This window comes from Struthio camelus, chromosome Z (assembly GCF_040807025.1).
Source record: "Struthio camelus isolate bStrCam1 chromosome Z, bStrCam1.hap1, whole genome shotgun sequence".
In the NCBI taxonomy this organism is placed as follows: Eukaryota; Metazoa; Chordata; class Aves; order Struthioniformes; family Struthionidae; genus Struthio; species Struthio camelus.
The window spans coordinates 11,021,770-11,091,657 of record NC_090982.1 but is presented as its reverse complement, the minus strand read 5'-3'; positions in this window follow the sequence as shown (position 1 = coordinate 11,091,657).

The following is a 69,888-nucleotide window of genomic DNA, read 5'->3' as shown; positions in this document are numbered from 1 at the left end:
AAGAAAGGCTATGAGAGCTGGGCCTGTTCAGCCTGGAGAAGAGAAGACTGAGGGGGGATCTGATCAACGTGTATAAGTATCTGAAGGGAGGGTGTCAAGAGGATGGGGCCAGACTCTTCTCCGTGGTGCCCAGCAGCAGGACAAAAGGCAACAGGCAGAAACTGAACCACAGGAAGGTCCATCTGAACATGAGGAAAAACTTGACTGTGGGGGTGACAGAGCATTGGAACAGGTTGCCCAGAGAGGTAGTGGAGTCTCCTTCCCTGGAGATATTCAAAACCCATCTGGATGTGATCCTGGGCAATATGCTCTAGAGGACCCTGCATGAGCAGGGAGGTTGGACTAGATGATCTCCAGAGGTCCCTTCCAACCTCAATCATTCTGTGATTCTGTGAAACAACAAGCCAATGTATGCAGAGAACAGTTTTTAATTCCCTTTTTGTTTCTTCCTTTAGTATTAAGGAAACCTGTTGAAATTTATAAAACCTCTTTCCTTCACTAGTTCCAGTAATTATCCAGTTGTTATTTTAATATGTTTCTGCACAGATGACTTGTGGATATATTTTCTATGATGCCCTAGTTAAACTTTTTTTTCTTTCAGATGGTTATTTGAAAATAATCTTTATTTTATTGATATATTCTATTTGCTAAACTTGCAGTTTTTTGAAGTGAACTGTCTGAAATTGATCTGCAATGCCATAGAGTGTTCTGGGGTTGTTTCTGTGTCACTTTCCTACAGGTGTATACAGAGTGGCAGAAGGATAGCTTTTCTCCTGTTAAGCATCTGAAGAGCCAAGAGGCATTTTCTCTGATACTGAAAGTCTTTAAGAGCTTGTATTCTTCAGGAGTCTTATCTAACTCCCATTGATGTCAATGAATATATCTTGACTGACTTCAATGGAAACTCTTGTCAGGCCCTCAAAGCTTTCCACATTTGCACAAATTATGCATTTGTTGATATCCTGTGCAAAGGGATTGAAAAGTACCGTGCTTTACTAAAGTTTTCACTGAATGCAATGTGACTTACTGCATTTACCTGGCGTCTTTCCTCTCAACAAGGACAATAGTCATTAAACATATACTATAAGAAGCAGTGTTCCAGTGGCAATAAATTGTATGTAATAATTCTTAGGTCTTTTTTTTCTGGTTTATACTTTGGGAAAGATATCTGAAGTGTCTGCAGCTTAACCTTTTGATAGTCCCTTTAGAGAAGCAATGTGCTAAACTGACCTCACTTGTCGTCTTCATGAGCCATCTGCTTTCTGATCCTTGCTAGAATTGTCAGCACACTCAAATGTATTTATGTGTGTTTGTGTCTGTTTGTTTGGGGCGGTGTATGAATATCATAAGACTAATGATGCTACATAAGAAGTTACCAACATCTTTGGAGTTGCCACTGTGGCTTGCAGCTCCCTAAAATGCAATACCTGACAGTGCAAGGACTAAATTTTCTTTCAGATGTTCTGCTTTCAAAAGCTGAAAATATTGCTGGCTAAATCAGTGTATATTACAGCTTCTGGGAATTAGATTTGAAGAGAATGTAGTTTCTCTTGCTGCAGAAGTTTGGTGCTTTAAATTAATATGAATAGGTAAATCAGTAGTGTTACATGGATTTATGGTGCCACTCTGTGCATTCAGTTTGAAAGAATACTTAGTTTTGAAGATGCTAGCTTGCTGACCATTAATTTGATTCTTTCTTTTCTTAGTACATTACTGCTAATAACATTTTACTTGGCCGTAATGCCATCTGAATGCATGGACAGATGAAGTCTCACCATCTTGTCTTGGTCATGGATATTTAGTGCATAAATTCCAATGTCATTCCAAACAGTTATCACATAAAGTAAAAAAGTCTCCTAACCGTATTTAAAGGAAATCTGCAGAGTTCCTACCTAAAAGCATCCTGATATACTTTTAGAATAATCTTTGCAGGTTCATAAAGTGCATTGTTGTTAACTAAGTAATATTCAGTACAGAAGGAAAGAGCTGTTTTAATGCAATGGCCAAGCCTCAGCAGCTTTTCAGAAGATTGTCTGGAAATTATTCAGGAGGATGTGGTATTTGCTGTCTGAGGTAATAGAGATGTTAGAGAGAAGACATAGAGGACATCATAGCTGTGGAAGTTTTCTAAAGAATATAGAAAGATTTACTGTGTATGCTAAATAAATTAATGTTAAATCTCTCCTCTCTCCTCCAGTGTGAACTCCAGAATGTGCTTCAAATGAACAAGGGATGATTTTAATTGTATGTCAGATGGTTTCTCCCATTTTCCATGTTTCAAAATTTGATTCTTTTGAGAAAGTTTGTGCAGAGCTGAAACTGAAATAGCTGCTTTGGGATTCTTTTGCTGAATGGGAAGCACTTCAAACCCAATGGATGGAGGTAGATTAATTACATTGGTTCATAAGTGAAATACTATATGATAATTTTACACCATAGCATTTATTATATATTATCTTTTGTATTATGTATAAAAGCAAAAAATGGGTTTCTTTTTTTTCCCCCTCCAAAAGGTCAGTAAAGATTTTGCATCACTGAGCCAAACAGGGATTAGCATTCCAGAGTATACTGCTTGCTTTTCTCTCTGTTTGCTAATTAATGTTGCTAAAGCCTGATTAGAATCACAGAATAATTCAGGCTGGGGTAATGGAAATTCTCTGGTCCAACTCAAAATGGTCACTCAAAGCAGGGCCAGTTTTGAAGGTGATTCAGTTTGCTTAGGGACTTCTCTAAGTTTTGAATGTCTCCAGGGATGTATATCCACATCCTCTCTGGCCCACCGTTGCAATGTTTGCCCACCCTCGCTACAGAAGACTTTTTTCCTAGTATCCGATTATAATTTACCTTTTGCATCTTGTGCTCCCCCTTGTCCTTTTGCTGTGCACCTCTGCAACAAGTCTGTAAACCTTCCCATTAGGTAGTTGAAGACAGTGAAAAGATCTCCCTTTTGCCTTCTCAGCTCCAGACTGAACTCAGCTCCACATCTCTCAGCCTTTCTTCATATGTCAGGTGCTTCAGCCCCATCATGATGTTGGCCTCCAATGGACTTGCTCCAATGTACAAAAGTTTATCTTGTATTGGGGAGCGCCAAACGGGAAAGAGTGATCCAAATATGGTCTCACAAACATAAATAGGAATTTCTTGTCTTCCACAGCTGCCTGCACTCTTGCTAATACAGTCCAGTATGAAGTTAGTTTTTCCTGCTGCAAGGGCACATTGCTGGCTCAAGTTCAATTTGTTGTCCACCAAGACCCCTAGATCCTTCTCTGCAGATATTCTTTCTAACAACTGGGTGCTCAGCCAGTTCTGTTGCATGAGGTATTGTGTCCCAGAATGCCTTTGCTGGACTTCGTGAAATTCCTGTCAATCCATCCCTCCAAACTGTTAGGATCCCTCTGAAAGGCAGCCCTGTCTTCTAGTGAACCAACTGCTCCTTCAACAATTACCGATCTTCCACAAAGTTGCTCAGGGTGCGTTCTGTCCCGTCACCCCGGTCATTGCTAAAGACACAAAGCAGTATTTACCCCATACAAACCTTGAAAGAGCACCACTAGTACAGATTATTGTAAACTGAGCATTATAGAAAAGTAATATTTATTCCAGCCGTTTAGCATAAAAGTTCAGTGTGTCAGTGCAGTGTTACTTGATACTTCAGTGCTTCATACTTATAGGGGCCAAATGCAGGAAACAGGTCCACCTGGAAGGTTTGTTTTACTTTCCTAAGGGTCACTCTTCTGCTTGTATTTCAAACTAATGTTGTTCTGCTTATAAAATTTTCTGTCTCCCTTTTCTCTCATTGTGTTTCTCAACAGACCAAACTCATGCAGCAGTCAGTTTTGCAGATAAGCACTGTTCTGTTTCTTTTAAATTATCCACATTAACATTATCCATTTAACAGTTACAGTGCTTGTTCTACTCTTCAGTTGTGCCTCTGGTCACTTGCAAATACTGCAAGCATGTATTTGGTCAGTACCCTGTTTTGGTTGTAATGAGGTTCAGGGCTGTAGCACAATGAGGACCTTATCTTCAGCTAAGACCTCTGATACCATTACAGCACATGTAAAGAAAATACAGCTGTAATGTGACCACTTGTGAAGTCTCAGTAGTTGTAATAATTCTTCCTATTTGTGTTGGTATTATGTCTTCCTTAACAATGGGAACTGCCATCACTTAAAAGTGTTAGGATAGGAAACTGCCTCTCAGTGTATGGGATGTTCTCTTCCAGCTGAGGTGGAGAAGCCTTTAGTCCTCCAGCTTTCAGTTCCTTTTCCACTAATAACTGGAAGAGAAGTTCCCCGTCACCTGCTTAAATTGCACGCATATGAAATACCTAGCATTTTATTTACTTTCAGATATTTTTTATAAGTTCTTCCTCAGAATTGACAGTACTGTCTGTAACTACCTCAAATTCTGTCAGTGGAAATGCAACTAATACAAAAGGAGGGAAGGTGATTATTTTTCTTACTTCTAAATATTAGGGTGACTTTTTTTTGTGTCTGCACATTGCTATTAGCCTCTCCAGCTTTCTGAGATCCAACCTGGTGGCATTTTGGCACTCTTACAGTTTGTGCAGTATATTTCTAATGATATACTAAACCTTGCTTACAATGAGCTGTCTTCTGGCAGAGTTCAGAGAGATTAAACACCTGTGTTAAGTAAGGTCTCTGTCACCCAGTTGTGTGGGATACTTGATGCAATTGTATGTTTACTTGTAGTTATTAATTTCTAACTAGACTTCCCTATATGGTGTATATGTTCTTGAATGAGCATGCACCTAGTAGATAAGAAAGGTAATCCCAAGACTTGCGTTTGGAGAAGCCTCTTCTTATCTGGTTTGTTGTAGACATGAAAATAAACATCATATTGGCATAAATTGTTACCAAAGAAATGAAAGGAAGAGACTTTTGTCTTCAGTCTTTCAAAAGTTTCATCCTTGTTTATGAAATTCAGCAGTTCAGGAATGTCTGTCCTTTTTTAGTCATTTCTTCTAGTGTGGCATTGAACTATTTAATACAAAGAGTTAAAGGTTTGTGGTTCTCCGTTCTTAGTATACAACAAAATGAATCATTTACTCAGCATGAACTGTTTCTGAAGCCCCCTGGGGAAAATGCATAACTGATTTTCTAGATGTAATTGTTACATATAATATACAAATGAAAATGTCTGAATGCACAGGGATTACAGGCTCTCTCTCAAAACCATAAATATCATATTCATTATGCTTCATTTTTTGCTACTCTTGTTCAGGTCAGCAATAGCTTACTTGCTGAATAATTCCGTTGATTTGTATTGTTTCTTAATTCCCAGGTTTCCCAATATGCCAGATTTGTGAATCAGCTGAAAAAAGGCATGTAACCTAATAAGATAGTGCTACAGCTCCGAGCAAAGGCAGAAAAGATGTATGAAAAGGTAAACTGGGACATAGAAATTTGAATGTTTAAGAAAATATGTATTTTTGAAAATACATGCACTACAAAGTTCGTGTATAAAGCTTCTAAGGGCATATAGAAGGAGAAAGGGGGACAATTAAGTATGGAGAATGGAAAACTTGTCAAATTTTGAATGCTAAGCTTTTTCTAATTTTATTCCAAAATGCAAAATTAAAAAATTTGGGTCAGTTTTCTGGAAAAGACAAATCCTTTAGAATTAGGACTGCTGTCAGTTCTGAATGCTTTTTCGTGAGGCTGAGTTTTCTAGGTGGCCAAAACCATAAGAGAAATTACAGAAAGCTCAATGCTATCAGTTGTTTTACTTGTCCATGTACTAGTTATTACAGACCTGAGAAACCCCTTTTGAAACCCAGGCTTTGGGCAGTTTTGCAACAAGTAGTTAATGCTGCTTTGACTGATGTGGGAAATCCACTTTCTTTAGCCCAAATTATTGAGCTCAGGGTTTTCAAATTTGCTCATGAAATTCAGGATGTTTCTGGGCAAGTGTCTGGTGAAAATTTTGTAGAGACAGTTCTCAAAAAGGTAGTGTTAGCAGACAGATACTTGTGTTGTATAAAGAGCTGTAAACCTTGATCTTTAATGGTTTCTCAGTTCTGGATCATAAAATACTAATACTACAATAATATTATAATTTTTATAGCTGAATAAATAGAAAACAAAAAGACACTTTCTGTTATGCACCCAAAGGTGTTAGAAAAAAAGTTTTAAGAAAGACTTACTAGAGCTCAGACTTAATCTGTTAATTAGTAGTTGCTAACTGGAACATTTTGTTCCTTTTCTGCAATCTCTGTAGCAACAAAATGCCCATTATACCTGCAAGTCTAAGTCACTGTTGTATTTCTAAGTCACTGTTGTATTGTGAACTGACACAAACTGCATTTTGAACAACTATATGAATTAACATTATTTTAAGTGGACAGAAAAAAGATATATGCAATTTATTTCCATTACAAATGAGAAGAAAAATGTTTTGCTTAGTGAATTATAAAGAACAAAAACAGGTGTAATTTTCCACTGTACGTTGTGACAAAAGAAAACAGAAAAAAATTACAATCTTATTAGTGTCAGTTTAGGTAAAAAGGGAGTTATTCTCTCATCAAAAGGAGATTTTTATTACTTTTTATATAATTTGTAAAACCCAAACATTTCAGGCTTATGAGTAGATTTAGCGAGCTTATGTTTTTCTCAATGAGGTGGAACTACGTGGAAAAAAATAAATTTATTGTTCTTCCTCACCACTATTATAAAGACGTCTATCCTTCGTAGTACAGATGATGTGCAAGTATGTAAATGCTCTTACTTAAAAATTACTTTCAGAGTAGGTCAGGTGAAAGTAACAGCCATAATCATAACATTGTACCATAGCCTGGTAATGAGAAATGTTGCTGAAAATATTTACATATGATAAATGTGACATACAAAATATAAATGCCTATGATTTCTCTCATCTATATGATAACAGAATAGTTTCTTAAGACTAAACTCTAAATGTCTCACTCATTCATTAATAGTTGTAGTGTTTATTACAATATGACATTTTTCTTAGTTAAATAGAGATGCAGTGACTAACATAGAGCATTTGCAATAAGAGAAGTGTGAAGCAGTCTGATTGCTTGGAACACTCATCTGAAAAAGCTTCGGTTGTGTACAGATAGAGCTTGGTGTACTCCTGCTGTAGGTGCTCTCCTTATTTAGTCAAACATTGGTGAGCAGCAAATTGCCAAAAAAAAAAAGAAAGAAAAACTGATTTGTGTTAAGAACATTTTAATTTTATTTCATAAAACCGAACAGGCTGAGATTGCTGGAAAGTGAGCACTGTCACTTTACTGTAAAAATTTTGCAGCTGATAAAAAAAAAAAAAATATTTATCTTGGGCTGGGGAAAGGAAAAAAAATATCATCTTTTAAAACACACCATTGGATTTATATGAAGTAATGATGAGATTATTTGTGTGTAAATTTTATCTTCAGAAAATTTCTGGCAAGGAAATGGCTCTGGAAATCAGGCGTATGCATTGCTTGCAGGGACACGTAGCAGAAATATTCTACACTTTTTTTTTTCAGGTATGTTGAAAATAATAGGTAGGTTTGTCTGCATAGGAGAAGATACAGTATATAAGAGTTTTAAGAATCTGGGCAGTGTGAAGTAGTTAGTGTTATGAAGAACTAAGTACTTTGAGATGTGTTTGTACCACAAATGTAGGATGCCTGGAAAGCAAGTAGGCTGGATGCATGACATTCATAGGAAAGCAGAGGAGTGGTGAAGTGAGACATCTGAACATACAATAATATTGTGCTCTGCAAGAATTTACTTATCTGACATGGGTCTGCACACAAGGTGTTTGTGTTCAAAAAGATGCTCAGTTTTGTGAATCTGAATTTTGCAACACATTTTGCTTCAAAAGGAAATATCCATGACTGAATAAATGTCTGAAAAGATAAAAATGTTTAAAATACAGGAAAATGCAAGTAATTATTTTTAAAGTAGAAAGTCTCCCATCAGTATCATGTAGCTGGTTATCAGAAATGTTACAGAGAATTTATGTTTAATAGCAGAAATGCAAAAATCAGGCTCTGTTTTTAGGTCTTTCCTTTGTGAGACTGAAGACCGGGAAGTAATTGCTGACGTCTTCACAGAATCACAGAATGATTGAGGTTGGAAGGGACCTCTGGAGATCATCTAGTCCAACCTCCCTGCTCATGCAGGGTCCTCTAGAGCATATTGCCCAGGATCACATCCAGATGGGTTTTGAATATCTCCAGGGAAGGAGACTCCACTACCTCTCTGGGCAACCTGTTCCAATGCTCTGTCACCCCCACAGTCAAGTTTTTCCTCATGTTCAGATGGACCTTCCTGTGGTTCAGTTTCTGCCTGTTGCCTTTTGTCCTGCTGCTGGGCACCACGGAGAAGAGTCTGGCCCCATCCTCTTGACACCCTCCCTTCAGATACTTATACACGTTGATCAGATCCCCCCTCAGTCTTCTCTTCTCCAGGCTGAACAGGCCCAGCTCTCATAGCCTTTCTTCAGAGGAGAGATGCTCCAGTCCCCTCATCCTCTTTGTAGCCCTCCGCTGGACCCTCTCCAGTAGGGCCATGTCTCTCTTGTCCTGGGGAGCCCAGAACTGGACACAGGACTCCAGGGGAGGCCTCCCCAGGGCTGAGGAGAGGGGCAGCATCACCTCCCTCCACCTGCTGCCAACACGCTTCCTAATGCACCCCAGGAGACCATTGGCCTTCTTGGCCACAAGGGCACACTGCTGGCTCATGTTTAACTTGTTGTCCACCAGGACTCCCAGGTCCTTCCCGGCAGAGCTACTTTCCAGCAGGTCGGTCCCCAGCCTGTACTGGTGCATGGGGTTATTCCTCCCTAGGTGCAGGACCTTGCACTTGCCTTTGTTGCACTTCAGGAGGTTCCTCTCGGCCCAGCTCTCCAGCCTGTCCAGGTCCCTCTGAAAGGCAGCACAGTCTTCTGGTGTGTCAGCCACTCCCCCCAGTTTAGTACCATCAGCAAACTTGCTGAGGGTGCACTCCTTGCCTTCATCCAGGTCATGGATGAATACGTTGAACAAGACTGGACCCAGGACTGACCCCTGCGGGACATCACTAGCTACAGGCCTCCATCTTGACTCTGCACCACTGACCACAACCCTCTGAGCTCAGCCATCCAGCCAGGTCTCAATCCACCTCACTGTCCACTCGTCTAGCCCACACTTCCTGAGCTTGCCTAGGAGGATGTGATGGGAGACAGTGTCCGAAGCCTTGCTGAAGTCCAGGTAGACGATGTCCACTGCTCTCCCCTCATCTACCCAGCCAGTCATTCCATCAGAGAAGGCTGTCAGATTGGTCAGCCATGATTTCCCTTTGCTGAATCCATGCTGACTACTCCTGATCACCTCCAGATGCTTAGTGATGACCTTCAGGATGAACTGTTCCATCACCTTTCCAGGGAAGGAGGTGAGGCTGACAGGCCTGTAGTGTCCTGGCTCCTCCTTCTTGCCCTTTTGGAAGACTGGGGTGACATTGGCTTTCTTCCAGTCCTCAGGCACCTCTCCTGTTCTCCAGGACCTTTCCAAGATGATGGAGAGCGGCCTAGCGATAACATCCACCAGCTCCCTCAGCACTCGTGGATGCATCCCATCGAGGCCCATGGACTTGTGGTTGTCAAGTTTACCTAAATGATCTCTCACCCAGTCTTCCTCGACGAAGGGAAAGTCTTCCTTTCTCTAGACTTTCTCTTTTTTCCCCAGGGTCTAGAATTCCTGAGGGCTGGCCTTAGCAGTGAAGACTGAAGCAAAGGCAGCATTCAGCAACTCTGCCTTCTCTGCATCCTTCGTCACCAGGGCCGCTGCCCCATTCAGTAGCAGGCCCAGATTTCCCTTAGTCTTCCTTTGTATTTGAAGAACCCCTTCTTGTTGTCCTTGACATCCCTTGCCAGATTGAATTCCAAATGGGCCTTAGCCTTCCTTGTCACATCCCTGCATACTCTGACAATGTTCCTGTATTGCCTCTAAGTGGCCTGTCCCTGCTTCCACCTCCTGTACACTTCCTGTTTATGTCTGAATTTTGCCAGGAGTTCCTTGCTCATCCATGCAGGTCTCCTGCCCACTTTGCTTGAGTTCTTGCTCACTGGGATGTGCTGTTCTTGAGCCTGGAGGAAGTGATGCTTGAATATTAACCAGCTCTATTGGATCCCTCTTTCTGCTAGGGCTCGATCCCACAGGATTCTTCCAAGAAGGTCCCTGAAGACACCAAAGTTAACTCTCTGCAGGTCCAGGGTTGCTGTCCTGATTATTGCCCTGCTTTCTCCTTGCAGGATCCTGAACTCCTCCATCTCATGGTCACTGCAGCTAGGCCCACAACGTTCACATCTCTAACCAGCCCTTCCTTGTTTCTTACTACAGTTCCAGCAGCACACCTCTCTTCCTTGGCTCCTCCATGTCAGAAAGTTATCGTCAGTACTCTCCAGGAATGTCCTGGATTGTTTGTGCCTTGCTGTGTTGTTCCTCTAACAGATACCAGGGTGGTTGAAGTCCTCCATGAGAACTAGGGCCTGTGATCATGAGGCTACTTCCAGCTGTCTGTAGAAGGCCTCCTCTACATTCTCTTTCTGATCAGGTGGCCTGTAGCAAACACCCACAACAGTGTCACCCATGTTAGTCTGCCCTTTAATCTTTACCCATAAGCTCTCAACGTGCTCATCTTCCACTCCCTGGGAAGAGTGGTTGACATGTCAGACAAAGTGGCTTTACATAGAAAGTATTTTTAATCCTCCTGATATCCAGAGACAGCTTCTTGCAGGTGGGTAAGTCTTGGAAGGAAATAATGAGAAAAGTTAATCCTCTATCAAATTCTCTTCATACTGCTACTCATCCTGGTATAAAATAAGAATATATTATACCAGTAAATGCATAATGTAGCACAAAGATTGTGCTAATCTTTACTTAAAACCTACAAGCCTTTGGACTCAGCCAATCAGAGATGAAAAATCCATGATGCTTTTTGTTTATGGCAATTCTTTTTGCAATAGAGTATAAGAAGGTGGCTGTCCCATTCATTGCTACTTGTCTTTGGTTGCAACATGTTTTCAATCCTCTTTTTCCTTACTATATTTTTAAAATGTGACTTGCTGTATTTCAGGCATCTCAATACCATCCTCTTTCCTAAAGGTATCTTTGTTTCTTCCCTTTGTTTCTGATCATTAGTGCACAGCCACTGAGCTTCCTAATCAGAACATACCTTACAAGCTCTTTTCACTTGTTCTGTTTTTTTGGAGGGGGAGCTTTCATTTATTTTGTTTCTGTGGTTTGCAGAACACAATGACGTTTCAAAGGCTCAAAGACAGGTGTACAACCTAGTCAGTGTCACAGCCCTGAGAATATGATAGCAGCGTGGGAGCAGCAACATGGGTTGTTGGTGCCCTCACTGTTCCGGACCCCTTGTATGAGGACCAGCACTTATTCTCCATTTATCATTAAATTAAAAATTCTTGCATTGGGTGAAACAATAGCGATACCCATGGTCTCCTTGGTAATTCTTCACTGCTAGAAAGCTGTCTACCAGAAGTTTTGATGTGCAATGATAACTTCATGTGACAGGTACATTTCCTCTATAATTTCTATGAAATGAAGTGTTTCTTGCATTTTGAATCACATTGCTAGTCTCTTGTATTTTTATTTGCATGAGACACCCTTTTCTCAAGTACTTTTCTTTCTTTAATAGGCCTCCTAGAAGCTTTCCAAAATGACGGTGAACTGCTTGATCAAATTCAGAAGGTCCTTTAAGATTGTTTTGGAACACAAGAGAGTCATCTTCCCCAGGTTAGTAAAAAATTACACCAAAAAAGTGGACATGATCTTCTGATTAACAATAGTAGATGGGAAATAGGGAAATTTCTTACTGTGGTGCACTCTAACAGTAGTAAAGTGAAGTGTATTGACACTGTGTAAATATACCACATACTACTTGCAAAAATTGTATTTTGAAATTTACTCCAATTATGATATTTCAAAATAGCACGAGAATGTTGTTTGTTTCTGGATGTTTTTTGTCTGAAGCTTATTATATAATTTACCAAACAGCTTTTACTTTTTGTCAGAGGATGCACTGGAAATTTGGGCTCAAAATTGTAATCCTCAGGGAATCCACTGAAAGAAAATACTTTAAGTCAATTGCTAGACTAAAATTTCCTCGTATGATGCCAGCTGAAGGAGAACAGGAGAAGTTTTCATGAATGATATTTTAGCATGCTGTCACCTGAGGGAGAAAAGATAAATGTTTTTGGTTTTGATCTGTTAGTATGTTAGCAATAAGAAAATAAAATCTTTCTTCATGTATTGTATCTGACAGGAAAGTTAGAAGCAAGCTATTATAAATCCTTAAAATACAAACTATTCAAGATCATCACTGCGCCATTCTGGCTTTAGGCTGGTGTGACCACCAGCTTATCTCAGTAGCTTATGTTATAACTTAACTTTTAGTCTGAATGCTTATAAAGCTCAGTGACATGATGATTTTGATGCTGTTCTTCTAGTGAATATCAACACTAAGAAGAGGGATGGAAAGGTGTTTTATTTCCTGCCAAGTCACCCACCTTGAGGATGGCTGAACACTGGAAAGGTTGCCTAGAGAGTCTTAAGTCTCTGTCCTTGGAGATATTCAACACCAACTGGACAAGGTGCTGGGCAACCTGCTGTAGCTGACCTTTCCTGAGACTGGGGTTTGGTCCAGGTAATCTCCAGGCGTGGTTTCCAACCTCAACTCTTCTGTGATTCTGTGATCTTCTTGGAATGATAGTGAAGGCCATTATTTTTTGCCTTTTTCTTAACGCTCTTCTTAATCTTAGGGAATAACTAAGGCACAAAATTAAGATTGTATAAATTCAGCAGAAATACATCTTTTTATAATTAAGACAAGAACTAATTTTCGATTAGTTTAGAGAAAGCATTGAAGGTCAGAGGAAGTGTAGCAGATTGGCTCAGTAAAGTAGAATAAAATAAGCTTGCCAAACACATGCGTGCAAAAAGAGTGCTGTCATTAGGAGAACACTCTTTTCTGAAGAGCACAGAAGCATTCCAGAGTAAAGCCATGCAATTGGGGGCTGATTTAGTTTGCTAGGCTGCTAATTACTTCTAGCTGTTCTTGGAAGTGGTCTCTCACTCGTGTTAACAGCTCCTAAGTAACCAGTCAGGAATCCTGAATGTCTCTTCCCAAATGTTGGCTTGATCGTCTCAGGCTGAACTTGATGTTAAAACAGCTACCCTTGGACATAAGCAGAGGAAACAGAGTGAAGTGGAGGATCAGTTAAGAGCATTGCAAAATCAGGATAAGAAAGGTCTGGATGAGAAAAAAAGCCTTGGTGAGTGGTTTTTCTTGAAGCCAGAGAGATGATGCTTTCATGGTCATACTTTTAGCATCTAGCTAGGTGGCCATGCTCAGCTCAGGCCTCAGGCCTCCACTTCCATCTCTTATCTGTAACAAAAGGGAGACTTTGTACATAAGCAACAGTTCCATTTATGCATTGACTTCCGCCATCTTCTTTTCTTCTCTTTCTGCAGTTTCTGACCACTAGACCTCCATTGATGCCTGACGGCTCATCCTTTTCTGGAGGCAGTTCCCTGGCTGCTGGGAGACAGCTCGTTTGGGCAGACCTTGTGTGACTCCTTGTGCAATGCACCCCAAGAGCAGTACTACCTGCAGCTCACAGGAAGCTGAGAAGACTCGTCTCTGTCAGTGTAAAGCCCATAGAAGATGGGACTTGTTACAAGGGCAAGTCACTGCAGCAAAGGTCACTGCAGGGCACCTACTGCTCCCTGGGTAGCTCCAGCACAGTTACAGTAAAGAGATCCAGGAGCTTTGGCCCAAGGTTCAGACTTATAAACTGTGAGGGGGAAAGGAGGTGCCTCTGGGGAGAAGGGAGCCTCCTGGTCTCTGAATCCCCTCCTGATGAGCACTCTGCAGAGAGACCTTGACCCTGAAGAGTATTGAGGGCACATTCCGAAAAAGCTGCATGTGAGCAGGCTACCAGCACTTGGACAAGGTCCCTTGAGCCCCAGGCCGGGCCAGGCCCCAAGCCCCTGCATGAAGCAGAGCAGCCACCCTACAGGCAATGACATGCCTGCTACTCCTTATCATTAAGACAGTGCACAAACATGTCGTTGACATGAGAGGAAGAAGCAGCCCTTTGTTCTGCTCTTGGGGCACTTCTACCTGGCCAGGAAGTGGGCGTGCGAGTCAGAGAGCAGAAGCGAGCTGAGCATCCATCATGGCAAGGAGGAGAGGGAGCAGGAGAAGGAGCAGCAGGAGGATGGCGTGGACAAGGGCATGCGGGCAAGTATCAGGAGCAGGCTTGTCCATTGTGGTGCCAAGGCCAGGGCTCGGGATGCCCAGGGCAGGTGTGTGGCAACGTGCGTGGTGCTGGGGACGACAGTCAGGGCTGGCCGCTGGCCCTGCACAGGGACTGTGCCCTCACAACAGCACCAAGCATAGGACACAATGCTCTGTGGGGCGCCCGCAGGCACTGTCCCCGCCGCATGGCCGCCCCCACGGCAGTGCAGCCTGGGCCAGCGCGGGCTGCAGCAGCCTGGGCAGGGTGAGTGGCGCGGGGAGCAAGGCTGGGCTGCGCCAGGGCGGGGGCCGCGGGGCTTGCTCACACAGCGGCGAGGGCTGAGGCGCGCACAGGAGCCCCTTGGGCCGGGCACGGGGCCGCCGTGGGAGCTGCGCGCACAAGTGCTGGCGGCTCCTGCTGCCAAGCCGCCCGCTCTCTGCCACCCAGCCCCGCTCACCCTCGCCTCTGCCCTCTCCCCTCTCCTGCAGGCCATGGCTGTGTGTCTCGTCCTCGTGCTGGCTGTGCTGGGCATCGTGCAGCACCCGCTCAAGGTCAGTGACCAGGTGGATCTGGGCACGCAGGAGCGGCTGCAGCGGCGGGAGGAGCAGCTGAGGCACCAGATGGCTCGGCTGCACCAACAGGTGGAGCACCTCATGCGGCAGGAGAGCAAGGCCAGCAAGGAGGAGGTGGTCTTTGCGGCGTGCGCCTGGTGGCAGTGGTGGGAGCCTGCGGGAGCCCTTGTGCTGCTCTTGGGGCACTTGTGGCTGGCCAGGAAGCGCGACTGTGAGTTGGAGAGCAGGAGCGGGCTGACTATCTGCTGCAGCAAAGAGGAGGAGGAGGACGACGACGACGACGATGACGAGGAGGACCACATGCACAAAAGGCATGCGGAGAGGTGTCTGGAGCAGCACCTCCAGTGGCTGCTGCAGGACTCGGCCAACACATGGAAAGTGGTGGAGGAGCTGGTGGGCGACCTGCTCTCTGCCTGCCAAGTGCTCACCTTCAAGTCTTTCTTCCCACGGCTGGCAGCAGGCATCCGGGTGGGCAGCGCCTCTGAAGGCTGCAGCCCCGGCCAGTACAACAGCTACAGCCTGCTGGTGCCCCTGAGGCCACCACCCGGGCACGCCTTCCACCTGGAGCTGGCCAGCACCGGGCACCACTCGGCACGGCACGGCCGCGTCTGCGTGCAGCTGCAGTGCATGTGCCCGAGGCAGCGGGTGCTGGGCGACGTGCCGTGCTTCCTGCACCAGCCCCAGGCCCAGCTGGGCACAAAGCAGGGCCCCTGCCTCCTACACACTCTCTGCACCAACTCCTACCTCGATGTGCAGAAAACCGCCCACTGGTTCCAGCAAGTCGTGCAGAAAGCCTGGCTGCTTTTGCCTCTGTCCCACCACTGCCAGCTCAGCGTGCTGCCCTGCTCGCGCACCTGCAGGCTCCAGCTGGCAAGCGCCTCTGGCACCATCCTGCTCGTCAACATCATGTTTGGCGTGCAGCAAGGCAACGTGGGCATCTTCTGGCCAGCCAGGGGGCTGAGGATGGCCTCCCCCGACGTACGCCGGTGCTGGAGAAGCGCGCTTTGCCACAAAGGCTCTTTTGGAGGCGCACAGCCAGCCATGCCCCGCAGGACAGCTGCCACCTCCAGCATCTGCACCGCCTCACCCCTCTCCTCCACAGCTCGCTGCTTTCCCCCTTCTGCCTGAAAGTGGTGAGGAGGCCCCTCTGGTGCTCCTGTTGCCACCAGACGGGTGCCTGGAGCATCTCCGGCAGCACTTCTCTGAGCTCCCGTCACGCCTCCATCGCTGCCTGCTGGACACCTGCCTCCATCGCTTCCCCTCAGGCAACCAGAGGGTGCCTGTGGTGGCCACCGAGCTCCTGGCGCTGCCAGTGTGGGCAGCTGGAGGGACACCTCAGGAGCCTGTTGCGCTAAGCGTGCGGCAAGAGGTTTTCCTGCCCACACCTGGGGTGGCACGCTTCAGGCCACCAGCTACCAAGCATCCAGACCCCTGCCTCCACACTCCCCCTCTCCCAGGGCAGCACTACCTCTGCCTATAGCCCAATAAAGGAGCTGCTTGGAACAAACTGCCTGTGCCCCAGACTCTTTCTCAAGTCACCCTGCTAGCATCCCTCAGCTCCCCACCTGGCAGAGCTACTGCTCCGCACGGCAGCCCTGCAACCCATTGCACCTCTGCAGCTCCACGGCTGCATGTCGGAGACAATGAGAGAGCAGAGCACTCAGGGCACTCTTGTGCTTCATGGCTGAACACCGACACGTCGGGCCAGTGTTGAACTGCCCAACACTGCACCTTCCCGAAGCTGCTCCTTAGCAGCATGCTTCTTGCTCTTGCTTGGCTCATACACATTGGCGGTCATCACCCCTCCACATGCAAAACCCGGAGGCTTGAACAGGCGCACCACAGGCTTACTGGCAGTAGGCAACAGCAGGGAGCTGATGCCGTTGTGCTGGCCCAGATGGCTACGGGGCTTGGGGAGTCCTCGTGCGAGGCGTTCAGGTTGCTGGGCCTTGAGAGGTCTCTGAGAAGCGAGCTCAGAACCAAGGGGAGCTTGTCGCCTGACTTGCCCCATGTGCCTTGCTCGTGCCTGCTGACCTGATGCTCTTGCCCAGCATGCTGCGCAAGAAGGCGGGCCTCGTCGGGTCCTGCTGCAGATGTTGAGCGTGAGCCAGCAAGGTGCCCTTGCAGCTCACAAGGCCAAGAGCCTGCGGGGCTGCCGGAGCAGCGGGGCAGTCAGCGCGTCGAGGCAGGTGACCCTTGCCCTCTGCTCAGCCCTGGGGAGGCCCCACCTGCACCGCTGCCCCCAGTGCTGCGCTCCCCAGCCCCAGAGAGATGGGGCCTTCCTGGAGGAAGTGCAGTGAAGGGCCCCCTCGTTCGAGGGCCTCGAGCATCTGTGCTAGCAGCAGAGGCCGAGAGAGCTTTGACTGCTCAGCCGGGAGAAGAGATGCTGCAGGAAGGGACTGTCCCCCTGGGTCTAAGTACCTGACGGGGGGACAGGAAAGAAGAGGGAGCCAGGCTCTCCTGCGAGGTGGAGTTAGGGCCAAACTTTCTCTCGGGCAGAAAAAGAAAGCTCGGACGTAGAAATTCCACATCCCCCAAAATCGGGGATCAGCTCCCTTGCGGCTCCACCACTTTGCCACAGACGTTGCTGTGAGCGTGGCTGACCAGCTGAAGAGCTTGCCCCGTGTGCTTGCGGAGGCTCCCTGCTTGGAGATGTTCAAAACCCAGCTGCACACGGCCCTGAGCAACCTGCTGCAGCTGAGCCTGCTTCCAGCTCCGGCTTGGACTCCGTGGTCTCCACAGGGGCCTGCCAGCCGCAGCAGTTCTGTGCTTTGGTGACTCTGCAAGCACGGCTTGCCTTGCCCAGGTTGCCCCAAGCCGCACAGAACTTGTTTGGCACTCCCCTGCGCTTCCCGACTTAGCCCCTAACTTGCTCTCGGGCAGAAAAGCCAGAAAGCTCAGACGCAGAAATTCCACATCCCCCAGAATCGGCGCCAGCTCCCTTGCGGCTCCACCACTTTGCCACAGGCTTTGCTCTGCACTGCAACAGTTGCTGTGTGGATGGGCCCAGGGCCCCAGGGCTACAGGAAATGCTCTGGTTGTTCTTGGAATCAGGAGGGCTAAGGCTCACAGAGTGTCCTCTCTCACACAAAAGGAAAAGGCCACAAACTCCACCCATCCAGCATCTCCTGCTGTGCTCCCTGACAACTGGCATCGTCTGCCAGGTGATGCTTGTGTGGCCAGGCAGAGCCCACTTCTGCTAGCTGAGGGGCCTCTCTGCCACTCAGAGGCTTAGGCATACCATTCGTTGCTTACGCTCAGCACTTTACGCCGCAATGGCTTTTGGCCTTCCAGCTGCCTCACCTTGCACCAAAGCTGCACTTCCCTGCTGCACCAGCACGGTGTCTTTATCTATTGGCCTTTGTTTGCCTCCGCACCTTCAGAGAACCTGGCTGCTGCAGGTGTCCTCCCAGAAAAGAGCAGCCTGGATGCGGCAACGGAGCCCACGAATAACGTGGCTCGCTCTTTCCTTTGGCGGGGCGCTCTAGCTAGTAATGGCCCACAGAAAAGGGCTGCTGTGCCCTCACTCAGTTCCCCTCCCGCAGACACTGTGCTAGAGGAGGGGCTGGCGGGCCTGGGGACTGGGGGAAGGAAGGCACCATGGGAAAGCCCGTCTCCTGTGCTCGTCCTGTGCTGCTCACAGCCCAGAACTGTGTGAGTCTTTGTGCTTCAGTTGTGGAGCGGAAGACCTTTGCTGGAGCAGCGAGGCTTGATCATTTCGGGGTGATTCAGTGTACTCCAAGAGGGCTGCTGTGGCTCTTTGTGTGCATAGAGAGACTACGGAGCGCACTTTACGGTTTAATTCAGTGTTGAGGGATTTAATCGGCAATGTCGGTCATAGGACTAGAAAGCGGCCAAAAGGCCTCTTCCATTTGGACAGTCTCGGAAGCGTTTTCCAGCACTACTTTCCTGCCCCAGGGAAGCGCGTTGGGAAGGCGGTCAGTGATTTCCTCATGGGCTGCGAGGGGGCAGCCTCTCCCATGGCCGCATGGCAAGACTTACTAGAGGAGAACACGTTGGTCCTGCCTGCCAGAAGCAGAAGGATTGCTCTCTTCAAAGCTTCTTCTTTGCGCTTGTTCAGGTTTCTTTTAGTCTCCGTACTGGCCTCAGCCCTCTAGTCACACAGCCCCAGCCCCCGGCCGCACCCGGCTAACTCAGGAAGGTAGGTGGTCTTCCGATCCACTCCGCGATGAACAGCTACACCACCGGTCGCGTGCCTCAGCTGACCCAGCCGTTTCTCTCAAGCAACGACGGCCGCCCTCTGCTTCCCTTTGTGCTGAGAGGAGTTGGGCTTCCTTTGCAAGCGCTGTGCTCAGTCACTCCAGCCATTCTTCCCCCGCCATGCGGAGGACACGGCCCTGGCCTCCACTGCGGGCCTTCTTTCCTCAGACACCAATGGTACTAGGAGAAAAAGGTTTTGCAGCGCCCGTCTCCACAACGGCTGGCCTCTGTTGCACTACAGGCAGGTTGTCCACAAATGTTCTCGCTCAGTCCACAGTGTAATGTCAATCTTCATGGAAGCAATTCCCATGCAAAGCAGGCACAGCCGTTGAACCTGGCCGCTCGGTGCTACTCCTAAGTGTTGCTGGAGAGAAGAGAGAACGACGGGAGACCAGGGCCACAAGAAGAGGGCTACTCCTGCCCCCTCGTTATGGCTTTAGCGCTTTCTCACGCCTTGGCCAAAGGGCAGCAGCGCTAGTCGGACGCTCTTTGCGTTTCACCTCAGGCCATTCCGCTTTCCACACGGCTTGCGGAACTTGGGAGAAAGCTTAGACTCCACGCGGGCAGTCGGACCGAATGCGACTGTTGCTTTTCTCGAGTGCGGCAAGCAGGCTAAGAAATGCCCAATGTTTCTGGGAAGGAAAACCAAAGCCCAATCCTTTGGTTAACAAACGGTCTCCAGAGAGCAGATTCTTTGTTCATCTCAGGAAGCCGTAAGGTCTCTTCTGCTAGTGAAGAAGCCACGCTGGCAGGTTGCCTCTGCGAGGTCTGCCCGGGTTCCTGCAAAGCTGGAGCGGTGATACCCGTCCTTCAGGTGATGCTTCCGGTGAGGAAAGAGGAGCTGCTGCCCCCTTTCCCTCTTTGCACGTCTTCTATCTTGCTGTGAAGAGTCGCCTCCCTTCGCCGCCGCCGGACGGCCACTCCTTGCCTTGGCTTGCTGGTGTCCACAAGTAGAGACCCACTTTTAAAGTCGCACACAACTCCTTCCTATTCGTACTTGGAGCACCTCGCGAGCAGGCCATGCTCCCCTCCGGCCCCAGGAGCTCTCCTGCAGGCAGTCTCACAACATCACGAATCCTGAGTCCACGGCACAAAAATCAGGAGACTTCCCTGGGACTTCCCAGGGGAATCCTGGGACTTCCCAGGCCGGATTCCACACGGGCCTTCTCACCCGTTTCTGGTGATCCGCTGCTGCTTAACGAAAGCCGACGGCTGTTTCCACACCTTCTTCCGGCCCACACAGATTCCCACAGCCAATGCTGTGGTAAGCATAGTAGGGCCAGAAAGAGCTGGGAAGGTGAAGGGGAGAGGAACGGCAGGCATGGATTCCAGTCTGCCTCTCGCTGTCCGTAAGAAGGAAGCAAAACGTGGCGGTCAACAGGAGCGCTCACTCGCCTACTGGTGAGGTTGGGAAGAAACATGAGAGCCAAGGGTGGCTGCAGCAGCAGCTTAGCAAATACAGTTGTCAGCAAACAAACGAACGGCCTTGTCTCCTGAAAAAAAGCCCCAGCTGGTGTTTGCACAATTGCTTCGCAAGGGCCATGCCACTTGCTGCAGCTCGTCACATCCGAGCTGCAAAGCTGGGAGTTGCACAGGGCGGCAAACAGGTTCGACAGGAGGAGAGCGTCAAGGATGTGGCAAGCGACAGTTCAGCCAGCACAGCCAATGTGTTGCTGGCAGCTGCTTGTGGGGCCTACTGTGGGGTTTGGCCCGCGCTAGGCAGCAAGCTGCTGAGGGCGAAGAATCTTCCTGTGCTTTCTGCCTCCAAAGTTCCCGTGGAAGGTAGGCAAGGTCCGTTGGTAGCACTTGAACAGGAACCGTTCCGTCCCCAGGCCTGGGCCGAGCAAACTAAGCAGGCCTGCCCAGCTGAGCCGGCGCTGCTCAGCGTGCTGTTCCTTCTCATTCAGCCAGCCGCACACAGCTGTCTTCTCTGACCTGCGAGGAAGCCACCAGCTTTTGGTTTCCTGCTGCAGGCCAGGGCCTGCCCATGGCAGTAGCTTTCAGTCCCCACGAGGTTTATCTTCAAGACCCTCTTGTCCGCAAGGCGTCTACGCAGTGCCTTGGCCTCTTGTTCAACAGCCCTCTCTCTTGTGCGGCCGAGAAAGAGAGAGACCCTTGGGTCAAGAAATGGCCAAGCTGAGAGCCTCCAGAGAGTCGAGGCTCCGCTCCAATGAGCATCTGGGGAGGTGCCTATGACATTCCGCAGGGGAACACAGCTGGCTTGCCACAGGGCAATGTCTCTGCAGACAACAGGACCCTTGTCACTGCGGGGGTGGCGCTGCCCATCGACGACTGAGGCCCACACCCACCCGAGCAATACGGGTACACAATACGGCTCGCTGGCTATGGCGAGCTTCTGGAAGTCGCGGGAGAGCGGATCGTCGCATGTGCTAAGCTGGCAGGGAAGTCCCGGGAAGTGAATTCAGCTCTGGAGATGGACATCAGCTGCCCTTCCTGGTCCCTACCCTTGAAGTACTGGAGGTGGGGTGAGGGGAGCTCAGCAAGCACGGTGACATGACTGACAGTGAACACAGCTCTCTGGTACAGCTCTTATGTTTCCGTGACTCCAGACGCCAGCCAACAGAAGTTCTTTCAGGATCCAGTGGTGGGCCCCAACAGAGCAGCGGCGCGCACTTTTCACCATTCAGCTCCACAGTCCTGGCTCCCCCCCTCTCCCACCTTCCCTCTAGCGGGTCTGCCATCTCTTGGCTTTCCGTTGGCCGAGGGAACTGCACGCTGCCGGCTGCCGGCTGCCAGAGCGAACTAGCTTGGGCGACTCTGCTCCCATCCTGCTGGAGGTGCGCGCACGCCACTTCTCTTCTCGCATGAGCTCTGTGCTGGCACTTGCACCACCTGAGGCTGCGAATCAGCAATCCAAAGCAAGCTGGCTCTTCCAGGGCTCAGGGCGAAGCCTGTCGGTGTGATGGAGGCGGAAAGAGGCTTGATCATCTCAGCTGGCTTACCATTGGTAGGGAAGTGATGCCGTTAATGCACTTTCCGCATCAGAAAGGGGATCTTGGCCAGCGGGGCTTGCAGGCTGGTGGCAGGATGCTACTTCACCTGCTCGCCAGGTCAAGGCTGAGGTGACCTGGCTCATAGCCTACGTGGGCAAACCGTTGGCTCAGAAGCAAAGAATCTAACCGCTGCCCAAAGAGCATTCAGCGTACTGTCTGTGAAGGGCTGCGCACTGTGGGGAAGGCGATTTGTCCGGCCTTGCCCGCTCGCCGACCAGAGGTGTGTGGCGTTTTCCTAGAAAAGTCCGTCGCTGTTTTCTGTTCCAGGTGTCAAGTATCTGTTGCAGTAGATGGTTTCCCACTGTCAGGAATGCCAGGACCAGCACCTTCATACAGTCTTCTTCCTCTTCCCTGTGGTCTTCTTCCCAGGCGTAGCAGCTTGAAGCAAAAGCACTCTTAGGTCAAGCTGCTTCAGAAGAGCAGGCCCAAGTCCTTGAAAGTTAAAGAGAGCCCGGTGGGGCAAAAAGAACTTGGTGTTCTCTGCCAGGAAGGAGGCTGCACAGTGCCTCTCATGACTTCTTCCGCTTTGTTTTCCTTTTTTCTGCTTTCAGGAAAGAAGATCCTGTCTGAAACTTGGCAGGACTGGGCAATAAGCACAGGCAATTTGGTTAACAGGAAAAGACGGCTTGGAAATACCCAGGAGACACATTGCTTTTCCTCTGAAGACCTGTTAGGGCCTTTCTGCCCTCAATCTACCTGGCTTGGCATGGGAATGCCACATGAATTTGATGTGCTCTCCGAGGAGAGAGGACGTGTCAAGCGCAGGAGCTGGAGGATGCTGAGGAAGGAGAGGGTGAGACATTTGCTGAGGGGAGAGAAAGGCAATGCTCTCGCTGAGGCATGTTAAGGAGAACAAGTCTGTAGAGGCCTCGGGAGACCTTAGGAGGTGGGTCTCTACAGAAAGGTGCAAGGCTGAAGAGGAAATACAGGCTGTGGGCCTGAGGGGTTGGAAGTCCCAGCACATGAAGGAAGCAGCAAAGGAAGCAGCAGGCAGAGGCTGGGAAAAGCAAGAGAAGACCGCTGCTTTTCCAAAGAAATGCTGAGGCAAGCAGGATGAAATGCCCGCGCTCGAGAATCCGCTGCAGAGGCAAGGCACGTGGGGTGGGGGGAGAAGGTGCATGTAAAGAGAGCAGAGCAGGGCTGATGGATGTTCTGCTGCTGAGGAGAAGGCGCCGGGGCGAGGCTAGAGGGAGCGGAGAAGGTGGCAAAGCCTGCGGGAACCCGCCGAGGAGGAGAAAGAGGCTGACCAAGAGAAAGTGCAGAAGCCCGACTGATGCGAGCCAAAGGAAGACGCCGCCGTTTGGGAAGAAGCAGTGAGAGGCACGGCAGAAGGAGGCGAGAGCAAGCGCCTGCCGCTCCCGTTTGCGACCTTGTCCGTAGGACAGACTGGAGTGTAACTCATGCTCTTGCAGCCCCTAGCCAGGAGGTGGCATGAGGAGCCCAGCAAGCATCTCTAGCTTCTAGGAGCTAGGAGCGTCTCTGTGCTGAAGGGGTCAGCCACGGCAGCCTGGAAGAGCCACGGAAAGGAAGCCCTTCGAGGTGGGCTGACTGAAGCGGCAGTAGAAGAGGCCCCTAGAGCTCACCTTGCACTTGCTGTCTTCAGAGAGCTAGACGAGGGAGGGAGGAGAGACTTGCGCATGGAGAAGTGCACTGCTGGCATCCAAACCACCAAGCGTCCTCCAGAGACTGCCAAAGGGTCACAAGTGGCCACACGGCTTGGCTCCTTCTCCAGTAGCTGTCATGTTCAGCTACTGCCTCCCGAAAGGCTCCAAGCTACTCCAAGCTCCGAAAGAATTCATTCTCCTCCTCAGAGGGATTTGTCCTCAAGAAATGGTGAGCTTTTGAAAGGGCACGTCCAGGGGACAAGGATCAGGCTGCGGCTGACCACTGAGGAGCAAGAGTGGCAGTAGGTGCCAGCCTGGGCTGAGCCCAGTCCTTGGAGTTCTCCCCAGAACTCCTGTCATGGGGCGAGAATCGGGCTGGCAGAAGACGGGAGAAGAAAACTGCTGGCAATGCAACGCAGCAAAGACTCTTTTGGCAACCTGGAAGAAGTGCTGCCTGGGCCAGGCTGCGGCTCTTTGCTTCGGTGCTCTTAGCAGAAGGGTGCGAAGGAGCAACTGCGGGCGAGGAAGGACAAGCGGGCCTGTCCCTGGGGGGCCCCTTGCCACAGGCTCCTGCCTGTTGCTTGGCAGCCAAGCTGGAGGCCGGCCGGCCGGCTCAACAAGGATTCACCTTGTCCTGCTCTGGCGAGGACATCCTTCTGCAGGGCCTGTTTTTCTCCTGTCCCGCCTCGGGGCTGGTGGGTGCTTTTGGCCACGGGCCCAGGGCAGCCGAGGGCCCTGCGTGCCCAGGTCACAAAGGCAGGCGGCTGTCACCGGGGCGCCCGCAGGCGCTGTCCCCGCCGCATGGCCGCCCCCACGGCAGTGCAGCCTCGGTCAGCGCGGGCTGCAGCAGCCCTGCTAGCATCCCTCAGCTCCCCACCTGGCAGAGCTACTGCTCCGCACGGCAGCCCTGCAACCCATTGCACCTCTGCAGCTCCACGGCTGCATGTCGGAGACAATGAGAGAGCAGAGCACTCAGGGCACTCTTGTGCTTCATGGCTGAACACCGACACGTCGGGCCAGTGTTGAACTGCCCAACACTGCACCTTCCCGAAGCTGCTCCTTAGCAGCATGCTTCTTGCTCTTGCTTGGCTCATACACATTGGCGGTCATCACCCCTCCACATGCAAAACCCGGAGGCTTGAACAGGCGCACCACAGGCTTACTGGCAGTAGGCAACAGCAGGGAGCTGATGCCGTTGTGCTGGCCCAGATGGCTACGGGGCTTGGGGAGTCCTCGTGCGAGGCGTTCAGGTTGCTGGGCCTTGAGAGGTCTCTGAGAAGCGAGCTCAGAACCAAGGGGAGCTTGTCGCCTGACTTGCCCCATGTGCCTTGCTCGTGCCTGCTGACCTGATGCTCTTGCCCAGCATGCTGCGCAAGAAGGCGGGCCTCGTCGGGTCCTGCTGCAGATGTTGAGCGTGAGCCAGCAAGGTGCCCTTGCAGCTCACAAGGCCAAGAGCCTGCGGGGCTGCCGGAGCAGCGGGGCAGTCAGCGCGTCGAGGCAGGTGACCCTTGCCCTCTGCTCAGCCCTGGGGAGGCCCTACCTGCACCGCTGCCCCCAGTGCTGCACTCCCCAGCCCCAGAGAGATGGGGCCTTCCTGGAGGAAGTGCAGTGAAGGGCCCCCTCGTTCGAGGGCCTCGAGCATCTGTGCTAGCAGCAGAGGCCGAGAGAGCTTTGACTGCTCAGCCGGGAGAAGAGATGCTGCAGGAAGGGATTGTCCCCCTGGGTCTAAATACCTGACGGGGGGACAGGAAAGAAGAGGGAGCCAGGCTCTCCTGCGTGGTGGAGTTAGGGCCAAACTTTCTCTCGGGCAGAAAAAGAAAGCTCGGACGTAGAAATTCCACATCCCCCAAAATCGGGGATCAGCTCCCTCGCGGCTCCACCACTTTGCCACAGACGTTGCTGTGAGCGTGGCTGACCAGCTGAAGAGCTTGCCCCGTGTGCTTGCGGAGGCTCCCTGCTTGGAGATGTTCAAAACCCAGCTGCACACGGCCCTGAGCAACCTGCTGCAGCTGAGCCTGCTTCCAGCTCCGGCTTGGACTCCGTGGTCTCCACAGGGGCCTGCCAGCCGCAGCAGTTCTGTGCTTTGGTGACTCTGCAAGCACAGCTTGCCTTGCCCAGGTTGCCCCAAGCCGCACAGAACTTGTTTGGCACTCCCCTGCGCTTCCCGACTTAGCCCCTAACTTGCTCTCGGGCAGAAAAGCCAGAAAGCTCAGACGCAGAAATTCCACATCCCCCAGAATCGGCGCCAGCTCCCTTGCGGCTCCACCACTTTGCCACAGGCTTTGCTCTGCACTGCAACAGTTGCTGTGTGGATGGGCCCAGGGCCCCAGGGCTACAGGAAATGCTCTGGTTGTTCCTGAAATCAGGAGGGCTAAGGCTCACAGAGTGTCCTCTCTCACACAAAAGGAAAAGGCCACAAACTCCACCCATCCAGCATCTCCTGCTGTGCTCCCTGACAACTGGCATCGTCTGCCAGGTGATGCTTGTGTGGCCAGGCAGAGCCCACTTCTGCTAGCTGAGGGGCCTCTCTGCCACTCAGAGGCGTAGGCATACCATTCGTTGCTTACGCTCAGCACTTTACGCCGCAATGGCTTTTGGCCTTCCAGCTGCCTCACCTTGCACCAAAGCTGCACTTCCCTGCTGCACCAGCACGGTGTCTTTATCTATTGGCCTTTGTTTGCCTCCGCACCTTCAGAGAACCTGGCTGCTGCAGGTGTCCTCCCAGAAAAGAGCAGCCTGGATGCGGCAACGGAGCCCACGAATAACGTGGCTCGCTCTTTCCTTTGGCGGGGCGCTCTAGCTAGTAATGGCCCACAGAAAAGGGCTGCTGTGCCCTCACTCAGTTCCCCTCCCGCAGACACTGTGCTAGAGGAGGGGCTGGCGGGCCTGGGGACTGGGGGAAGGAAGGCACCATGGGAAACCCCGTCTCCTGTGCTCGTCCTGTGCTGCTCACAGCCCAGAACTGTGTGAGTCTTTGTGCTTCAGTTGTGGAGCGGAAGACCTTTGCTGGAGCAGCGAGGCTTGATCATTTCGGGGTGATTCAGTGTACTCCAAGAGGGCTGCTGTGGCTCTTTGTGTGCATAGAGAGACTACGGAGCGCACTTTACGGTTTAATTCAGTGTTGAGGGATTTAATCGGCAATGTCAGTCATAGGACTAGAAAGCGGCCAAAAGGCCTCTTCCATTTGGACAGTCTCGGAAGCGTTTTCCAGCACTACTTTCCTGCCCCAGGGAAGCGCGTTGGGAAGGCGGTCAGTGATTTCCTCATGGGCTGCGAGGGGGCAGCCTCTCCCATGGCCGCATGGCAAGACTTACTAGAGGAGAACACGTTGGTCCTGCCTGCCAGAAGCAGAAGGATTGCTCTCTTCAAAGCTTCTTCTTTGCGCTTGTTCAGGTTTCTTTTAGTCTCCGTACTGGCCTCAGCCCTCTAGTCACACAGCCCCAGCCCCCGGCCGCACCCGGCTAACTCAGGAAGGTAGGTGGTCTTGCGATCCACTCCGCGATGAACAGCTACACCACCGGTCGCGTGCCTCAGCTGACCCAGCCGTTTCTCTCAAGCAACGACGGCCGCCCTCTGCTTCCCTTTGTGCTGAGAGGAGTTGGGCTTCCTTTGCAAGCGCTGTGCTCAGTCACTCCAGCCATTCTTCCCCCGCCATGCGGAGGACACGGCCCTGGCCTCCACTGCGGGCCTTCTTTCCTCAGACACCAATGGTACTAGGAGAAAAAGGTTTTGCAGCGCCCGTCTCCACAACGGCTGGCCTCTGTTGCACTACAGGCAGGTTGTCCACAAATGTTCTCGCTCAGTCCACAGTGTAATGTCAATCTTCATGGAAGCAATTCCCATGCAAAGCAGGCACAGCCGTTGAACCTGGCCGCTCGGTGCTACTCCTAAGTGTTGCTGGAGAGAAGAGAGAACGACGGGAGACCAGGGCCACAAGAAGAGGGCTACTCCTGCCCCCTCGTTATGGCTTTAGCGCTTTCTCACGCCTTGGCCAAAGGGCAGCAGCGCTAGTCGGACGCTCTTTGCGTTTCACCTCAGGCCATTCCGCTTTCCACACGGCTTGCGGAACTTGGGAGAAAGCTTAGACTCCACGCGGGCAGTCGGACCGAATGCGACTGTTGCTTTTCTCGAGTGCGGCAAGCAGGCTAAGAAATGCCCAATGTTTCTGGGAAGGAAAACCAAAGCCCAATCCTTTGGTTAACAAACGGTCTCCAGAGAGCAGATTCTTTGTTCATCTCCGGAAGCCGTAAGGTCTCTTCTGCTAGTGAAGAAGCCACGCTGGCAGGTTGCCTCTGCGAGGTCTGCCCGGGTTCCTGCAAAGCTGGAGCGGTGATACCCGTCCTTCAGGTGATGCTTCCGGTGAGGAAAGAGGAGCTGCTGCCCCCTTTCCCTCTTTGCACGTCTTCTATCTTGCTGTGAAGAGTCGCCTCCCTTCGCCACCGCCGGACGGCCACTCCTTGCCTTGGCTTGCTGGTGTCCACAAGTAGAGACCCACTTTTAAAGTCGCACACAACTCCTTCCTATTCGTACTTGGAGCACCTCGCGAGCAGGCCATGCTCCCCTCCGGCCCCAGGAGCTCTCCTGCAGGCAGTCTCACAACATCACGAATCCTGAGTCCACGGCACAAAAATCAGGAGACTTCCCTGGGACTTCCCAGGGGAATCCTGGGACTTCCCAGGCCGGATTCCACACGGGCCTTCTCACCCGTTTCTGGTGATCCGCTGCTGCTTAACGAAAGCCGACGGCTGTTTCCACACCTTCTTCCGGCCCACACAGATTCCCACAGCCAATGCTGTGGTAAGCATAGTAGGGCCAGAAAGAGCTGGGAAGGTGAAGGGGAGAGGAACGGCAGGCATGGATTCCAGTCTGCCTCTCGCTGTCCGTAAGAAGGAAGCAAAACGTGGCGGTCAACAGGAGCGCTCACTCGCCTACTGGTGAGGTTGGGAAGAAACATGAGAGCCAAGGGTGGCTGCAGCAGCAGCTTAGCAAATACAGTTGTCAGCAAACAAACGAACGGCCTTGTCTCCTGAAAAAAAGCCCCAGCTGGTGTTTGCACAATTGCTTCGCAAGGGCCATGCCACTTGCTGCAGCTCGTCACATCCGAGCTGCAAAGCTGGGAGTTGCACAGGGCGGCAAACAGGTTCGACAGGAGGAGAGCGTCAAGGATGTGGCAAGCGACAGTTCAGCCAGCACAGCCAATGTGTTGCTGGCAGCTGCTTGTGGGGCCTACTGTGGGGTTTGGCCCGCGCTAGGCAGCAAGCTGCTGAGGGCGAAGAATCTTCCTGTGCTTTCTGCCTCCAAAGTTCCCGTGGAAGGTAGGCAAGGTCCGTTGGTAGCACTTGAACAGGAACCGTTCCGTCCCCAGGCCTGGGCCGAGCAAACTAAGCAGGCCTGCCCAGCTGAGCCGGCGCTGCTTAGCGTGCTGTTCCTTCTCATTCAGCCAGCCGCACACAGCTGTCTTCTCTGACCTGCGAGGAAGCCACCAGCTTTTGGTTTCCTGCTGCAGGCCAGGGCCTGCCCATGGCAGTAGCTTTCAGTCCCCACGAGGTTTATCTTCAAGACCCTCTTGTCCGCAAGGCGTCTACGCAGTGCCTTGGCCTCTTGTTCAACAGCCCTCTCTCTTGTGCGGCCGAAAAAGAGAGAGACCCTTGGGTCAAGAAATGGCCAAGCTGAGAGCCTCCAGAGAGTCGAGGCTCCGCTCCAATGAGCATCTGGGGAGGTGCCTATGACATTCCGCAGGGGAACACAGCTGGCTTGCCACAGGGCAATGTCTCTGCAGACAACAGGACCCTTGTCACTGCGGGGGTGGCGCTGCCCATCGACGACTGAGGCCCACACCCACCCGAGCAATACGGGTACACAATACGGCTCGCTGGCTATGGCGAGCTTCTGGAAGTCGCGGGAGAGCGGATCGTCGCATGTGCTAAGCTGGCAGGGAAGTCCCGGGAAGTGAATTCAGCTCTGGAGATGGACATCAGCTGCCCTTCCTGGTCCCTACCCTTGAAGTACTGGAGGTGGGGTGAGGGGAGCTCAGCAAGCACGGTGACATGACTGACAGTGAACACAGCTCTCTGGTACAGCTCTTATGTTTCCGTGACTCCAGACGCCAGCCAACAGAAGTTCTTTCAGGATCCAGTGGTGGGCCCCAACAGAGCAGCGGCGCGCACTTTTCACCATTCAGCTCCACAGTCCTGGCTCCCCCCCTCTCCCACCTTCCCTCTAGCGGGTCTGCCATCTCTTGGCTTTCCGTTGGCCGAGGGAACTGCACGCTGCCGGCTGCCGGCTGCCAGAGCGAACTAGCTTGGGCGACTCTGCTCCCATCCTGCTGGAGGTGCGCGCACGCCACTTCTCTTCTCGCATGAGCTCTGTGCTGGCACTTGCACCACCTGAGGCTGCGAATCAGCAATCCAAAGCAAGCTGGCTCTTCCAGGGCTCAGGGCGAAGCCTGTCGGTGTGATGGAGGCGGAAAGAGGCTTGATCATCTCAGCTGGCTTACCATTGGTAGGGAAGTGATGCCGTTAATGCACTTTCCGCATCAGAAAGGGGATCTTGGCCAGCGGGGCTTGCAGGCTGGTGGCAGTATGCTACTTCACCTGCTCGCCAGGTCAAGGCTGAGGTGACCTGGCTCATAGCCTACGTGGGCAAACCGTTGGCTCAGAAGCAAAGAATCTAACCGCTGCCCAAAGAGCATTCAGCGTACTGTCTGTGAAGGGCTGCGCACTGTGGGGAAGGCGATTTGTCCGGCCTTGCCCGCTCGCCGACCAGAGGTGTGTGGCGTTTTCCTAGAAAAGTCCGTCGCTGTTTTCTGTTCCAGGTGTCAAGTATCCGTTGCAGTAGATGGTTTCCCACTGTCAGGAATGCCAGGACCAGCACCTTCATACAGTCTTCTTCCTCTTCCCTGTGGTCTTCTTCCCAGGCGTAGCAGCTTGAAGCAAAAGCACTCTTAGGTCAAGCTGCTTCAGAAGAGCAGGCCCAAGTCCTTGAAAGTTAAAGAGAGCCCGGTGGGGCAAAAAGAACTTGGTGTTCTCTGCCAGGAAGGAGGCTGCACAGTGCCTCTCATGACTTCTTCCGCTTTGTTTTCCTTTTTTCTGCTTTCAGGAAAGAAGATCCTGTCTGAAACTTGGCAGGACTGGGCAATAAGCACAGGCAATTTGGTTAACAGGAAAAGACGGCTTGGAAATACCCAGGAGACACATTGCTTTTCCTCTGAAGACCTGTTAGGGCCTTTCTGCCCTCAATCTACCTGGCTTGGCATGGGAATGCCACATGAATTTGATGTGCTCTCCGAGGAGAGAGGACGTGTCAAGCGCAGGAGCTGGAGGATGCTGAGGAAGGAGAGGGTGAGACATTTGCTGAGGGGAGAGAAAGGCAATGCTCTCGCTGAGGCATGTTAAGGAGAACAAGTCTGTAGAGGCCTCGGGAGACCTTAGGAGGTGGGTCTCTACAGAAAGGTGCAAGGCTGAAGAGGAAATACAGGCTGTGGGCCTGAGGGGTTGGAAGTCCCAGCACATGAAGGAAGCAGCAAAGGAAGCAGCAGGCAGAGGCTGGGAAAAGCAAGAGAAGACCGCTGCTTTTCCAAAGAAATGCTGAGGCAAGCAGGATGAAATGCCCGCGCTCGAGAATCCGCTGCAGAGGCAAGGCACGTGGGGTGGGGGGAGAAGGTGCAATTGAAGAGAGCAGAGCAGGGCTGATGGATGTTCTGCTGCTGAGGAGAAGGCGCCGGGGCGAGGCTAGAGGGAGCGGAGAAGGTGGCAAAGCCTGCGGGAACCCGCCGAGGAGGAGAAAGAGGCTGACCAAGAGAAAGTGCAGAAGCCCGACTGATGCGAGCCAAAGGAAGACGCCGCCGTTTGGGAAGAAGCAGTGAGAGGCACGGCAGAAGGAGGCGAGAGCAAGCGCCTGCCGCTCCCGTTTGCGACCTTGTCCGTAGGACAGACTGGAGTGTAACTCATGCTCTTGCAGCCCCTAGCCAGGAGGTGGCATGAGGAGCCCAGCAAGCATCTCTAGCTTCTAGGAGCTAGGAGCGTCTCTGTGCTGAAGGGGTCAGCCACGGCAGCCTGGAAGAGCCACGGAAAGGAAGCCCTTCGAGGTGGGCTGACTGAAGCGGCAGTAGAAGAGGCCCCTAGAGCTCACCTTGCACTTGCTGTCTTCAGAGAGCTAGACGAGGGAGGGAGGAGAGACTTGCGCATGGAGAAGTGCACTGCTGGCATCCAAACCACCAAGCGTCCTCCAGAGACTGCCAAAGGGTCACAAGTGGCCACACGGCTTGGCTCCTTCTCCAGTAGCTGTCATGTTCAGCTACTGCCTCCCGAAAGGCTCCAAGCTACTCCAAGCTCCGAAAGAATTCATTCTCCTCCTCAGAGGGATTTGTCCTCAAGAAATGGTGAGCTTTTGAAAGGGCACGTCCAGGGGACAAGGATCAGGCTGCGGCTGACCACTGAGGAGCAAGAGTGGCAGTAGGTGCCAGCCTGGGCTGAGCCCAGTCCTTGGAGTTCTCCCCAGAACTCCTGTCATGGGGCGAGAATCGGGCTGGCAGAAGACGGGAGAAGAAAACTGCTGGCAATGCAACGCAGCAAAGACTCTTTTGGCAACCTGGAAGAAGTGCTGCCTGGGCCAGGCTGCGGCTCTTTGCTTCGGTGCTCTTAGCAGAAGGGTGCGAAGGAGCAACTGCGGGCGAGGAAGGACAAGCGGGCCTGTCCCTGGGGGGCCCCTTGCCACAGGCTCCTGCCTGTTGCTTGGCAGCCAAGCTGGAGGCCGGCCGGCCGGCTCAACAAGGATTCACCTTGTCCTGCTCTGGCGAGGACATCCTTCTGCAGGGCCTGTTTTTCTCCTGTCCCGCCTCGGGGCTGGTGGGTGCTTTTGGCCACGGGCCCAGGGCAGCCGAGGGCCCTGCGTGCCCAGGTCACAAAGGCAGGCGGCTGTCACCGGGGCGCCCGCAGGCGCTGTCCCCGCCGCATGGCCGCCCCCACGGCAGTGCAGCCTCGGTCAGCGCGGGCTGCAGCAGCCCTGCTAGCATCCCTCAGCTCCCCACCTGGCAGAGCTACTGCTCCGCACGGCAGCCCTGCAACCCATTGCACCTCTGCAGCTCCACGGCTGCATGTCGGAGACAATGAGAGAGCAGAGCACTCAGGGCACTCTTGTGCTTCATGGCTGAACACCGACACGTCGGGCCAGTGTTGAACTGCCCAACACTGCACCTTCCCGAAGCTGCTCCTTAGCAGCATGCTTCTTGCTCTTGCTTGGCTCATACACATTGGCGGTCATCACCCCTCCACATGCAAAACCCGGAGGCTTGAACAGGCGCACCACAGGCTTACTGGCAGTAGGCAACAGCAGGGAGCTGATGCCGTTGTGCTGGCCCAGATGGCTACGGGGCTTGGGGAGTCCTCGTGCGAGGCGTTCAGGTTGCTGGGCCTTGAGAGGTCTCTGAGAAGCGAGCTCAGAACCAAGGGGAGCTTGTCGCCTGACTTGCCCCATGTGCCTTGCTCGTGCCTGCTGACCTGATGCTCTTGCCCAGCATGCTGCGCAAGAAGGCGGGCCTCGTCGGGTCCTGCTGCAGATGTTGAGCGTGAGCCAGCAAGGTGCCCTTGCAGCTCACAAGGCCAAGAGCCTGCGGGGCTGCCGGAGCAGCGGGGCAGTCAGCGCGTCGAGGCAGGTGACCCTTGCCCTCTGCTCAGCCCTGGGGAGGCCCTACCTGCACCGCTGCCCCCAGTGCTGCACTCCCCAGCCCCAGAGAGATGGGGCCTTCCTGGAGGAAGTGCAGTGAAGGGCCCCCTCGTTCGAGGGCCTCGAGCATCTGTGCTAGCAGCAGAGGCCGAGAGAGCTTTGACTGCTCAGCCGGGAGAAGAGATGCTGCAGGAAGGGATTGTCCCCCTGGGTCTAAATACCTGACGGGGGGACAGGAAAGAAGAGGGAGCCAGGCTCTCCTGCGTGGTGGAGTTAGGGCCAAACTTTCTCTCGGGCAGAAAAAGAAAGCTCAGACGTAGAAATTCCACATCCCCCAAAATCGGGGATCAGCTCCCTCGCGGCTCCACCACTTTGCCACAGACGTTGCTGTGAGCGTGGCTGACCAGCTGAAGAGCTTGCCCCGTGTGCTTGCGGAGGCTCCCTGCTTGGAGATGTTCAAAACCCAGCTGCACACGGCCCTGAGCAACCTGCTGCAGCTGAGCCTGCTTCCAGCTCCGGCTTGGACTCCGTGGTCTCCACAGGGGCCTGCCAGCCGCAGCAGTTCTGTGCTTTGGTGACTCTGCAAGCACAGCTTGCCTTGCCCAGGTTGCCCCAAGCCGCACAGAACTTGTTTGGCACTCCCCTGCGCTTCCCGACTTAGCCCCTAACTTGCTCTCGGGCAGAAAAGCCAGAAAGCTCAGACGCAGAAATTCCACATCCCCCAGAATCGGCGCCAGCTCCCTTGCGGCTCCACCACTTTGCCACAGGCTTTGCTCTGCACTGCAACAGTTGCTGTGTGGATGGGCCCAGGGCCCCAGGGCTACAGGAAATGCTCTGGTTGTTCCTGAAATCAGGAGGGCTAAGGCTCACAGAGTGTCCTCTCTCACACAAAAGGAAAAGGCCACAAACTCCACCCATCCAGCATCTCCTGCTGTGCTCCCTGACAACTGGCATCGTCTGCCAGGTGATGCTTGTGTGGCCAGGCAGAGCCCACTTCTGCTAGCTGAGGGGCCTCTCTGCCACTCAGAGGCGTAGGCATACCATTCGTTGCTTACGCTCAGCACTTTACGCCGCAATGGCTTTTGGCCTTCCAGCTGCCTCACCTTGCACCAAAGCTGCACTTCCCTGCTGCACCAGCACGGTGTCTTTATCTATTGGCCTTTGTTTGCCTCCGCACCTTCAGAGAACCTGGCTGCTGCAGGTGTCCTCCCAGAAAAGAGCAGCCTGGATGCGGCAACGGAGCCCACGAATAACGTGGCTCGCTCTTTCCTTTGGCGGGGCGCTCTAGCTAGTAATGGCCCACAGAAAAGGGCTGCTGTGCCCTCACTCAGTTCCCCTCCCGCAGACACTGTGCTAGAGGAGGGGCTGGCGGGCCTGGGGACTGGGGGAAGGAAGGCACCATGGGAAACCCCGTCTCCTGTGCTCGTCCTGTGCTGGTCACAGCCCAGAACTGTGTGAGTCTTTGTGCTTCAGTTGTGGAGCGGAAGACCTTTGCTGGAGCAGCGAGGCTTGATCATTTCGGGGTGATTCAGTGTACTCCAAGAGGGCTGCTGTGGCTCTTTGTGTGCATAGAGAGACTACGGAGCGCACTTTACGGTTTAATTCAGTGTTGAGGGATTTAATCGGCAATGTCAGTCATAGGACTAGAAAGCGGCCAAAAGGCCTCTTCCATTTGGACAGTCTCGGAAGCGTTTTCCAGCACTACTTTCCTGCCCCAGGGAAGCGCGTTGGGAAGGCGGTCAGTGATTTCCTCATGGGCTGCGAGGGGGCAGCCTCTCCCATGGCCGCATGGCAAGACTTACTAGAGGAGAACACGTTGGTCCTGCCTGCCAGAAGCAGAAGGATTGCTCTCTTCAAAGCTTCTTCTTTGCGCTTGTTCAGGTTTCTTTTAGTCTCCGTACTGGCCTCAGCCCTCTAGTCACACAGCCCCAGCCCCCGGCCGCACCCGGCTAACTCAGGAAGGTAGGTGGTCTTGCGATCCACTCCGCGATGAACAGCTACACCACCGGTCGCGTGCCTCAGCTGACCCAGCCGTTTCTCTCAAGCAACGACGGCCGCCCTCTGCTTCCCTTTGTGCTGAGAGGAGTTGGGCTTCCTTTGCAAGCGCTGTGCTCAGTCACTCCAGCCATTCTTCCCCCGCCATGCGGAGGACACGGCCCTGGCCTCCACTGCGGGCCTTCTTTCCTCAGACACCAATGGTACTAGGAGAAAAAGGTTTTGCAGCGCCCGTCTCCACAACGGCTGGCCTCTGTTGCACTACAGGCAGGTTGTCCACAAATGTTCTCGCTCAGTCCACAGTGTAATGTCAATCTTCATGGAAGCAATTCCCATGCAAAGCAGGCACAGCCGTTGAACCTGGCCGCTCGGTGCTACTCCTAAGTGTTGCTGGAGAGAAGAGAGAACGACGGGAGACCAGGGCCACAAGAAGAGGGCTACTCCTGCCCCCTCGTTATGGCTTTAGCGCTTTCTCACGCCTTGGCCAAAGGGCAGCAGCGCTAGTCGGACGCTCTTTGCGTTTCACCTCAGGCCATTCCGCTTTCCACACGGCTTGCGGAACTTGGGAGAAAGCTTAGACTCCACGCGGGCAGTCGGACCGAATGCGACTGTTGCTTTTCTCGAGTGCGGCAAGCAGGCTAAGAAATGCCCAATGTTTCTGGGAAGGAAAACCAAAGCCCAATCCTTTGGTTAACAAACGGTCTCCAGAGAGCAGATTCTTTGTTCATCTCCGGAAGCCGTAAGGTCTCTTCTGCTAGTGAAGAAGCCACGCTGGCAGGTTGCCTCTGCGAGGTCTGCCCGGGTTCCTGCAAAGCTGGAGCGGTGATACCCGTCCTTCAGGTGATGCTTCCGGTGAGGAAAGAGGAGCTGCTGCCCCCTTTCCCTCTTTGCACGTCTTCTATCTTGCTGTGAAGAGTCGCCTCCCTTCGCCACCGCCGGACGGCCACTCCTTGCCTTGGCTTGCTGGTGTCCACAAGTAGAGACCCACTTTTAAAGTCGCACACAACTCCTTCCTATTCGTACTTGGAGCACCTCGCGAGCAGGCCATGCTCCCCTCCGGCCCCAGGAGCTCTCCTGCAGGCAGTCTCACAACATCACGAATCCTGAGTCCACGGCACAAAAATCAGGAGACTTCCCTGGGACTTCCCAGGGGAATCCTGGGACTTCCCAGGCCGGATTCCACACGGGCCTTCTCACCCGTTTCTGGTGATCCGCTGCTGCTTAACGAAAGCCGACGGCTGTTTCCACACCTTCTTCCGGCCCACACAGATTCCCACAGCCAATGCTGTGGTAAGCATAGTAGGGCCAGAAAGAGCTGGGAAGGTGAAGGGGAGAGGAACGGCAGGCATGGATTCCAGTCTGCCTCTCGCTGTCCGTAAGAAGGAAGCAAAACGTGGCGGTCAACAGGAGCGCTCACTCGCCTACTGGTGAGGTTGGGAAGAAACATGAGAGCCAAGGGTGGCTGCAGCAGCAGCTTAGCAAATACAGTTGTCAGCAAACAAACGAACGGCCTTGTCTCCTGAAAAAAAGCCCCAGCTGGTGTTTGCACAATTGCTTCGCAAGGGCCATGCCACTTGCTGCAGCTCGTCACATCCGAGCTGCAAAGCTGGGAGTTGCACAGGGCGGCAAACAGGTTCGACAGGAGGAGAGCGTCAAGGATGTGGCAAGCGACAGTTCAGCCAGCACAGCCAATGTGTTGCTGGCAGCTGCTTGTGGGGCCTACTGTGGGGTTTGGCCCGCGCTAGGCAGCAAGCTGCTGAGGGCGAAGAATCTTCCTGTGCTTTCTGCCTCCAAAGTTCCCGTGGAAGGTAGGCAAGGTCCGTTGGTAGCACTTGAACAGGAACCGTTCCGTCCCCAGGCCTGGGCCGAGCAAACTAAGCAGGCCTGCCCAGCTGAGCCGGCGCTGCTCAGCGTGCTGTTCCTTCTCATTCAGCCAGCCGCACACAGCTGTCTTCTCTGACCTGCGAGGAAGCCACCAGCTTTTGGTTTCCTGCTGCAGGCCAGGGCCTGCCCATGGCAGTAGCTTTCAGTCCCCACGAGGTTTATCTTCAAGACCCTCTTGTCCGCAAGGCGTCTACGCAGTGCCTTGGCCTCTTGTTCAACAGCCCTCTCTCTTGTGCGGCCGAAAAAGAGAGAGACCCTTGGGTCAAGAAATGGCCAAGCTGAGAGCCTCCAGAGAGTCGAGGCTCCGCTCCAATGAGCATCTGGGGAGGTGCCTATGACATTCCGCAGGGGAACACAGCTGGCTTGCCACAGGGCAATGTCTCTGCAGACAACAGGACCCTTGTCACTGCGGGGGTGGCGCTGCCCATCGACGACTGAGGCCCACACCCACCCGAGCAATACGGGTACACAATACGGCTCGCTGGCTATGGCGAGCTTCTGGAAGTCGCGGGAGAGCGGATCGTCGCATGTGCTAAGCTGGCAGGGAAGTCCCGGGAAGTGAATTCAGCTCTGGAGATGGACATCAGCTGCCCTTCCTGGTCCCTACCCTTGAAGTACTGGAGGTGGGGTGAGGGGAGCTCAGCAAGCACGGTGACATGACTGACAGTGAACACAGCTCTCTGGTACAGCTCTTATGTTTCCGTGACTCCAGACGCCAGCCAACAGAAGTTCTTTCAGGATCCAGTGGTGGGCCCCAACAGAGCAGCGGCGCGCACTTTTCACCATTCAGCTCCACAGTCCTGGCTCCCCCCCTCTCCCACCTTCCCTCTAGCGGGTCTGCCATCTCTTGGCTTTCCGTTGGCCGAGGGAACTGCACGCTGCCGGCTGCCGGCTGCCAGAGCGAACTAGCTTGGGCGACTCTGCTCCCATCCTGCTGGAGGTGCGCGCACGCCACTTCTCTTCTCGCATGAGCTCTGTGCTGGCACTTGCACCACCTGAGGCTGCGAATCAGCAATCCAAAGCAAGCTGGCTCTTCCAGGGCTCAGGGCGAAGCCTGTCGGTGTGATGGAGGCGGAAAGAGGCTTGATCATCTCAGCTGGCTTACCATTGGTAGGGAAGTGATGCCGTTAATGCACTTTCCGCATCAGAAAGGGGATCTTGGCCAGCGGGGCTTGCAGGCTGGTGGCAGTATGCTACTTCACCTGCTCGCCAGGTCAAGGCTGAGGTGACCTGGCTCATAGCCTACGTGGGCAAACCGTTGGCTCAGAAGCAAAGAATCTAACCGCTGCCCAAAGAGCATTCAGCGTACTGTCTGTGAAGGGCTGCGCACTGTGGGGAAGGCGATTTGTCCGGCCTTGCCCGCTCGCCGACCAGAGGTGTGTGGCGTTTTCCTAGAAAAGTCCGTCGCTGTTTTCTGTTCCAGGTGTCAAGTATCCGTTGCAGTAGATGGTTTCCCACTGTCAGGAATGCCAGGACCAGCACCTTCATACAGTCTTCTTCCTCTTCCCTGTGGTCTTCTTCCCAGGCGTAGCAGCTTGAAGCAAAAGCACTCTTAGGTCAAGCTGCTTCAGAAGAGCAGGCCCAAGTCCTTGAAAGTTAAAGAGAGCCCGGTGGGGCAAAAAGAACTTGGTGTTCTCTGCCAGGAAGGAGGCTGCACAGTGCCTCTCATGACTTCTTCCGCTTTGTTTTCCTTTTTTCTGCTTTCAGGAAAGAAGATCCTGTCTGAAACTTGGCAGGACTGGGCAATAAGCACAGGCAATTTGGTTAACAGGAAAAGACGGCTTGGAAATACCCAGGAGACACATTGCTTTTCCTCTGAAGACCTGTTAGGGCCTTTCTGCCCTCAATCTACCTGGCTTGGCATGGGAATGCCACATGAATTTGATGTGCTCTCCGAGGAGAGAGGACGTGTCAAGCGCAGGAGCTGGAGGATGCTGAGGAAGGAGAGGGTGAGACATTTGCTGAGGGGAGAGAAAGGCAATGCTCTCGCTGAGGCATGTTAAGGAGAACAAGTCTGTAGAGGCCTCGGGAGACCTTAGGAGGTGGGTCTCTACAGAAAGGTGCAAGGCTGAAGAGGAAATACAGGCTGTGGGCCTGAGGGGTTGGAAGTCCCAGCACATGAAGGAAGCAGCAAAGGAAGCAGCAGGCAGAGGCTGGGAAAAGCAAGAGAAGACCGCTGCTTTTCCAAAGAAATGCTGAGGCAAGCAGGATGAAATGCCCGCGCTCGAGAATCCGCTGCAGAGGCAAGGCACGTGGGGTGGGGGGAGAAGGTGCAATTGAAGAGAGCAGAGCAGGGCTGATGGATGTTCTGCTGCTGAGGAGAAGGCGCCGGGGCGAGGCTAGAGGGAGCGGAGAAGGTGGCAAAGCCTGCGGGAACCCGCCGAGGAGGAGAAAGAGGCTGACCAAGAGAAAGTGCAGAAGCCCGACTGATGCGAGCCAAAGGAAGACGCCGCCGTTTGGGAAGAAGCAGTGAGAGGCACGGCAGAAGGAGGCGAGAGCAAGCGCCTGCCGCTCCCGTTTGCGACCTTGTCCGTAGGACAGACTGGAGTGTAACTCATGCTCTTGCAGCCCCTAGCCAGGAGGTGGCATGAGGAGCCCAGCAAGCATCTCTAGCTTCTAGGAGCTAGGAGCGTCTCTGTGCTGAAGGGGTCAGCCACGGCAGCCTGGAAGAGCCACGGAAAGGAAGCCCTTCGAGGTGGGCTGACTGAAGTGGCAGTAGAAGAGGCCCCTAGAGCTCACCTTGCACTTGCTGTCTTCAGAGAGCTAGACGAGGGAGGGAGGAGAGACTTGCGCATGGAGAAGTGCACTGCTGGCATCCAAACCACCAAGCGTCCTCCAGAGACTGCCAAAGGGTCACAAGTGGCCACACGGCTTGGCTCCTTCTCCAGTAGCTGTCATGTTCAGCTACTGCCTCCCGAAAGGCTCCAAGCTACTCCAAGCTCTGAAAGAATTCATTCTCCTCCTCAGAGGGATTTGTCCTCAAGAAATGGTGAGCTTTTGAAAGGGCACGTCCAGGGGACAAGGATCAGGCTGCGGCTGACCACTGAGGAGCAAGAGTGGCGGTAGGTGCCAGCCTGGGCTGAGCCCAGTCCTTGGAGTTCTCCCCAGAACTCCTGTCATGGGGCGAGAATCGGGCTGGCAGAAGACGGGAGAAGAAAACTGCTGGCAATGCAACGCAGCAAAGACTCTTTTGGCAACCTGGAAGAAGTGCTGCCTGGGCCAGGCTGCGGCTCTTTGCTTCGGTGCTCTTAGCAGAAGGGTGCGAAGGAGCAACTGCGGGCGAGGAAGGACAAGCGGGCCTGTCCCTGGGGGGCCCCTTGCCACAGGCTCCTGCCTGTTGCTTGGCAGCCAAGCTGGAGGCCGGCCGGCCGGCTCAACAAGGATTCACCTTGTCCTGCTCTGGCGAGGACATCCTTCTGCAGGGCCTGTTTTTCTCCTGTCCCGCCTCGGGGCTGGTGGGTGCTTTTGGCCACGGGCCCAGGGCAGCCGAGGGCCCTGCGTGCCCAGGTCACAAAGGCAGGCGGCTGTCACCGGGGCGCCCGCAGGCGCTGTCCCCGCCGCATGGCCGCCCCCACGGCAGTGCAGCCTCGGTCAGCGCGGGCTGCAGCAGCCCTGCTAGCATCCCTCAGCTCCCCACCTGGCAGAGCTACTGCTCCACACGGCAGCCCTGCAACCCATTGCACCTCTGCAGCTCCACGGCTGCATGTCGGAGACAATGAGAGAGCAGAGCACTCAGGGCACTCTTGTGCTTCATGGCTGAACACCGACACGTCGGGCCAGTGTTGAACTGCCCAACACTGCACCTTCCCGAAGCTGCTCCTTAGCAGCATGCTTCTTGCTCTTGCTTGGCTCATACACATTGGCGGTCATCACCCCTCCACATGCAAAACCCGGAGGCTTGAACAGGCGCACCACAGGCTTACTGGCAGTAGGCAACAGCAGGGAGCTGATGCCGTTGTGCTGGCCCAGATGGCTACGGGGCTTGGGGAGTCCTCGTGCGAGGCGTTCAGGTTGCTGGGCCTTGAGAGGTCTCTGAGAAGCGAGCTCAGAACCAAGGGGAGCTTGTCGCCTGACTTGCCCCATGTGCCTTGCTCGTGCCTGCTGACCTGATGCTCTTGCCCAGCATGCTGCGCAAGAAGGCGGGCCTCGTCGGGTCCTGCTGCAGATGTTGAGCGTGAGCCAGCAAGGTGCCCTTGCAGCTCACAAGGCCAAGAGCCTGCGGGGCTGCCGGAGCAGCGGGGCAGTCAGCGCGTCGAGGCAGGTGACCCTTGCCCTCTGCTCAGCCCTGGGGAGGCCCTACCTGCACCGCTGCCCCCAGTGCTGCACTCCCCAGCCCCAGAGAGATGGGGCCTTCCTGGAGGAAGTGCAGTGAAGGGCCCCCTCGTTCGAGGGCCTCGAGCATCTGTGCTAGCAGCAGAGGCCGAGAGAGCTTTGACTGCTCAGCCGGGAGAAGAGATGCTGCAGGAAGGGATTGTCCCCCTGGGTCTAAATACCTGACGGGGGGACAGGAAAGAAGAGGGAGCCAGGCTCTCCTGCGTGGTGGAGTTAGGGCCAAACTTTCTCTCGGGCAGAAAAAGAAAGCTCGGACGTAGAAATTCCACATCCCCCAAAATCGGGGATCAGCTCCCTCGCGGCTCCACCACTTTGCCACAGACGTTGCTGTGAGCGTGGCTGACCAGCTGAAGAGCTTGCCCCGTGTGCTTGCGGAGGCTCCCTGCTTGGAGATGTTCAAAACCCAGCTGCACACGGCCCTGAGCAACCTGCTGCAGCTGAGCCTGCTTCCAGCTCCGGCTTGGACTCCGTGGTCTCCACAGGGGCCTGCCAGCCGCAGCAGTTCTGTGCTTTGGTGACTCTGCAAGCACAGCTTGCCTTGCCCAGGTTGCCCCAAGCCGCACAGAACTTGTTTGGCACTCCCCTGCGCTTCCCGACTTAGCCCCTAACTTGCTCTCGGGCAGAAAAGCCAGAAAGCTCAGACGCAGAAATTCCACATCCCCCAGAATCGGCGCCAGCTCCCTTGCGGCTCCACCACTTTGCCACAGGCTTTGCTCTGCACTGCAACAGTTGCTGTGTGGATGGGCCCAGGGCCCCAGGGCTACAGGAAATGCTCTGGTTGTTCCTGAAATCAGGAGGGCTAAGGCTCACAGAGTGTCCTCTCTCACACAAAAGGAAAAGGCCACAAACTCCACCCATCCAGCATCTCCTGCTGTGCTCCCTGACAACTGGCATCGTCTGCCAGGTGATGCTTGTGTGGCCAGGCAGAGCCCACTTCTGCTAGCTGAGGGGCCTCTCTGCCACTCAGAGGCGTAGGCATACCATTCGTTGCTTACGCTCAGCACTTTACGCCGCAATGGCTTTTGGCCTTCCAGCTGCCTCACCTTGCACCAAAGCTGCACTTCCCTGCTGCAGCAGCACGGTGTCTTTATCTATTGGCCTTTGTTTGCCTCCGCACCTTCAGAGAACCTGGCTGCTGCAGGTGTCCTCCCAGAAAAGAGCAGCCTGGATGCGGCAACGGAGCCCACGAATAACGTGGCTCGCTCTTTCCTTTGGCGGGGCGCTCTAGCTAGTAATGGCCCACAGAAAAGGGCTGCTGTGCCCTCACTCAGTTCCCCTCCCGCAGACACTGTGCTAGAGGAGGGGCTGGCGGGCCTGGGGACTGGGGGAAGGAAGGCACCATGGGAAACCCCGTCTCCTGTGCTCGTCCTGTGCTGGTCACAGCCCAGAACTGTGTGAGTCTTTGTGCTTCAGTTGTGGAGCGGAAGACCTTTGCTGGAGCAGCGAGGCTTGATCATTTCGGGGTGATTCAGTGTACTCCAAGAGGGCTGCTGTGGCTGTTTGTGTGCATAGAGAGACTACGGAGCGCACTTTACGGTTTAATTCAGTGTTGAGGGATTTAGTCGGCAATGTCGGTCATAGGACTAGAAAGCGGCCAAAAGGCCTCTTCCATTTGGACAGTCTCGGAAGCGTTTTCCAGCACTACTTTCCTGCCCCAGGGAAGCGCGTTGGGAAGGCGGTCAGTGATTTCCTCATGGGCTGCGAGGGGGCAGCCTCTCCCATGGCCGCATGGCAAGACTTACTAGAGGAGAACACGTTGGTCCTGCCTGCCAGAAGCAGAAGGATTGCTCTCTTCAAAGCTTCTTCTTTGCGCTTGTTCAGGTTTCTTTTAGTCTCCGTACTGGCCTCAGCCCTCTAGTCACACAGCCCCAGCCCCCGGCCGCACCCGGCTAACTCAGGAAGGTAGGTGGTCTTCCGATCCACTCCGCGATGAACAGCTACACCACCGGTCGCGTGCCTCAGCTGACCCAGCCGTTTCTCTCAAGCAACGACGGCCGCCCTCTGCTTCCCTTTGTGCTGAGAGGAGTTGGGCTTCCTTTGCAAGCGCTGTGCTCAGTCACTCCAGCCATTCTTCCCCCGCCATGCGGAGGACACGGCCCTGGCCTCCACTGCGGGCCTTCTTTCCTCAGACACCAATGGTACTAGGAGAAAAAGGTTTTGCAGCGCCCGTCTCCACAACGGCTGGCCTCTGTTGCACTACAGGCAGGTTGTCCACAAATGTTCTCGCTCAGTCCACAGTGTAATGTCAATCTTCATGGAAGCAATTCCCATGCAAAGCAGGCACAGCCGTTGAACCTGGCCGCTCGGTGCTACTCCTAAGTGTTGCTGGAGAGAAGAGAGAACGACGGGAGACCAGGGCCACAAGAAGAGGGCTACTCCTGCCCCCTCGTTATGGCTTTAGCGCTTTCTCACGCCTTGGCCAAAGGGCAGCAGCGCTAGTCGGACGCTCTTTGCGTTTCACCTCAGGCCATTCCGCTTTCCACACGGCTTGCGGAACTTGGGAGAAAGCTTAGACTCCACGCGGGCAGTCGGACCGAATGCGACTGTTGCTTTTCTCGAGTGCGGCAAGCAGGCTAAGAAATGCCCAATGTTTCTGGGAAGGAAAACCAAAGCCCAATCCTTTGGTTAACAAACGGTCTCCAGAGAGCAGATTCTTTGTTCATCTCAGGAAGCCGTAAGGTCTCTTCTGCTAGTGAAGAAGCCACGCTGGCAGGTTGCCTCTGCGAGGTCTGCCCGGGTTCCTGCAAAGCTGGAGCGGTGATACCCGTCCTTCAGGTGATGCTTCCGGTGAGGAAAGAGGAGCTGCTGCCCCCTTTCCCTCTTTGCACGTCTTCTATCTTGCTGTGAAGAGTCGCCTCCCTTCGCCGCCGCCGGACGGCCACTCCTTGCCTTGGCTTGCTGGTGTCCACAAGTAGAGACCCACTTTTAAAGTCGCACACAACTCCTTCCTATTCGTACTTGGAGCACCTCGCGAGCAGGCCATGCTCCCCTCCGGCCCCAGGAGCTCTCCTGCAGGCAGTCTCACAACATCACGAATCCTGAGTCCACGGCACAAAAATCAGGAGACTTCCCTGGGACTTCCCAGGGGAATCCTGGGACTTCCCAGGCCGGATTCCACATGGGCCTTCTCACCCGTTTCTGGTGATCCGCTGCTGCTTAACGAAAGCCGACGGCTGTTTCCACACCTTCTTCCGGCCCACACAGATTCCCACAGCCAATGCTGTGGTAAGCATAGTAGGGCCAGAAAGAGCTGGGAAGGTGAAGGGGAGAGGAACGGCAGGCATGGATTCCAGTCTGCCTCTCGCTGTCCGTAAGAAGGAAGCAAAACGTGGCGGTCAACAGGAGCGCTCACTCGCCTACTGGTGAGGTTGGGAAGAAACATGAGAGCCAAGGGTGGCTGCAGCAGCAGCTTAGCAAATACAGTTGTCAGCAAACAAACGAACGGCCTTGTCTCCTGAAAAAAAGCCCCAGCTGGTGTTTGCACAATTGCTTCGCAAGGGCCATGCCACTTGCTGCAGCTCGTCACATCCGAGCTGCAAAGCTGGGAGTTGCACAGGGCGGCGAACAGGTTCGACAGGAGGAGAGCGTCAAGGATGTGGCAAGCGACAGTTCAGCCAGCACAGCCAATGTGTTGCTGGCAGCTGCTTGTGGGGCCTACTGTGGGGTTTGGCCCGCGCTAGGCAGCAAGCTGCTGAGGGCGAAGAATCTTCCTGTGCTTTCTGCCTCCAAAGTTCCCGTGGAAGGTAGGCAAGGTCCGTTGGTAGCACTTGAACAGGAACCGTTCCGTCCCCAGGCCTGGGCCGAGCAAACTAAGCAGGCCTGCCCAGCTGAGCCGGCGCTGCTCAGCGTGCTGTTCCTTCTCATTCAGCCAGCCGCACACAGCTGTCTTCTCTGACCTGCGAGGAAGCCACCAGCTTTTGGTTTCCTGCTGCAGGCCAGGGCCTGCCCATGGCAGTAGCTTTCAGTCCCCACGAGGTTTATCTTCAAGACCCTCTTGTCCGCAAGGCGTCTACGCAGTGCCTTGGCCTCTTGTTCAACAGCCCTCTCTCTTGTGCGGCCGAGAAAGAGAGAGACCCTTAGGTCAAGAAATGGCCAAGCTGAGAGCCTCCAGAGAGTCGAGGCTCCGCTCCAATGAGCATCTGGGGAGGTGCCTATGACATTCCGCAGGGGAACACAGCTGGCTTGCCACAGGGCAATGTCTCTGCAGACAACAGGACCCTTGTCACTGCGGGGGTGGCGCTGCCCATCGACGACTGAGGCCCACACCCACCCGAGCAATACGGGTACACAATACGGCTCGCTGGCTATGGCGAGCTTCTGGAAGTCGCGGGAGAGCGGATCGTCGCATGTGCTAAGCTGGCAGGGAAGTCCCGGGAAGTGAATTCAGCTCTGGAGATGGACATCAGCTGCCCTTCCTGGTCCCTACCCTTGAAGTACTGGAGGTGGGGTGAGGGGAGCTCAGCAAGCACGGTGACATGACTGACAGTGAACACAGCTCTCTGGTACAGCTCTTATGTTTCCGTGACTCCAGACGCCAGCCAACAGAAGTTCTTTCAGGATCCAGTGGTGGGCCCCAACAGAGCAGCGGCGCGCACTTTTCACCATTCAGCTCCACAGTCCTGGCTCCCCCCCTCTCCCACCTTCCCTCTAGCGGGTCTGCCATCTCTTGGCTTTCCGTTGGCCGAGGGAACTGCACGCTGCCGGCTGCCGGCTGCCAGAGCGAACTAGCTTGGGCGACTCTGCTCCCATCCTGCTGGAGGTGCGCGCACGCCACTTCTCTTCTCGCATGAGCTCTGTGCTGGCACTTGCACCACCTGAGGCTGCGAATCAGCAATCCAAAGCAAGCTGGCTCTTCCAGGGCTCCGGGCGAAGCCTGTCGGTGTGATGGAGGCGGAAAGAGGCTTGATCATCTCAGCTGGCTTACCATTGGTAGGGAAGTGATGCCGTTAATGCACTTTCCGCATCAGAAAGGGGATCTTGGCCAGCGGGGCTTGCAGGCTGGTGGCAGGATGCTACTTCACCTGCTCGCCAGGTCAAGGCTGAGGTGACCTGGCTCATAGCCTACGTGGGCAAACCGTTGGCTCAGAAGCAAAGAATCTAACCGCTGCCCAAAGAGCATTCAGCGTACTGTCTGTGAAGGGCTGCGCACTGTGGGGAAGGCGATTTGTCCGGCCTTGCCCGCTCGCCGACCAGAGGTGTGTGGCGTTTTCCTAGAAAAGTCCGTCGCTGTTTTCTGTTCCAGGTGTCAAGTATCCGTTGCAGTAGATGGTTTCCCACTGTCAGGAATGCCAGGACCAGCACCTTCATACAGTCTTCTTCCTCTTCCCTGTGGTCTTCTTCCCAGGCGTAGCAGCTTGAAGCAAAAGCACTCTTAGGTCAAGCTGCTTCAGAAGAGCAGGCCCAAGTCCTTGAAAGTTAAAGAGAGCCCGGTGGGGCAAAAAGAACTTGGTGTTCTCTGCCAGGAAGGAGGCTGCACAGTGCCTCTCATGACTTCTTCCGCTTTGTTTTCCTTTTTTCTGCTTTCAGGAAAGAAGATCCTGTCTGAAACTTGGCAGGACTGGGCAATAAGCACAGGCAATTTGGTTAACAGGAAAAGACGGCTTGGAAATACCCAGGAGACACATTGCTTTTCCTCTGAAGACCTGTTAGGGCCTTTCTGCCCTCAATCTACCTGGCTTGGCATGGGAATGCCACAAGAATTTGATGTGCTCTCCGAGGAGAGAGGACGTGTCAAGCGCAGGAGCTGGAGGATGCTGAGGAAGGAGAGGGTGAGACATTTGCTGAGGGGAGAGAAAGGCAATGCTCTCGCTGAGGCATGTTAAGGAGAACAAGTCTGTAGAGGCCTCGGGAGACCTTAGGAGGTGGGTCTCTACAGAAAGGTGCAAGGCTGAAGAGGAAATACAGGCTGTGGGCCTGAGGGGTTGGAAGTCCCAGCACATGAAGGAAGCAGCAAAGGAAGCAGCAGGCAGAGGCTGGGAAAAGCAAGAGAAGACCGCTGCTTTTCCAAAGAAATGCTGAGGCAAGCAGGATGAAATGCCCGCGCTCGAGAATCCGCTGCAGAGGCAAGGCACGTGGGGTGGGGGGAGAAGGTGCAATTGAAGAGAGCAGAGCAGGGCTGATGGATGTTCTGCTGCTGAGGAGAAGGCGCCGGGGCGAGGCTAGAGGGAGCGGAGAAGGTGGCAAAGCCTGCGGGAACCCGCCGAGGAGGAGAAAGAGGCTGACCAAGAGAAAGTGCAGAAGCCCGACTGATGCGAGCCAAAGGAAGACGCCGCCGTTTGGGAAGAAGCAGTGAGAGGCACGGCAGAAGGAGGCGAGAGCAAGCGCCTGCCGCTCCCGTTTGCGACCTTGTCCGTAGGACAGACTGGAGTGTAACTCATGCTCTTGCAGCCCCTAGCCAGGAGGTGGCATGAGGAGCCCAGCAAGCATCTCTAGCTTCTAGGAGCTAGGAGCGTCTCTGTGCTGAAGGGGTCAGCCACGGCAGCCTGGAAGAGCCACGGAAAGGAAGCCCTTCGAGGTGGGCTGACTGAAGCGGCAGTAGAAGAGGCCCCTAGAGCTCACCTTGCACTTGCTGTCTTCAGAGAGCTAGGCGAGGGAGGGAGGAGAGACTTGCGCATGGAGAAGTGCACTGCTGGCATCCAAACCACCAAGCGTCCTCCAGAGACTGCCAAAGGGTCACAAGTGGCCACACGGCTTGGCTCCTTCTCCAGTAGCTGTCATGTTCAGCTACTGCCTCCCGAAAGGCTCCAAGCTACTCCAAGCTCCGAAAGAATTCATTCTCCTCCTCAGAGGGATTTGTCCTCAAGAAATGGTGAGCTTTTGAAAGGGCACGTCCAGGGGACAAGGATCAGGCTGCGGCTGACCACTGAGGAGCAAGAGTGGCGGTAGGTGCCAGCCTGGGCTGAGCCCAGTCCTTGGAGTTCTCCCCAGAACTCCTGTCATGGGGCGAGAATCGGGCTGGCAGAAGACGGGAGAAGAAAACTGCTGGCAATGCAACGCAGCAAAGACTCTTTTGGCAACCTGGAAGAAGTGCTGCCTGGGCCAGGCTGCGGCTCTTTGCTTCGGTGCTCTTAGCAGAAGGGTGCGAAGGAGCAACTGCGGGCGAGGAAGGACAAGCGGGCCTGTCCCTGGGGGGCCCCTTGCCACAGGCTCCTGCCTGTTGCTTGGCAGCCAAGCTGGAGGCCGGCCGGCCGGCTCAACAAGGATTCACCTTGTCCTGCTCTGGCGAGGACATCCTTCTGCAGGGCCTGTTTTTCTCCTGTCCCGCCTCGGGGCTGGTGGGTGCTTTTGGCCACGGGCCCAGGGCAGGCCCTGCGTGCCCAGGTCACAAAGGCAGGCGGCTGTCACCGGGGCGCCCGCAGGCGCTGTCCCCGCCGCATGGCCGCCCCCACGGCAGTGCAGCCTCGGTCAGCGCGGGCTGCAGCAGCCCTGCTAGCATCCCTCAGCTCCCCACCTGGCAGAGCTACTGCTCCGCACGGCAGCCCTGCAACCCATTGCACCTCTGCAGCTCCACGGCTGCATGTCGGAGACAATGAGAGAGCAGAGCACTCAGGGCACTCTTGTGCTTCATGGCTGAACACCGACACGTCGGGCCAGTGTTGAACTGCCCAACACTGCACCTTCCCGAAGCTGCTCCTTAGCAGCATGCTTCTTGCTCTTGCTTGGCTCATACACATTGGCGGTCATCACCCCTCCACATGCAAAACCCGGAGGCTTGAACAGGCGCACCACAGGCTTACTGGCAGTAGGCAACAGCAGGGAGCTGATGCCGTTGTGCTGGCCCAGATGGCTACGGGGCTTGGGGAGTCCTCGTGCGAGGCGTTCAGGTTGCTGGGCCTTGAGAGGTCTCTGAGAAGCGAGCTCAGAACCAAGGGGAGCTTGTCGCCTGACTTGCCCCATGTGCCTTGCTCGTGCCTGCTGACCTGATGCTCTTGCCCAGCATGCTGCGCAAGAAGGCGGGCCTCGTCGGGTCCTGCTGCAGATGTTGAGCGTGAGCCAGCAAGGTGCCCTTGCAGCTCACAAGGCCAAGAGCCTGCGGGGCTGCCGGAGCAGCGGGGCAGTCAGCGCGTCGAGGCAGGTGACCCTTGCCCTCTGCTCAGCCCTGGGGAGGCCCTACCTGCACCGCTGCCCCCAGTGCTGCACTCCCCAGCCCCAGAGAGATGGGGCCTTCCTGGAGGAAGTGCAGTGAAGGGCCCCCTCGTTCGAGGGCCTCGAGCATCTGTGCTAGCAGCAGAGGCCGAGAGAGCTTTGACTGCTCAGCCGGGAGAAGAGATGCTGCAGGAAGGGATTGTCCCCCTGGGTCTAAATACCTGACGGGGGGACAGGAAAGAAGAGGGAGCCAGGCTCTCCTGCGTGGTGGAGTTAGGGCCAAACTTTCTCTCGGGCAGAAAAAGAAAGCTCGGACGTAGAAATTCCACATCCCCCAAAATCGGGGATCAGCTCCCTCGCGGCTCCACCACTTTGCCACAGACGTTGCTGTGAGCGTGGCTGACCAGCTGAAGAGCTTGCCCCGTGTGCTTGCGGAGGCTCCCTGCTTGGAGATGTTCAAAACCCAGCTGCACACGGCCCTGAGCAACCTGCTGCAGCTGAGCCTGCTTCCAGCTCCGGCTTGGACTCCGTGGTCTCCACAGGGGCCTGCCAGCCGCAGCAGTTCTGTGCTTTGGTGACTCTGCAAGCACAGCTTGCCTTGCCCAGGTTGCCCCAAGCCGCACAGAACTTGTTTGGCACTCCCCTGCGCTTCCCGACTTAGCCCCTAACTTGCTCTCGGGCAGAAAAGCCAGAAAGCTCAGACGCAGAAATTCCACATCCCCCAGAATCGGCGCCAGCTCCCTTGCGGCTCCACCACTTTGCCACAGGCTTTGCTCTGCACTGCAACAGTTGCTGTGTGGATGGGCCCAGGGCCCCAGGGCTACAGGAAATGCTCTGGTTGTTCCTGAAATCAGGAGGGCTAAGGCTCACAGAGTGTCCTCTCTCACACAAAAGGAAAAGGCCACAAACTCCACCCATCCAGCATCTCCTGCTGTGCTCCCTGACAACTGGCATCGTCTGCCAGGTGATGCTTGTGTGGCCAGGCAGAGCCCACTTCTGCTAGCTGAGGGGCCTCTCTGCCACTCAGAGGCGTAGGCATACCATTCGTTGCTTACGCTCAGCACTTTACGCCGCAATGGCTTTTGGCCTTCCAGCTGCCTCACCTTGCACCAAAGCTGCACTTCCCTGCTGCACCAGCACGGTGTCTTTATCTATTGGCCTTTGTTTGCCTCCGCACCTTCAGAGAACCTGGCTGCTGCAGGTGTCCTCCCAGAAAAGAGCAGCCTGGATGCGGCAACGGAGCCCACGAATAACGTGGCTCGCTCTTTCCTTTGGCGGGGCGCTCTAGCTAGTAATGGCCCACAGAAAAGGGCTGCTGTGCCCTCACTCAGTTCCCCTCCCGCAGACACTGTGCTAGAGGAGGGGCTGGTGGGCCTGGGGACTGGGGGAAGGAAGGCACCATGGGAAACCCCGTCTCCTGTGCTCGTCCTGTGCTGCTCACAGCCCAGAACTGTGTGAGTCTTTGTGCTTCAGTTGTGGAGCGGAAGACCTTTGCTGGAGCAGCGAGGCTTGATCATTTCGGGGTGATTCAGTGTACTCCAAGAGGGCTGCTGTGGCTCTTTGTGTGCATAGAGAGACTACGGAGCGCACTTTACGGTTTAATTCAGTGTTGAGGGATTTAATCGGCAATGTCGGTCATAGGACTAGAAAGCGGCCAAAAGGCCTCTTCCATTTGGACAGTCTCGGAAGCGTTTTCCAGCACTACTTTCCTGCCCCAGGGAAGCGCGTTGGGAAGGCGGTCAGTGATTTCCTCATGGGCTGCGAGGGGGCAGCCTCTCCCATGGCCGCATGGCAAGACTTACTAGAGGAGAACACGTTGGTCCTGCCTGCCAGAAGCAGAAGGATTGCTCTCTTCAAAGCTTCTTCTTTGCGCTTGTTCAGGTTTCTTTTAGTCTCCGTACTGGCCTCAGCCCTCTAGTCACACAGCCCCAGCCCCTGGCCGCACCCGGCTAACTCAGGAAGGTAGGTGGTCTTGCGATCCACTCCGCGATGAACAGCTACACCACCGGTCGCGTGCCTCAGCTGACCCAGCCGTTTCTCTCAAGCAACGACGGCCGCCCTCTGCTTCCCTTTGTGCTGAGAGGAGTTGGGCTTCCTTTGCAAGCGCTGTGCTCAGTCACTCCAGCCATTCTTCCCCCGCCATGCGGAGGACACGGCCCTGGCCTCCACTGCGGGCCTTCTTTCCTCAGACACCAATGGTACTAGGAGAAAAAGGTTTTGCAGCGCCCGTCTCCACAACGGCTGGCCTCTGTTGCACTACAGGCAGGTTGTCCACAAATGTTCTCGCTCAGTCCACAGTGTAATGTCAATCTTCATGGAAGCAATTCCCATGCAAAGCAGGCACAGCCGTTGAACCTGGCCGCTCGGTGCTACTCCTAAGTGTTGCTGGAGAGAAGAGAGAACGACGGGAGACCAGGGCCACAAGAAGAGGGCTACTCCTGCCCCCTCGTTATGGCTTTAGCGCTTTCTCACGCCTTGGCCAAAGGGCAGCAGCGCTAGTCGGACGCTCTTTGCGTTTCACCTCAGGCCATTCCGCTTTCCACACGGCTTGCGGAACTTGGGAGAAAGCTTAGACTCCACGCGGGCAGTCGGACCGAATGCGACTGTTGCTTTTCTCGAGTGCGGCAAGCAGGCTAAGAAATGCCCAATGTTTCTGGGAAGGAAAACCAAAGCCCAATCCTTTGGTTAACAAACGGTCTCCAGAGAGCAGATTCTTTGTTCATCTCAGGAAGCCGTAAGGTCTCTTCTGCTAGTGAAGAAGCCACGCTGGCAGGTTGCCTCTGCGAGGTCTGCCCGGGTTCCTGCAAAGCTGGAGCGGTGATACCCGTCCTTCAGGTGATGCTTCCGGTGAGGAAAGAGGAGCTGCTGCCCCCTTTCCCTCTTTGCACGTCTTCTATCTTGCTGTGAAGAGTCGCCTCCCTTCGCCGCCGCCGGACGGCCACTCCTTGCCTTGGCTTGCTGGTGTCCACAAGTAGAGACCCACTTTTAAAGTCGCACACAACTCCTTCCTATTCGTACTTGGAGCACCTCGCGAGCAGGCCATGCTCCCCTCCGGCCCCAGGAGCTCTCCTGCAGGCAGTCTCACAACATCACGAATCCTGAGTCCACGGCACAAAAATCAGGAGACTTCCCTGGGACTTCCCAGGGGAATCCTGGGACTTCCCAGGCCGGATTCCACACGGGCCTTCTCACCCGTTTCTGGTGATCCGCTGCTGCTTAACGAAAGCCGACGGCTGTTTCCACACCTTCTTCCGGCCCACACAGATTCCCACAGCCAATGCTGTGGTAAGCATAGTAGGGCCAGAAAGAGCTGGGAAGGTGAAGGGGAGAGGAACGGCAGGCATGGATTCCAGTCTGCCTCTCGCTGTCCGTAAGAAGGAAGCAAAACGTGGCGGTCAACAGGAGCGCTCACTCGCCTACTGGTGAGGTTGGGAAGAAACATGAGAGCCAAGGGTGGCTGCAGCAGCAGCTTAGCAAATACAGTTGTCAGCAAACAAACGAACGGCCTTGTCTCCTGAAAAAAAGCCCCAGCTGGTGTTTGCACAATTGCTTCGCAAGGGCCATGCCACTTGCTGCAGCTCGTCACATCCGAGCTGCAAAGCTGGGAGTTGCACAGGGCGGCAAACAGGTTCGACAGGAGGAGAGCGTCAAGGATGTGGCAAGCGACAGTTCAGCCAGCACAGCCAATGTGTTGCTGGCAGCTGCTTGTGGGGCCTACTGTGGGGTTTGGCCCGCGCTAGGCAGCAAGCTGCTGAGGGCGAAGAATCTTCCTGTGCTTTCTGCCTCCAAAGTTCCCGTGGAAGGTAGGCAAGGTCCGTTGGTAGCACTTGAACAGGAACCGTTCCGTCCCCAGGCCTGGGCCGAGCAAACTAAGCAGGCCTGCCCAGCTGAGCCGGCGCTGCTCAGCGTGCTGTTCCTTCTCATTCAGCCAGCCGCACACAGCTGTCTTCTCTGACCTGCGAGGAAGCCACCAGCTTTTGGTTTCCTGCTGCAGGCCAGGGCCTGCCCATGGCAGTAGCTTTCAGTCCCCACGAGGTTTATCTTCAAGACCCTCTTGTCCGCAAGGCGTCTACGCAGTGCCTTGGCCTCTTGTTCAACAGCCCTCTCTCTTGTGCGGCCGAGAAAGAGAGAGACCCTTGGGTCAAGAAATGGCCAAGCTGAGAGCCTCCAGAGAGTCGAGGCTCCGCTCCAATGAGCATCTGGGGAGGTGCCTATGACATTCCGCAGGGGAACACAGCTGGCTTGCCACAGGGCAATGTCTCTGCAGACAACAGGACCCTTGTCACTGCGGGGGTGGCGCTGCCCATCGACGACTGAGGCCCACGCCCACCCGAGCAATACGGGTACACAATACGGCTCGCTGGCTATGGCGAGCTTCTGGAAGTCGCGGGAGAGCGGATCGTCGCATGTGCTAAGCTGGCAGGGAAGTCCCGGGAAGTGAATTCAGCTCTGGAGATGGACATCAGCTGCCCTTCCTGGTCCCTACCCTTGAAGTACTGGAGGTGGGGTGAGGGGAGCTCAGCAAGCACGGTGACATGACTGACAGTGAACACAGCTCTCTGGTACAGCTCTTATGTTTCCGTGACTCCAGACGCCAGCCAACAGAAGTTCTTTCAGGATCCAGTGGTGGGCCCCAACAGAGCAGCGGCGCGCACTTTTCACCATTCAGCTCCACAGTCCTGGCTCCCCCCCTCTCCCACCTTCCCTCTAGCGGGTCTGCCATCTCTTGGCTTTCCGTTGGCCGAGGGAACTGCACGCTGCCGGCTGCCGGCTGCCAGAGCGAACTAGCTTGGGCGACTCTGCTCCCATCCTGCTGGAGGTGCGCGCACGCCACTTCTCTTCTCGCATGAGCTCTGTGCTGGCACTTGCACCACCTGAGGCTGCGAATCAGCAATCCAAAGCAAGCTGGCTCTTCCAGGGCTCAGGGCGAAGCCTGTCGGTGTGATGGAGGCGGAAAGAGGCTTGATCATCTCAGCTGGCTTACCATTGGTAGGGAAGTGATGCCGTTAATGCACTTTCCGCATCAGAAAGGGGATCTTGGCCAGCGGGGCTTGCAGGCTGGTGGCAGGATGCTACTTCACCTGCTCGCCAGGTCAAGGCTGAGGTGACCTGGCTCATAGCCTACGTGGGCAAACCGTTGGCTCAGAAGCAAAGAATCTAACCGCTGCCCAAAGAGCATTCAGCGTACTGTCTGTGAAGGGCTGCGCACTGTGGGGAAGGCGATTTGTCCGGCCTTGCCCGCTCGCCGACCAGAGGTGTGTGGCGTTTTCCTAGAAAAGTCCGTCGCTGTTTTCTGTTCCAGGTGTCAAGTATCCGTTGCAGTAGATGGTTTCCCACTGTCAGGAATGCCAGGACCAGCACCTTCATACAGTCTTCTTCCTCTTCCCTGTGGTCTTCTTCCCAGGCGTAGCAGCTTGAAGCAAAAGCACTCTTAGGTCAAGCTGCTTCAGAAGAGCAGGCCCAAGTCCTTGAAAGTTAAAGAGAGCCCGGTGGGGCAAAAAGAACTTGGTGTTCTCTGCCAGGAAGGAGGCTGCACAGTGCCTCTCATGACTTCTTCCGCTTTGTTTTCCTTTTTTCTGCTTTCAGGAAAGAAGATCCTGTCTGAAACTTGGCAGGACTGGGCAATAAGCACAGGCAATTTGGTTAACAGGAAAAGACGGCTTGGAAATACCCAGGAGACACATTGCTTTTCCTCTGAAGACCTGTTAGGGCCTTTCTGCCCTCAATCTACCTGGCTTGGCATGGGAATGCCACAAGAATTTGATGTGCTCTCCGAGGAGAGAGGACGTGTCAAGCGCAGGAGCTGGAGGATGCTGAGGAAGGAGAGGGTGAGACATTTGCTGAGGGGAGAGAAAGGCAATGCTCTCGCTGAGGCATGTTAAGGAGAACAAGTCTGTAGAGGCCTCGGGAGACCTTAGGAGGTGGGTCTCTACAGAAAGGTGCAAGGCTGAAGAGGAAATACAGGCTGTGGGCCTGAGGGGTTGGAAGTCCCAGCACATGAAGGAAGCAGCAAAGGAAGCAGCAGGCAGAGGCTGGGAAAAGCAAGAGAAGACCGCTGCTTTTCCAAAGAAATGCTGAGGCAAGCAGGATGAAATGCCCGCGCTCGAGAATCCGCTGCAGAGGCAAGGCACGTGGGGTGGGGGGAGAAGGTGCAATTGAAGAGAGCAGAGCAGGGCTGATGGATGTTCTGCTGCTGAGGAGAAGGCGCCGGGGCGAGGCTAGAGGGAGCGGAGAAGGTGGCAAAGCCTGCGGGAACCCGCCGAGGAGGAGAAAGAGGCTGACCAAGAGAAAGTGCAGAAGCCCGACTGATGCGAGCCAAAGGAAGACGCCGCCGTTTGGGAAGAAGCAGTGAGAGGCACGGCAGAAGGAGGCGAGAGCAAGCGCCTGCCGCTCCCGTTTGCGACCTTGTCCGTAGGACAGACTGGAGTGTAACTCATGCTCTTGCAGCCCCTAGCCAGGAGGTGGCATGAGGAGCCCAGCAAGCATCTCTAGCTTCTAGGAGCTAGGAGCATCTCTGTGCTGAAGGGGTCAGCCACGGCAGCCTGGAAGAGCCACGGAAAGGAAGCCCTTCGAGGTGGGCTGACTGAAGCGGCAGTAGAAGAGGCCCCTAGAGCTCACCTTGCACTTGCTGTCTTCAGAGAGCTAGACGAGGGAGGGAGGAGAGACTTGCGCATGGAGAAGTGCACTGCTGGCATCCAAACCACCAAGCGTCCTCCAGAGACTGCCAAAGGGTCACAAGTGGCCACACGGCTTGGCTCCTTCTCCAGTAGCTGTCATGTTCAGCTACTGCCTCCCGAAAGGCTCCAAGCTACTCCAAGCTCCGAAAGAATTCATTCTCCTCCTCAGAGGGATTTGTCCTCAAGAAATGGTGAGCTTTTGAAAGGGCACGTCCAGGGGACAAGGATCAGGCTGCGGCTGACCACTGAGGAGCAAGAGTGGCAGTAGGTGCCAGCCTGGGCTGAGCCCAGTCCTTGGAGTTCTCCCCAGAACTCCTGTCATGGGGCGAGAATCGGGCTGGCAGAAGACGGGAGAAGAAAACTGCTGGCAATGCAACGCAGCAAAGACTCTTTTGGCAACCTGGAAGAAGTGCTGCCTGGGCCAGGCTGCGGCTCTTTGCTTCGGTGCTCTTAGCAGAAGGGTGCGAAGGAGCAACTGCGGGCGAGGAAGGACAAGCGGGCCTGTCCCTGGGGGGCCCCTTGCCACAGGCTCCTGCCTGTTGCTTGGCAGCCAAGCTGGAGGCCGGCCGGCCGGCTCAACAAGGATTCACCTTGTCCTGCTCTGGCGAGGACATCCTTCTGCAGGGCCTGTTTTTCTCCTGTCCCGCCTCGGGGCTGGTGGGTGCTTTTGGCCACGGGCCCAGGGCAGGCCCTGCGTGCCCAGGTCACAAAGGCAGGCGGCTGTCACCGGGGCGCCCGCAGGCGCTGTCCCCGCCGCATGGCCGCCCCCACGGCAGTGCAGCCTCGGTCAGCGCGGGCTGCAGCAGCCCTGCTAGCATCCCTCAGCTCCCCACCTGGCAGAGCTACTGCTCCGCACGGCAGCCCTGCAACCCATTGCACCTCTGCAGCTCCACGGCTGCATGTCAGAGACAATGAGAGAGCAGAGCACTCAGGGCACTCTTGTGCTTCATGGCTGAACACCGACACGTCGGGCCAGTGTTGAACTGCCCAACACTGCACCTTCCCGAAGCTGCTCCTTAGCAGCATGCTTCTTGCTCTTGCTTGGCTCATACACATTGGCGGTCATCACCCCTCCACATGCAAAACCCGGAGGCTTGAACAGGCGCACCACAGGCTTACTGGCAGTAGGCAACAGCAGGGAGCTGATGCCGTTGTGCTGGCCCAGATGGCTACGGGGCTTGGGGAGTCCTCGTGCGAGGCGTTCAGGTTGCTGGGCCTTGAGAGGTCTCTGAGAAGCGAGCTCAGAACCAAGGGGAGCTTGTCGCCTGACTTGCCCCATGTGCCTTGCTCGTGCCTGCTGACCTGATGCTCTTGCCCAGCATGCTGCGCAAGAAGGCGGGCCTCGTCGGGTCCTGCTGCAGATGTTGAGCGTGAGCCAGCAAGGTGCCCTTGCAGCTCACAAGGCCAAGAGCCTGCGGGGCTGCCGGAGCAGCGGGGCAGTCAGCGCGTCGAGGCAGGTGACCCTTGCCCTCTGCTCAGCCCTGGGGAGGCCCTACCTGCACCGCTGCCCCCAGTGCTGCACTCCCCAGCCCCAGAGAGATGGGGCCTTCCTGGAGGAAGTGCAGTGAAGGGCCCCCTCGTTCGAGGGCCTCGAGCATCTGTGCTAGCAGCAGAGGCCGAGAGAGCTTTGACTGCTCAGCCGGGAGAAGAGATGCTGCAGGAAGGGATTGTCCCCCTGGGTCTAAATACCTGACGGGGGGACAGGAAAGAAGAGGGAGCCAGGCTCTCCTGCGTGGTGGAGTTAGGGCCAAACTTTCTCTCGGGCAGAAAAAGAAAGCTCGGACGTAGAAATTCCACATCCCCCAAAATCGGGGATCAGCTCCCTCGCGGCTCCACCACTTTGCCACAGACGTTGCTGTGAGCGTGGCTGACCAGCTGAAGAGCTTGCCCCGTGTGCTTGCGGAGGCTCCCTGCTTGGAGATATTCAAAACCCAGCTGCACACGGCCCTGAGCAACCTGCTGCAGCTGAGCCTGCTTCCAGCTCCGGCTTGGACTCCGTGGTCTCCACAGGGGCCTGCCAGCCGCAGCAGTTCTGTGCTTTGGTGACTCTGCAAGCACAGCTTGCCTTGCCCAGGTTGCCCCAAGCCGCACAGAACTTGTTTGGCACTCCCCTGCGCTTCCCGACTTAGCCCCTAACTTGCTCTCGGGCAGAAAAGCCAGAAAGCTCAGACGCAGAAATTCCACATCCCCCAGAATCGGCGCCAGCTCCCTTGTGGCTCCACCACTTTGCCACAGGCTTTGCTCTGCACTGCAACAGTTGCTGTGTGGATGGGCCCAGGGCCCCAGGGCTACAGGAAATGCTCTGGTTGTTCCTGAAATCAGGAGGGCTAAGGCTCACAGAGTGTCCTCTCTCACACAAAAGGAAAAGGCCACAAACTCCACCCATCCAGCATCTCCTGCTGTGCTCCCTGACAACTGGCATCGTCTGCCAGGTGATGCTTGTGTGGCCAGGCAGAGCCCACTTCTGCTAGCTGAGGGGCCTCTCTGCCACTCAGAGGCGTAGGCATACCATTCGTTGCTTACGCTCAGCACTTTACGCCGCAATGGCTTTTGGCCTTCCAGCTGCCTCACCTTGCACCAAAGCTGCACTTCCCTGCTGCACCAGCACGGTGTCTTTATCTATTGGCCTTTGTTTGCCTCCGCACCTTCAGAGAACCTGGCTGCTGCAGGTGTCCTCCCAGAAAAGAGCAGCCTGGATGCGGCAACGGAGCCCACGAATAACGTGGCTCGCTCTTTCCTTTGGCGGGGCGCTCTAGCTAGTAATGGCCCACAGAAAAGGGCTGCTGTGCCCTCACTCAGTTCCCCTCCCGCAGACACTGTGCTAGAGGAGGGGCTGGCGGGCCTGGGGACTGGGGGAAGGAAGGCACCATGGGAAACCCCGTCTCCTGTGCTCGTCCTGTGCTGCTCACAGCCCAGAACTGTGTGAGTCTTTGTGCTTCAGTTGTGGAGCGGAAGACCTTTGCTGGAGCAGCGAGGCTTGATCATTTCGGGGTGATTCAGTGTACTCCAAGAGGGCTGCTGTGGCTCTTTGTGTGCATAGAGAGACTACGGAGCGCACTTTACGGTTTAATTCAGTGTTGAGGGATTTAATCGGCAATGTCGGTCATAGGACTAGAAAGCGGCCAAAAGGCCTCTTCCATTTGGACAGTCTCGGAAGCGTTTTCCAGCACTACTTTCCTGCCCCAGGGAAGCACGTTGGGAAGGCGGTCAGTGATTTCCTCATGGGCTGCGAGGGGGCAGCCTCTCCCATGGCCGCATGGCAAGACTTACTAGAGGAGAACACGTTGGTCCTGCCTGCCAGAAGCAGAAGGATTGCTCTCTTCAAAGCTTCTTCTTTGCGCTTGTTCAGGTTTCTTTTAGTCTCCGTACTGGCCTCAGCCCTCTAGTCACACAGCCCCAGCCCCCGGCCGCACCCGGCTAACTCAGGAAGGTAGGTGGTCTTGCGATCCACTCCGCGATGAACAGCTACACCACCGGTCGCGTGCCTCAGCTGACCCAGCCGTTTCTCTCAAGCAACGACGGCCGCCCTCTGCTTCCCTTTGTGCTGAGAGGAGTTGGGCTTCCTTTGCAAGCGCTGTGCTCAGTCACTCCAGCCATTCTTCCCCCGCCATGCGGAGGACACGGCCCTGGCCTCCACTGCGGGCCTTCTTTCCTCAGACACCAATGGTACTAGGAGAAAAAGGTTTTGCAGCGCCCGTCTCCACAACGGCTGGCCTCTGTTGCACTACAGGCAGGTTGTCCACAAATGTTCTCGCTCAGTCCACAGTGTAATGTCAATCTTCATGGAAGCAATTCCCATGCAAAGCAGGCACAGCCGTTGAACCTGGCCGCTCGGTGCTACTCCTAAGTGTTGCTGGAGAGAAGAGAGAACGACGGGAGACCAGGGCCACAAGAAGAGGGCTACTCCTGCCCCCTCGTTATGGCTTTAGCGCTTTCTCACGCCTTGGCCAAAGGGCAGCAGCGCTAGTCGGACGCTCTTTGCGTTTCACCTCAGGCCATTCCGCTTTCCACACGGCTTGCGGAACTTGGGAGAAAGCTTAGACTCCACGCGGGCAGTCGGACCGAATGCGACTGTTGCTTTTCTCGAGTGCGGCAAGCAGGCTAAGAAATGCCCAATGTTTCTGGGAAGGAAAACCAAAGCCCAATCCTTTGGTTAACAAACGGTCTCCAGAGAGCAGATTCTTTGTTCATCTCCGGAAGCCGTAAGGTCTCTTCTGCTAGTGAAGAAGCCACGCTGGCAGGTTGCCTCTGCGAGGTCTGCCCGGGTTCCTGCAAAGCTGGAGCGGTGATACCCGTCCTTCAGGTGATGCTTCCGGTGAGGAAAGAGGAGCTGCTGCCCCCTTTCCCTCTTTGCACGTCTTCTATCTTGCTGTGAAGAGTCGCCTCCCTTCGCCGCCGCCGGACGGCCACTCCTTGCCTTGGCTTGCTGGTGTCCACAAGTAGAGACCCACTTTTAAAGTCGCACACAACTCCTTCCTGTTCGTACTTGGAGCACCTCGCGAGCAGGCCATGCTCCCCTCCGGCCCCAGGAGCTCTCCTGCAGGCAGTCTCACAACATCACGAATCCTGAGTCCACGGCACAAAAATCAGGAGACTTCCCTGGGACTTCCCAGGGGAATCCTGGGACTTCCCAGGCCGGATTCCACACGGGCCTTCTCACCCATTTCTGGTGATCCGCTGCTGCTTAACGAAAGCCGACGGCTGTTTCCACACCTTCTTCCGGCCCACACAGATTCCCACAGCCAATGCTGTGGTAAGCATAGTAGGGCCAGAAAGAGCTGGGAAGGTGAAGGGGAGAGGAACGGCAGGCATGGATTCCAGTCTGCCTCTCGCTGTCCGTAAGAAGGAAGCAAAACGTGGCGGTCAACAGGAGCGCTCACTCGCCTACTGGTGAGGTTGGGAAGAAACATGAGAGCCAAGGGTGGCTGCAGCAGCAGCTTAGCAAATACAGTTGTCAGCAAACAAACGAACGGCCTTGTCTCCTGAAAAAAAGCCCCAGCTGGTGTTTGCACAATTGCTTCGCAAGGGCCATGCCACTTGCTGCAGCTCGTCACATCCGAGCTGCAAAGCTGGGAGTTGCACAGGGCGGCGAACAGGTTCGACAGGAGGAGAGCGTCAAGGATGTGGCAAGCGACAGTTCAGCCAGCACAGCCAATGTGTTGCTGGCAGCTGCTTGTGGGGCCTACTGTGGGGTTTGGCCCGCGCTAGGCAGCAAGCTGCTGAGGGCGAAGAATCTTCCTGTGCTTTCTGCCTCCAAAGTTCCCGTGGAAGGTAGGCAAGGTCCGTTGGTAGCACTTGAACAGGAACCGTTCCGTCCCCAGGCCTGGGCCGAGCAAACTAAGCAGGCCTGCCCAGCTGAGCCGGCGCTGCTCAGCGTGCTGTTCCTTCTCATTCAGCCAGCCGCACACAGCTGTCTTCTCTGACCTGCGAGGAAGCCACCAGCTTTTGGTTTCCTGCTGCAGGCCAGGGCCTGCCCATGGCAGTAGCTTTCAGTCCCCACGAGGTTTATCTTCAAGACCCTCTTGTCCGCAAGGCGTCTACGCAGTGCCTTGGCCTCTTGTTCAACAGCCCTCTCTCTTGTGCGGCCGAGAAAGAGAGAGACCCTTGGGTCAAGAAATGGCCAAGCTGAGAGCCTCCAGAGAGTCGAGGCTCCGCTCCAATGAGCATCTGGGGAGGTGCCTATGACATTCCGCAGGGGAACACAGCTGGCTTGCCACAGGGCAATGTCTCTGCAGACAACAGGACCCTTGTCACTGCGGGGGTGGCGCTGCCCATCGACGACTGAGGCCCACGCCCACCCGAGCAATACGGGTACACAATACGGCTCGCTGGCTATGGCGAGCTTCTGGAAGTCGCGGGAGAGCGGATCGTCGCATGTGCTAAGCTGGCAGGGAAGTCCCGGGAAGTGAATTCAGCTCTGGAGATGGACATCAGCTGCCCTTCCTGGTCCCTACCCTTGAAGTACTGGAGGTGGGGTGAGGGGAGCTCAGCAAGCACGGTGACATGACTGACAGTGAACACAGCTCTCTGGTACAGCTCTTATGTTTCCGTGACTCCAGACGCCAGCCAACAGAAGTTCTTTCAGGATCCAGTGGTGGGCCCCAACAGAGCAGCGGCGCGCACTTTTCACCATTCAGCTCCACAGTCCTGGCTCCCCCCCTCTCCCACCTTCCCTCTAGCGGGTCTGCCATCTCTTGGCTTTCCGTTGGCCGAGGGAACTGCACGCTGCCGGCTGCCGGCTGCCAGAGCGAACTAGCTTGGGCGACTCTGCTCCCATCCTGCTGGAGGTGCGCGCACGCCACTTCTCTTCTCGCATGAGCTCTGTGCTGGCACTTGCACCACCTGAGGCTGCGAATCAGCAATCCAAAGCAAGCTGGCTCTTCCAGGGCTCAGGGCGAAGCCTGTCGGTGTGATGGAGGCGGAAAGAGGCTTGATCATCTCAGCTGGCTTACCATTGGTAGGGAAGTGATGCCGTTAATGCACTTTCCGCATCAGAAAGGGGATCTTGGCCAGCGGGGCTTGCAGGCTGGTGGCAGGATGCTACTTCACCTGCTCGCCAGGTCAAGGCTGAGGTGACCTGGCTCATAGCCTACGTGGGCAAACCGTTGGCTCAGAAGCAAAGAATCTAACCGCTGCCCAAAGAGCATTCAGCGTACTGTCTGTGAAGGGCTGCGCACTGTGGGGAAGGCGATTTGTCCGGCCTTGCCCGCTCGTCGACCAGAGGTGTGTGGCGTTTTCCTAGAAAAGTCCGTCGCTGTTTTCTGTTCCAGGTGTCAAGTATCCGTTGCAGTAGATGGTTTCCCACTGTCAGGAATGCCAGGACCAGCACCTTCATACAGTCTTCTTCCTCTTCCCTGTGGTCTTCTTCCCAGGCGTAGCAGCTTGAAGCAAAAGCACTCTTAGGTCAAGCTGCTTCAGAAGAGCAGGCCCAAGTCCTTGAAAGTTAAAGAGAGCCCGGTGGGGCAAAAAGAACTTGGTGTTCTCTGCCAGGAAGGAGGCTGCACAGTGCCTCTCATGACTTCTTCCGCTTTGTTTTCCTTTTTTCTGCTTTCAGGAAAGAAGATCCTGTCTGAAACTTGGCAGGACTGGGCAATAAGCACAGGCAATTTGGTTAACAGGAAAAGACGGCTTGGAAATACCCAGGAGACACATTGCTTTTCCTCTGAAGACCTGTTAGGGCCTTTCTGCCCTCAATCTACCTGGCTTGGCATGGGAATGCCACAAGAATTTGATGTGCTCTCCGAGGAGAGAGGACGTGTCAAGCGCAGGAGCTGGAGGATGCTGAGGAAGGAGAGGGTGAGACATTTGCTGAGGGGAGAGAAAGGCAATGCTCTCGCTGAGGCATGTTAAGGAGAACAAGTCTGTAGAGGCCTCGGGAGACCTTAGGAGGTGGGTCTCTACAGAAAGGTGCAAGGCTGAAGAGGAAATACAGGCTGTGGGCCTGAGGGGTTGGAAGTCCCAGCACATGAAGGAAGCAGCAAAGGAAGCAGCAGGCAGAGGCTGGGAAAAGCAAGAGAAGACCGCTGCTTTTCCAAAGAAATGCTGAGGCAAGCAGGATGAAATGCCCGCGCTCGAGAATCCGCTGCAGAGGCAAGGCACGTGGGGTGGGGGGAGAAGGTGCAATTGAAGAGAGCAGAGCAGGGCTGATGGATGTTCTGCTGCTGAGGAGAAGGCGCCGGGGCGAGGCTAGAGGGAGCGGAGAAGGTGGCAAAGCCTGCGGGAACCCGCCGAGGAGGAGAAAGAGGCTGACCAAGAGAAAGTGCAGAAGCCCGACTGATGCGAGCCAAAGGAAGACGCCGCCGTTTGGGAAGAAGCAGTGAGAGGCACGGCAGAAGGAGGCGAGAGCAAGCGCCTGCCGCTCCCGTTTGCGACCTTGTCCGTAGGACAGACTGGAGTGTAACTCATGCTCTTGCAGCCCCTAGCCAGGAGGTGGCATGAGGAGCCCAGCAAGCATCTCTAGCTTCTAGGAGCTAGGAGCGTCTCTGTGCTGAAGGGGTCAGCCACGGCAGCCTGGAAGAGCCACGGAAAGGAAGCCCTTCGAGGTGGGCTGACTGAAGCGGCAGTAGAAGAGGCCCCTAGAGCTCACCTTGCACTTGCTGTCTTCAGAGAGCTAGGCGAGGGAGGGAGGAGAGACTTGCGCATGGAGAAGTGCACTGCTGGCATCCAAACCACCAAGCGTCCTCCAGAGACTGCCAAAGGGTCACAAGTGGCCACACGGCTTGGCTCCTTCTCCAGTAGCTGTCATGTTCAGCTACTGCCTCCCGAAAGGCTCCAAGCTACTCCAAGCTCCGAAAGAATTCATTCTCCTCCTCAGAGGGATTTGTCCTCAAGAAATGGTGAGCTTTTGAAAGGGCACGTCCAGGGGACAAGGATCAGGCTGCGGCTGACCACTGAGGAGCAAGAGTGGCAGTAGGTGCCAGCCTGGGCTGAGCCCAGTCCTTGGAGTTCTCCCCAGAACTCCTGTCATGGGGCGAGAATCGGGCTGGCAGAAGACGGGAGAAGAAAACTGCTGGCAATGCAACGCAGCAAAGACTCTTTTGGCAACCTGGAAGAAGTGCTGCCTGGGCCAGGCTGCGGCTCTTTGCTTCGGTGCTCTTAGCAGAAGGGTGCGAAGGAGCAACTGCGGGCGAGGAAGGACAAGCGGGCCTGTCCCTGGGGGGCCCCTTGCCACAGGCTCCTGCCTGTTGCTTGGCAGCCAAGCTGGAGGCCGGCCGGCCGGCTCAACAAGGATTCACCTTGTCCTGCTCTGGCGAGGACATCCTTCTGCAGGGCCTGTTTTTCTCCTGTCCCGCCTCGGGGCTGGTGGGTGCTTTTGGCCACGGGCCCAGGGCAGCCGAGGGCCCTGCGTGCCCAGGTCACAAAGGCAGGCGGCTGTCACCGGGGCGCCCGCAGGCGCTGTCCCCGCCGCATGGCCGCCCCCACGGCAGTGCAGCCTCGGTCAGCGCGGGCTGCAGCAGCCCTGCTAGCATCCCTCAGCTCCCCACCTGGCAGAGCTACTGCTCCGCACGGCAGCCCTGCAACCCATTGCACCTCTGCAGCTCCACGGCTGCATGTCGGAGACAATGAGAGAGCAGAGCACTCAGGGCACTCTTGTGCTTCATGGCTGAACACCGACACGTCGGGCCAGTGTTGAACTGCCCAACACTGCACCTTCCCGAAGCTGCTCCTTAGCAGCATGCTTCTTGCTCTTGCTTGGCTCATACACATTGGCGGTCATCACCCCTCCACATGCAAAACCCGGAGGCTTGAACAGGCGCACCACAGGCTTACTGGCAGTACGCAACAGCAGGGAGCTGATGCCGTTGTGCTGGCCCAGATGGCTACGGGGCTTGGGGAGTCCTCGTGCGAGGCGTTCAGGTTGCTGGGCCTTGAGAGGTCTCTGAGAAGCGAGCTCAGAACCAAGGGGAGCTTGTCGCCTGACTTGCCCCATGTGCCTTGCTCGTGCCTGCTGACCTGATGCTCTTGCCCAGCATGCTGCGCAAGAAGGCAGGCCTCGTCGGGTCCTGCTGCAGATGTTGAGCGTGAGCCAGCAAGGTGCCCTTGCAGCTCACAAGGCCAAGAGCCTGCGGGGCTGCCGGAGCAGCGGGGCAGTCAGCGCGTCGAGGCAGGTGACCCTTGCCCTCTGCTCAGCCCTGGGGAGGCCCCACCTGCACCGCTGCCCCCAGTGCTGCGCTCCCCAGCCCCAGAGAGATGGGGCCTTCCTGGAGGAAGTGCAGTGAAGGGCCCCCTCGTTCGAGGGCCTCGAGCATCTGTGCTAGCAGCAGAGGCCGAGAGAGCTTTGACTGCTCAGCCGGGAGAAGAGATGCTGCAGGAAGGGACTGTCCCCCTGGGTCTAAGTACCTGACGGGGGGACAGGAAAGAAGAGGGAGCCAGGCTCTCCTGCGAGGTGGAGTTAGGGCCAAACTTTCTCTCGGGCAGAAAAAGAAAGCTCGGACGTAGAAATTCCACATCCCCCAAAATCGGGGATCAGCTCCCTCGCGGCTCCACCACTTTGCCACAGACGTTGCTGTGAGCGTGGCTGACCAGCTGAAGAGCTTGCCCCGTGTGCTTGCGGAGGCTCCCTGCTTGGAGATGTTCAAAACCCAGCTGCACACGGCCCTGAGCAACCTGCTGCAGCTGAGCCTGCTTCCAGCTCCGGCTTGGACTCCGTGGTCTCCACAGGGGCCTGCCAGCCGCAGCAGTTCTGTGCTTTGGTGACTCTGCAAGCACAGCTTGCCTTGCCCTGGTTGCCCCAAGCCGCACAGAACTTGTTTGGCACTCCCCTGCGCTTCCCGACTTAGCCCCTAACTTGCTCTCGGGCAGAAAAGCCAGAAAGCTCAGACGCAGAAATTCCACATCCCCCAGAATCGGCGCCAGCTCCCTTGCGGCTCCACCACTTTGCCACAGGCTTTGCTCTGCACTGCAACAGTTGCTGTGTGGATGGGCCCAGGGCCCCAGGGCTACAGGAAATGCTCTGGTTGTTCTTGGAATCAGGAGGGCTAAGGCTCACAGAGTGTCCTCTCTCACACAAAAGGAAAAGGCCACAAACTCCACCCATCCAGCATCTCCTGCTGTGCTCCCTGACAACTGGCATCGTCTGCCAGGTGATACTTGTGTGGCCAGGCAGAGCCCACTTCTGCTAGCTGAGGGGCCTCTCTGCCACTCAGAGGCGTAGGCATACCATTCGTTGCTTACGCTCAGCACTTTACGCCGCAATGGCTTTTGGCCTTCCAGCTGCCTCACCTTGCACCAAAGCTGCACTTCCCTGCTGCACCAGCACGGTGTCTTTATCTATTGGCCTTTGTTTGCCTCCGCACCTTCAGAGAACCTGGCTGCTGCAGGTGTCCTCCCAGAAAAGAGCAGCCTGGATGCGGCAACGGAGCCCACGAATAACGTGGCTCGCTCTTTCCTTTGGCGGGGCGCTCTAGCTAGTAATGGCCCACAGAAAAGGGCTGCTGTGCCCTCACTCAGTTCCCCTCCCGCAGACACTGTGCTAGAGGAGGGGCTGGCGGGCCTGGGGACTGGGGGAAGGAAGGCACCATGGGAAACCCCGTCTCCTGTGCTCGTCCTGTGCTGCTCACAGCCCAGAACTGTGTGAGTCTTTGTGCTTCAGTTGTGGAGCGGAAGACCTTTGCTGGAGCAGCGAGGCTTGATCATTTCGGGGTGATTCAGTGTACTCCAAGAGGGCTGCTGTGGCTCTTTGTGTGCATAGAGAGACTACGGAGCGCACTTTACGGTTTAATTCAGTGTTGAGGGATTTAATCGGCAATGTCGGTCATAGGACTAGAAAGCGGCCAAAAGGCCTCTTCCATTTGGACAGTCTCGGAAGCGTTTTCAAGCACTACTTTCCTGCCCCAGGGAAGCGCGTTGGGAAGGCGGTCAGTGATTTCCTCATGGGCTGCGAGGGGGCAGCCTCTCCCATGGCCGCATGGCAAGACTTACTAGAGGAGAACACGTTGGTCCTGCCTGCCAGAAGCAGAAGGATTGCTCTCTTCAAAGTTTCTTCTTTGCGCTTGTTCAGGTTTCTTTTAGTCTCCGTACTGGCCTCAGCCCTCTAGTCACACAGCCCCAGCCCCCGGCCGCACCCGGCTAACTCAGGAAGGTAGGTGGTCTTCCGATCCACTCCGCGATGAACAGCTACACCACCGGTCGCGTGCCTCAGCTGACCCAGCCGTTTCTCTCAAGCAACGACGGCCGCCCTCTGCTTCCCTTTGTGCTGAGAGGAGTTGGGCTTCCTTTGCAAGCGCTGTGCTCAGTCACTCCAGCCATTCTTCCCCCGCCATGCGGAGGACACGGCCCTGGCCTCCACTGCGGGCCTTCTTTCCTCAGACACCAATGGTACTAGGAGAAAAAGGTTTTGCAGCGCCCGTCTCCACAACGGCTGGCCTCTGTTGCACTACAGGCAGGTTGTCCACAAATGTTCTCGCTCAGTCCACAGTGTAATGTCAATCTTCATGGAAGCAATTCCCATGCAAAGCAGGCACAGCCGTTGAACCTGGCCGCTCGGTGCTACTCCTAAGTGTTGCTGGAGAGAAGAGAGAACGACGGGAGACCAGGGCCACAAGAAGAGGGCTACTCCTGCCCCCTCGTTATGGCTTTAGCGCTTTCTCACGCCTTGGCCAAAGGGCAGCAGCGCTAGTCGGACGCTCTTTGCGTTTCACCTCAGGCCATTCCGCTTTCCACACGGCTTGCGGAACTTGGGAGAAAGCTTAGACTCCACGCGGGCAGTCGGACCGAATGCGACTGTTGCTTTTCTCGAGTGCGGCAAGCAGGCTAAGAAATGCCCAATGTTTCTGGGAAGGAAAACCAAAGCCCAATCCTTTGGTTAACAAACGGTCTCCAGAGAGCAGATTCTTTGTTCATCTCAGGAAGCCGTAAGGTCTCTTCTGCTAGTGAAGAAGCCACGCTGGCAGGTTGCCTCTGCGAGGTCTGCCCGGGTTCCTGCAAAGCTGGAGCGGTGATACCCATCCTTCAGGTGATGCTTCCGGTGAGGAAAGAGGAGCTGCTGCCCCCTTTCCCTCTTTGCACGTCTTCTATCTTGCTGTGAAGAGTCGCCTCCCTTTGCCGCCGCCGGATGGCCACTCCTTGCCTTGGCTTGCTGGTGTCCACAAGTAGAGACCCACTTTTAAAGTTGCACACAACTCCTTCCTGTTCGTACTTGGAGCACCTCGCGAGCAGGCCATGCTCCCCTCCGGCCCCAGGAGCTCTCCTGCAGGCAGTCTCACAACATCACGAATCCTGAGTCCACGGCACAAAAATCAGGAGACTTCCCTGGGACTTCCCAGGGGAATCCTGGGACTTCCCAGGCCGGATTCCACACGGGTCTTCTCACCCGTTTCTGGTGATCCGCTGCTGCTTAACGAAAGCCGACGGCTGTTTCCACGCCTTCTTCCGGCCCACACAGATTCCCACAGCCAATGCTGTGGTAAGCATAGTAGGGCCAGAAAGAGCTGGGAAGGTGAAGGGGAGAGGAACGGCAGGCATGGATTCCAGTCTGCCTCTCGCTGTCCGTAAGAAGGAAGCAAAACGTGGCGGTCAACAGGAGCGCTCACTCGCCTACTGGTGAGGTTGGGAAGAAACATGAGAGCCAAGGGTGGCTGCAGCAGCAGCTTAGCAAATACAGTTGTCAGCAAACAAACGAACGGCCTTGTCTCCTGAAAAAAAGCCCCAGCTGGTGTTTGCACAATTGCTTCGCAAGGGCCATGCCACTTGCTGCAGCTCGTCACATCCGAGCTGCAAAGCTGGGAGTTGCACAGGGCGGCGAACAGGTTCGACAGGAGGAGAGCGTCAAGGATGTGGCAAGCGACAGTTCAGCCAGCACAGCCAATGTGTTGCTGGCAGCTGCTTGTGGGGCCTACTGTGGGGTTTGGCCCGCGCTAGGCAGCAAGCTGCTGAGGGCGAAGAATCTTCCTGTGCTTTCTGCCTCCAAAGTTCCCGTGGAAGGTAGGCAAGGTCCGTTGGTAGCACTTGAACAGGAACCGTTCCGTCCCCAGGCCTGGGCCGAGCAAACTAAGCAGGCCTGCCCAGCTGAGCCGGCGCTGCTCAGCGTGCTGTTCCTTCTCATTCAGCCAGCCGCACACAGCTGTCT